Source organism: Malaclemys terrapin, chromosome 2 (assembly GCF_027887155.1).
Source record: "Malaclemys terrapin pileata isolate rMalTer1 chromosome 2, rMalTer1.hap1, whole genome shotgun sequence".
NCBI classification, from domain to species: domain Eukaryota; kingdom Metazoa; phylum Chordata; order Testudines; family Emydidae; genus Malaclemys; species Malaclemys terrapin.
The window spans coordinates 2941484-3009400 of NC_071506.1; the positions used below are offsets into that span (position 1 = coordinate 2941484).

The 67917-nt window shown below is 62.1% G+C and overlaps 3 protein-coding genes across 5 annotated transcripts; 1 reads left to right on the top strand and 2 right to left on the bottom strand.

Annotated features, from left to right (window-relative positions):
- Positions 1-3476: 3476 nt before the first annotated feature.
- Positions 3477-33197, top strand: KIFC2 (kinesin family member C2). Of its 3 annotated transcripts, XM_054020280.1 has the most exons (19): positions 3477-3640; positions 10283-10364; positions 10655-10824; positions 13072-13324; positions 17794-17990; positions 18435-18500; positions 19321-19458; positions 20356-20553; positions 20986-21159; positions 21547-21694; positions 21944-22074; positions 22231-22342; positions 23217-23398; positions 25696-25800; positions 26231-26361; positions 29695-29818; positions 30122-30251; positions 31078-31307; positions 31797-33197. In XM_054020280.1, the coding sequence occupies exons 1-19, from the start codon at positions 3560-3562 to the stop codon at positions 31920-31922; spliced, it is 2778 nt and encodes a 925-aa protein (XP_053876255.1). In that variant the 5' UTR covers positions 3477-3559; the 3' UTR covers positions 31923-33197. The 3 variants fall into 3 exon arrangements, with proteins under 3 accessions (XP_053876255.1, XP_053876257.1, XP_053876256.1); XM_054020282.1 differs by lacking the exons at positions 3477-3640; positions 10283-10364; positions 13072-13324 and having other exon boundaries at positions 10739-10824; XM_054020281.1 differs by lacking the exons at positions 3477-3640; positions 10283-10364; positions 10655-10824; positions 13072-13324 and adding an exon at positions 13342-13384.
- Positions 33198-34074: 877 nt separating this feature from the next.
- FOXH1 (forkhead box H1) lies at positions 34075-37620 on the bottom strand. Its single transcript, XM_054020580.1, has 3 exons — positions 37354-37620; positions 36122-36226; positions 34075-34989 (listed from the first exon to the last, which is right to left on the bottom strand). Exons 1-3 carry the CDS (start codon positions 37618-37620, stop codon positions 34075-34077), a joined length of 1287 nt encoding a protein of 428 aa, XP_053876555.1.
- Positions 37621-51712: 14092 nt separating this feature from the next.
- Positions 51713-57688, bottom strand: LOC128831132 (forkhead activin signal transducer 3-like). Its single transcript, XM_054017291.1, has 3 exons — positions 57404-57688; positions 53243-53347; positions 51713-52810 (listed from the first exon to the last, which is right to left on the bottom strand). Exons 1-3 carry the CDS (start codon positions 57686-57688, stop codon positions 51713-51715), a joined length of 1488 nt encoding a protein of 495 aa, XP_053873266.1.
- Positions 57689-67917: the final 10229 nt, after the last annotated feature.

Consider the following 67917-nt stretch of genomic DNA (forward strand, 5'->3'; position numbering starts at 1 on the left):
ACAGCTACATGGCTACTTACATAGTTTCTGTACATACGCTGCACGATGATACTGCTGCTCGGTGTGATGCAGGCTTTCAGCAGAGACCTTATGTCACCATGTCTCAGTGGGTCACAACTGAGACTACCAAATTTAAGACAAGCTGCTGGGATAAAGGGCAGATTCACCCCAAATCTGGTGGTTATTCTTCCATGAGATATACCAAACCAGCAACAAAAGTAAACTTCTGTCTCACCACACTGGCGAACAAGACGTCAGAAATGCAGCCTCCTTAAGTATTCCGGTCCTGAATTCAACACCTAGACACTAGACTTAATGATGAGTGGTTCTTTAAAACCAATTTCGTCAACCAAAGGGTTCTTCTGATCCTAAAGTAACAGCCACACACCCAGGTCAATATGTAACTCAGATCTTACCCAATAATCACGCTGCTGCCAATCCTTTAGTATCTAATATCTAAAGAACATAAGAACATAAGGTTTATTTATAAAAAGAAAGAAAGATGAGAGTTAAAATTGGTTAAAAGAATCAAATACATACAATAAATACAAAGTTCTTGGATCAGGCTTGTAGCAGTGATGGCATAAACTGCTGGCTTGTTAAATCTCTGGTTGCTTCCAAATCATTGGAAGGTCCTCAGTCCCTTGGTTAGGATGCTCCCATTAGTATAAATTCAGAATCGGAAGGTTTGAGCAGGAAAGAGGCAAAATGGAGAATGTTTCCAGGGCCTTTTATAGCTTCTGCCAAGTGAAGGAAACGCATTGTTCTAGTTTGTAGAAAATTACAGGTAACAAGATGGTGTTTGGAGTCATATGGGCAAGTCACGTGTCCACGCCTGCTTGGCTCAGTCACAGTAGAGGCCGTCACCCATACTCTAGTTAGAACATTCACATGAAAGTCCATCAGGTGTGGATGGGCGTCTCCCATGGTCCATTGTGAGTTAAGTGATGGGCCATTTAACTTGCATAGTCCCTTCAAGATGTACAGGCTAAATACCTTGTGGGTGTTACCACAGGAGCAAACATTTGAAATACAGGTACATAGTTAATATTCATAACTTCAGATACAAAAATGATACAGGAATACAAATAGCACAGCCATATTCAGCAAATCATAACCTTTCCATAGACACCCCACCTACCATACTTTGTACAAGATTTGTTGCAATTATATAACCGTGGTCGCACAAGGATCTATATGGTCATATTTTAATCAGATAACATCCCACCTTACACGACCCCTGTTGATGAACTACCGAGCCCAGCCCCAAGGGATCCCTGTGCCCCTACAACCCCTGTGCCCTATGCCAGCTGGCACAAAGGGGTTCTCGGGTCACAGAACCAAGTATTTGATAGAGTGCTGATCAGTCCAGCAGAGGAAGGTCTAACCCTCGCCAATGGTTGGCCGTTGAAGCTAGAGAATTCGCACTGGAAATGAGACGTACGTTTTGCACAGGGAGGGTAATGCACCATGGGAACAACTTCCCAAGGGTGGCGGCGGATTCTTGGTTGCTGGCGGGTTTGCCAAGAGCTCTGCTCTAGTTCAGACAGGAGTCTCTGGCCTGCGGCGTACGGGCAAGCCGGGCCGTTCAGGATCTAGGAATCCTCTGTGTCGTCACAGGGGGTGTAACAAGGCCCCGGGGCCAGCTGGTGTGTTCAGGGCTGTGCTCTTTGAGCAGGGGAAGCTTTCAGGGTACTGGGCGGGGAGTTATTCCATGAAGGGCCGGCTCCAGGGTTTTTGCCGCTCCAAGCGGCGCAAAAAAAAAAAAAAAAAAAAGCCGCGATCGCGATCTGCGGCGGCAACTCGGCGGGAGGTCTTTCGCTCTGAGCGGGAGTGAGGGACTGTCCGCCGAATTGTCGCCGAATGGCTGGACGTGCCGCCCCTCTCCGGAGTGGCCGCCCCAAGCACCTGCTTGGCAAGCTGGTGTCTGGAGCCGGCTCTGATTCTGTGGGTTTGGTGCTCTATAGCAAACCCTCCTGCTCCTGCCCCAGCCCCTGTGCTGCGTGTCTCGGACCAATGCACCTGCACTCACTCCCTGCTGTGGCGCAAGCTCCCTAGGGCTGGGGAGCAGAGAAATGGGCCCTCCCCATGGCCAGCAGCTCACGCCCCCCGGGTCAGGCCCTACACTCACCATGGCAGCCTGGGGCCTGGGACTCCACGAGGTTTCTGTCACTACCAGCAGGGCCCGAGGAGGCTGCAGGGCCCCTGTGTCTTGCAGATCCACACTGCCCAGGGCACAAGAGGGGGCAGGGGCTGCCCGTGTTTCACCAGTGCCCAGGACGAGGGGAGTTGCAGGGGTGCCCATGTCTTGCCCGTGCCAAGGGAGCTGCAGGGGCTGCTGGGTCTCCCATGTGCCCAGGGCACCAGGAGGTGGGAGGGGTGCCCGTGTCTCCCCCATGCCCAGGGCACGGTGAGGCTGCAGGGGGTGCCCGTCTCTTGCCCATGCCCAGGGCACCAGGAGGTGGGAGGGGTGCCCATGTCTCTCCCATGCCCAGGGCACGGTGAGGCTGCAGAGGGTGCCCGTCTCTTGCCCATGCCCAGGGCACCAGGAGGTGGGAGGGGTGCCCATGTCTCTCTCATGCCCAGGGTACCAGGAGGTGGGAGGGGTGCCCATGTCTCTCCCATGCCCAGGGCACCAGGAGGTGGGAGGAGTGCCTGTGTCTCTCCCATGGCCAGGGCGAGGGGAGCTGCAGGGGGTGCTCGTGTCTCTCCCATGCCTAGGGCACGGTGAGGCTGCAGGGGGTGCCCGTCGCTTGCCCATGCCCAGGGCATCAGGAGGTGGGAGGGGTGCCCATGTCTCTCCCATGCCCAGGGCACAGTGAGGCTGCAGGGGGTGCCCGTTTCTTGCCCATGCCCAGGGCACCAGGAGGTGGGAGGGGTGCCCATGTCTCTCCCATGCCCAGGGCATGGTGAGGCTGCAGGGGGTGCCCGTTTCTTGCCCATGCCCATGGTCCATTGTGAGTTAAGTGATGGGCACCAGGAGTTGGGAGGGGTGCCCATGTCTCCCCCATGGCCAGGGCGAGGGGAGCTGCAGGGGGTGCTCGTGTCTCTCCCATGCCTAGGGTACGGTGAGGCTGCAGGGGGTGCCCGTCTCTTGCCCATGCCCAGGGCACCAGGAGGTGGGAGGGGTGCCCATGTCTCTCTCATGCCCAGGGCACCAGGAGGTGGGAGGGGTGCCCATGTCTCTCCCATGCCCAGGGCACCAGGAGGTGGGAGGGGTGCCCGTGTCTCTCCCATGCCCAGGGTACCAGGAGGTGGGAGGGGTGCCCGTGTCTCTCCCATGCCCAGGGTACCAGGAGGTGGGAGGGGTGCCCGTGTCTCTCCCATGCCCAGGGCACGGTGAGGCTGCGGGGGCGGCCGTGTCTGGCGGCCCGTGGGCGGCTCCTCCCGGGCCCCGCCGGTGCCGCAGCGCAGGGGCGGGCGGGGGCACTGGGCATGCTCCGAGGCGCTGCGGCTGGCTCGGCCGGGGCGGGCGCTGCAGCTGCCGGGCGTGCGGAGCGGGCGTGGGGATCCCCGGGCTGGGCTGGGCAGGGCGCCCCGGAGCCCCCCCCGCGCCCCCATGTTCGCCTTTTACTCGCTGCTGGTCTACATCGTGTACGCGCTGCTGCGCCGCGGCCCGCGGCCGCTCCCCCCGCCGCAGGTAGGAGCTCGGGGGAGACCCCGGCACCCCTCGGGCAAGGTCACGTCCCCCAGACGATCCTGAGCCGCCCCCGCTGGGATTAGCCCCGGCCCCGGCCCGTCTCTGGATCGGATCAAGCGGTGAGACGGGGCCACGGGGACCCCGTTAGCAGAGCCTGGCCCCGGGGTGCGGGACACGGGGGGAAGCTGCCGATGCCAACTCTGGGGAGGGCAAAGGGTGGAGTTATTCCCACCCCCTCCCCCGTGCCCCCTGCGCCCCCCGACTCTGCCCCCAGCACCCCCCTCCCCCGTGCCCTCTGTGCCCCCCGACTCTGCCCCCAGGACCCCCCCCGCTGTGCCCCAGTACTCCCCTCCCCCGTGCCCTCTGCACCCCCCCGACTCAGCACCCAGCTGCTCTGCATGCCCCCAGCAGCACCTGCCCCTGACAGCTGTTCACTGTAACCGGGTGCTCTGCACATACCTGAGCTGGGGTTCCTGGCTTTCCCCAGCCCTGGTCCCGGTGGTCCCTGCTGTCCCCCTAGCCCCTCAATCCTAACCCACAGCCCCCTGCTACCCCAGCCCTGGGCTCCCCCCAACTCTGCCAGTGCCCCTCAATCCTGACCCGCAGCCCCCTGCTACCCCAGCCCTGGGCTCCCCCCAACTCTGCCAATGTCCCTCAATCCTAACACGCAGCCCCCTTCTACCCCAGCCCTTGGCTCCCCGCCCCCCTAAGGTTTGCAGTCCCTGTCCCCCCAGCCAGGCTAGTCTTGGGCGTCTTCTGAGCAGACTCCCCAGGTGCCAGGCCGTGGTGGAGGCCGGGGCAGGGCTGGGAAGCTGCCACCTGCCCCGCCAGGATGGGCTGTTCCGCTCCCCTTGCACTGTTCACTTTGTTACTGACCCTGTCCCCTGCCCGAGTGGGACCGCTCTGTCCTGGGCCAGATAGTCAGTCGTTCCCTCTCCACTCCCAGCCCCACGGCCCTTCGCACTGCCTGCCCCGGATCTCTGCCCCCTGTCCCCTTGGCGTGGTCCCTGGCAGCCTGGCTCCCGAGCCGCTGCGTGCCTGGGTAGCCGCAACAGGGAGCCGGTTCACCCCCAGCCACGGTTGCTTCTCTCGTGGGGATGCAGAGAGGAAAGCCCGTCTGGCTGCGGAGATGCAAATGGGCTGCGGCTGTTGTGTCTGCCTGGCGGGCCAGGGGAAGGGAGCTCTTCAGATTGGGGGAAACCAGGTCAGTTTTGGTGCTGCTGGATCCAGCCCAGGGGACTGCCGGCATGGGAAGGGGTGGAGGGAGGGTACCCCAGTCCTAGCCATGCAGACTTGGGGGCGTCTACCCCTGACCGGATGGATCCCCATTATTCCTGGCACGCGGGTGGGGGGTACCCAGAGATCGTTTGCAGTGACGGGAACCTGAAGTAACAGTCGATCTGTCTCCATCATTCCATGGTGGAATTTCAAAGGCACGTGTTGCCATGGTAACCGTGCACCCGCTCTGTCTCCCTGGCAGCAGGCGCCTTTCCCAACCAGCTCATAGCAAAGTGCATGGTGAGTCCCTGGTCCTGGGGTCCCGAGGAGAACGTAAAGAGCAGCTCAGTCCTTCTCCCCGTGCGGGTCGGCTCCCCACTCCTGACTGCTCAGCCCACACCCTAGGTCCTCTCCTCCTCCTGGTGCACTAAGGAGCCAGCTGACTGAGTGAGTCCACCTGCCCCTCCCCAGCTGGGCAGCCCCTGCTCTCAGGCTAGGTGGGGCTCCAGGCACGCCCCTCCCCTCCCACTCGCCATGCCTTGCTGTAGAGCTGTGACTGTTTTCTCAATGGGGTTAGTGGCCCCTCCGGTCTGTCTGGGTCAGCACTCGGGACATAGGAATGGGCAGGTTGAACAGGCCAGGGATCGTCTCAGTCTCTCCTGTCGGTGACAGGGACCAGCCCCAGCCGTTCCAGAGGAAGGCGCAAGGCACCTGGTACTGGATGATTATGGAGTAACCTGTCCGGGGGGGGGGTCTCTTCCTAACCCTCCATCATTCAGTTAGGGGCTGCTGATGCCCCGGACCAGGAGAGATTATAGCCTTTGCAATGGGTAACCATGGCTGGGGTAATGATCCTTAGAAGGGTCTGGCCCTGTTTTGAATCCTGCTAAGCTCAATAATGTCTGGTAGCAGTGAGTTCCACAGGTTAATGACGCGTGTGGGAAAAGTGGCTCTCGGATCAGTTGTAACTGCTGTATTTCCATCTCACGGACAGTCCCCGGCTCCCTGTATCCTGAGTTTGGGCGAAGTGCTGCTCAGTTTGCCATCTCTGTCCCCTGGCTCAAGCTCTTGGAGGTAGCAAGAGATTCTTCCCCTGGAAAAGAAGGCGGCAGGAGTCCCAGAGCCAAAAATGGGCAACGGCCCAGAGGGGACCCATGGTCCAAATCCCATCGGTGCCGGCAGAGCAGCCCCGGGCACAGCTTGGTTCTGGAGATTAACTCGGCCAGCAGCCGGGGCACTTGGCAGTACCAGTGAAGTGGCTGACATTGGCAGTGGGGAGGTGGAGAGCCAGGGGTCGAGGGGGAGGGCACGGGGGCAGCTCAGCCCTGCTGGAGGGGGAATTGAACCTGCTGACCCAGCTGTGCACTTGGCCTGTTGACTTTATCCTTGTCCAGGCTGACAGGCAAGGCCCGTGTGACATCTCTAGGATCCTGCACCCAGCGTGGTGGGGTGAGAGCTCTCGGGGGCACGTGGGGGACAGGTGCCCTGCCCCAAATGTCCTCTGTCCCGTTGACATCTCTTCCAAGGCCACTGCAGGACTCAGGTGTTTTCACTCCTGGGCCATTAGCGATTTCCATCGATTCGGAGAGTCCGGGGCCCGGATGGATCGTTGTGAGATCTCTGTATCTATCGTCTGGGCCCTAGGAGTGCCCTGCGTTAACTCCTGTTCGGAGGCTTGATTTAAAAATGTCCAGGGATGGAGAATCCACCGCAGCCCTCGGCGGCGGCTGGAGATGCCGGTGCTGAGGCAGTCCCCTGGCTGATGGACGGGCCTGGATTTCCCACGTCCCATGCTGGCGCCAGGTGGAATCCCTATGCCAACGCTAACCCTGCCCCTGTTTTAGCCCAGGCTTGTTATTGAGTGTTGGCTGGTAACGCACAGGCTAATCCCCGAACTGGCTGTGCCTGGAGCGTGGCAAGGGATGGCAGTGCAGGTGTTCGGGTCCCTGTTCGGGATCCGGTTCGGTGACGTCCTTCGCTGTGGATTCAGCACCAGAGCGTAGGTCCCTATCACTTGAGCTAAAGGAATCCCTCCGTCAGCCAACAGCAGCAGTAGGCTCTTATCCTCTCTGAGGACCAGCCCCTAGAGACGTGACCCCTGCTTCACTAGCGTGTTACGACAGCACCAGGGAAAGGAGGCGGGAGGGACTGGCGGTGCGAGGGCCGCGAGTAGGGGCGGGGGAGGGTGTGGCTTCAGGGGCGGGGCCCCCGGCTGCTAGGGCCCGCTCGGAACAGGCGCCGGGGTTGAAGGGGTCGGTCTGTCTGCACTGAGGGGAGGGGAAGGAGCCTCCTGGTCCCAGGCGGACTCAGCGCAGAGGACAGCAGATTGAGGTTCGTTCACCCCTCCCCTCGCTGGGGTGCCCCATGCTGCCACTACCCTGACTCCCAGCGCCCGAGCTCACCCCCACGGGGCGTGGCATCCCTGTGCCCGGCTCAGCCATCCCAGCAGATGTGTAGATGGCGGCTCATGCTGGCTCACAGGTGCCAGGCCCTGAGGGGAGGGATCCATCCCCCAGGGGAAGGGGGGCAGCCCTGCTGGAACCCATGGGGCACTTCCCTCCCCACAGCTTCTGCTACCTCCCCTGGGGCCCAGTCCTGCTCCTGGTGCACAGTCTGAGCACATGGGGTGCATGATGGGAGTATTGGGGGGCCAGTAGGGCTGGGTCCGGGTCCTCTCCCCAGCTCTCTGGGTGGCAGTACTGCCCCTGGATGCTACACACCCGCAAAAGGTTACTGATGGATCAGGATAGTTATGGATTTGCTGGCCCCTTTCCCCCACTGTGCTGCAGTGGGTTCCCCCCTCCGTGCACCCTCCCCCAGCTGCCCCCTGCACAGGGGAACCGCATGGGTCCTGAACGCACAGAGGGGGGGTGAGGCGTGTTTGGGTGCAGGCGTCTCCGTTGGTACCTACTGGAGCGATTCGCCCTCCTGACCCCTGCCCAGCATGGCAGTTAGTTGGGGGGGCACCCGGGGCATGAGGGGGTCTGGGTCTGGGTCTCCCTCCGCCTGTCAGCAGGGTGCAGGGCCCCGGCTTTCCCTGCCCGCTTTGCCCTGGGCCCCTGCTCCGTACTGGGGGCGGCTGGGAGCAGGGCTGTTGTCTGTGATTTGAATAGACGTCGATTGTTCCAATCTCTGATCCCTCCTCAGCCACAGCCGCGGGTCGGCGCCCAGCCCCGCTGGGCCTTGCCAGACACGTCTCCAGGGCCAGGAGCATTGGCCGAGCCTCGTGCTCCCCTGGCAGAGAGCTTCGTGCGCCGTTCCCAGGCTGGGCCCCTCTGCTGGGGCGGGATGTGCGCGCCAGGTGTGCCCAGGCTGGCTCCGTTGGCACTTTGGCAGCTGGGGGGTCGGTTCTCTCCAAAGGGGCCCGGCAGCATGGGGGCCTGACCCCTCAAGGCCGCGTGATCTCCCCTGCCAGAGGGCTGATTGGATCCATGGGGCGGTGCTGAGAGCCTGCCCCATTTCCGCCCCTTGGCATCTTGGCTCTGGCGCTCTCCCGTTTCCCCGCTCGGCTCCGCTTGTTAGCAGGGAGCTGGCGCTGTTTCCAGCCGGGCTGTATCGATTGTCCAGGGAGGCCTGGCTCAGGCTTTGACTTGCTGCGCTGTGGGTCTGTCTCCCTGGTGGGGGGCACAGAGGCAGGCAGTTCCCTGGCACTGGTGCTGCTGTGTTGGGTTTAGGATGGGCAGGGCTCTCGTCTGACAGCTTGGACGGGGCGGGGGATGGAGATCAGTGTCTGCCTCCCCCCCCGGGGGCCAAACACACGCAGGGGGTGTGGAGGGAAGGGGGATGCACGAGGCCTCACGTGCGGGCTGGTCGGGGGGGTGAGAGGCAGGAGGTGTGGGCAGTTGTGCTCAGGGTCCAGGGTTAGTCTCTGTGTCTAAATCAAAGCATCCCCCAGCCCCGCAGTGTAACACAGGCTCTGTGCTGCCCTGTGTGCGGTGTGCAGCCCCTGACCCGCTCAGGCACCCAGCTCTCCCAGCACCCCCAGAGAGCAATACCCAGACGGCAGCACCTCCCACCCCAGCCGGTGCTGGGTGCAATGCCGACTCCTCCAGCAGGGGGTGCCAGCTGCCCGGTGTGAGGACAGGCAACACCATCAGGTGCCCTGGCCTTGCTGAGCTCTGCCCCGTTGCCGGCCCCCCAGACCCACATGTATTGGGCAGTTGCTGCTCGTCCTCTGTGCACCGGGCACCGACGGGGAACGGGTGTGCGCCCTCGTCCGTGGGGTACGTTAGCGGGGGCAGCACCCGGGAAGGGCCGGCTCTTCCCCATTAGGAGGGTTCCCATCATGCTAGCTCAGCACCTTGCTGTTCCCTAGCCCCATTGGTGCCCCCAGCCAGGCCTCGTAGGAGAGGGTCGGGTCTTGGGGTGTAGTCAGGGCCCTGGGCACGGGGTGCTTAAGGGAGCAATCCGGGAGCGTTCCCGGTGTCTAGACAGCTTTGGCACGGAGATGGATCCGGCTCGGGGCATCAGTTGCACTCAGCAGGGTCAGCTCTGTCCCGGGCTTGTGGGGAGCGGGGTGGGGGGAGGGAGTACTTGAGGGGAATTGTGAGGCTGTCTGTGGCAGAGGGGTACTTGAGGGGGTTCTGTGGGGCCGTCTGGCGGGGGTACTTGAGGGGGTTCTGTGGGGCTGTCTGGCGGGGAGTACTTGAGGGGGTTCTGTGAGGCTGTCTGTGGCAGGGGGGTACTTGAGGGGTTCTGTGGGGCCGTCTGGCGGGGGGTACTTGAGGGGTTCTGTGGGGCCGTCTGGCGAGGGTACTTGAGGGGGTTCTGTGGGGCTCTCGGTGGCCAGGAAGGGGCTCTATGGGGCTATCTGTAGCCAGGGGTGTGTGGGGAGGCTGTCTGTGGTGGGGGAGTGCTTGAGGGGGCTCTATGGGTCTGTCTGTGGCGGGGGGTTTCTTGGGAGGATCTGTAGGGCACAGTGGTGGGGGTGGCATGGGGGAGGCTGTCTGTGCCCAGAAGGGTTCGGGGGGGGGCAGCCATGGTGGGGAGTGTTCGGGGGGTGGGGAGCTCTGTGGTGTTGTTCATGAAGGGGTGGTGCCATGGGGACTTCTGTGAGGCCATTTGTGGTGGAGAGGGGCGTCTGGGGGGGCACTGATGTGCCATCTGTGGCAGAGGGGAGGGTAGGTCAGGGGCTCTGAGACACGATCCGTGGCGAGGGGTTGCTCCGGGGGGCTCTGAATCACCATCTGTGGAGGAGGGAAGAGTTGGAGGGACTCTGAGGTGTCGTCCATGGTGACGGGGAGAGCTCTGAGGACCCATTTAGTCGGGGGGCTCTGAGGACCCCTCGGGGGGGGGGGGGCTGGGTTGGTCAGGGGGGCTCTGAGGACCCCTCCGTGGGGGAGGGGTTGGTCAGGGGCTCTGAGGACCCATCTGTGGCCTGGCTTCTGTTGCTGACAGACGTTTCCTTCCCCTCCTGCTCTCCAGGGCCCGGATGCCTTCTCCGTGGAGCCGCCCAGGCGGCGCAGGCTGTGTGAGGAGCTGTGGCCGGAGCTGCCGGAGCTGGACAGTGCGTAGCCTCCTCTCCCCTCCCCATGCCAAGCGGCTGGTCCGGTTTGCACGTGGCCCAGCAGCAGGGGGAGGGTGCTGGCTGTAGATCGGTGCATGCCGGGCTGGTGAGCTGGGACAGGTCCCCCCTGCCCCCCGTGTCCGGAAGGGGTTCAGGGTGTTGGGGGTGATGCATCTCACACTGGGGAGGGGGTGCCACTGGGCTGGGGCACAGCTATCTCGACAGTGGGGGAGCCAAGGGGTGCCCCGGCGCTGTTCCCCCCACCCCAGCGCTGTTCCCTGCCTTTGCAGGCAGCTCCGAGAGTGACCGAGGCAGTGGCACGGAGGAGGAGGAGGAGGCTGGCCCTGACAGCGGGTTTCTGGAGGATGCCACCACCCCGCTCACTGAATTCCTGTCCCTCAAGCGGGAAGCTGCCGAGGGGAAGCTCTGCCCAGCGGACACAGAGGCCTCTGGTGGGAAGGTAAATCTAGGCGCGTTCCCCATCAGACCCGCTGCCTTCCTGTCGCCATGGCAATGAAGAGCATGAAACACAAACAGCCGTGGCCAGGTGTGATGGGCCTCGGGGTGCCCAGAGCTGGGAGGCGCCTTGGTCTCTTGTGTTGGGGGAGTCTTGCTTGTGCTTAGCTGGGTGTCCACTCCCTGACCCCACCCTCTCCTCAAGGCTGTGCCAGCCCTTACCTTGCCTTGCAGGTTAACAGGAGGTGCACCCAGTCCCCGAGCCCCTGTCGGGCCCAGCCCAGTCTCCACGGGACACTCCCACAAGTACCAGGCCTGCTGTCCCCCAGGGACCAGCATGTACACCTGTTTGTGAGAGTCAGGATCCGCTCTTTGTGTGATATCCCAGCACTGAGGGATCTTTATAGTGAAATCATTGCCAAAGAACCAAGCGATGGCGAGGGAGAATAAGAGAAACGAAAGGTTACCTGTAAAACAAAACCATAGCACGCTTTCTGGAGCTGCACTTCACTCAGCTGCCGGCCAGCGAAGCGTATCTCACCCCCAAACTCCTCTGCTGAGTCTCAGCCAAGGGGGGTTCAGATCCCGTTTTCAGGACCGTAAATGCCCAGCCTGCTTCCTTCCTAAGTGCAGGATGTGGGGCGTCGTCTCTGCCTTCTGCTCACGTCCCCAGAGTTCAGTGTCTGTTCTCCGAGCAGGATAACGCACCGGGCCCTTTTTTCCCTGTGTGCCGCTTCCCCGCTGATTGCACATCTCCCCATTGGCTTCGTATGTACGTGGGTAGCCGCTGTGTTAGCTTATGGTGCTCACGTCCCGCCCGAGAGCCAGGTGAACAAAGGTCCCTTGTGTGGCAGAAAACCCGCACGCTGTCATTGGACATCCACAGCCCCTTACTCAGCATCTGTGTGGACATTTCGCTCTATGGGGACCCAGAACGCACAAGCCAGCATCGGGGCATTGCTGGGACCCCCTCGACAGTTGGTGTGACGGGATTCTTGGGTCACACCAGGACCCACCGCATCAGATCTGAACTGGCCATGTTCAGAGCCATCCCTCCAGACAGCTCCCAGGGCTCACCCGTCCCTGTCCTCCACTCTGCTCGCTTCGCTGCTGGCCAGCACTCCTGTCCACCCGGGAGCTTTCCCAGCTCTCTCCTCTCCCCAGAAGGGCGATGCTGGGGCCTGGAGCAGAGAAGGAGGGACCCAGGCCCTGTGTCTCCTTGGTCACCGTGCGTCTCAGACCACAGGGGGGCCCAATGGACTCGGTGTGGAGCGTGTGTGGGTTTCTGGAATCCGTCGGCGCTGCCCATCCCTGGCTCCATGTCCACCTGCCTGGTTTTGGATAGCGCCCGTCACGGCGATACCGAAGGGCTTGGCGCAGCCTGGCAGAGCGTGGGTAGAATGCTGCCATTGGGAGCGCTGGCCTCAGTGACAAGACACAGGGCAGCCATGAACTGGGCCCTAAGGGCCCCTCTGCCCCGACGTTCCCGGTGCAGCTGTGCCCAGGCTCTGGGGCAGCACTTAGCGCACGTCTGGATCTGAACCGGGAGGCGATTCCCAGCCCGCGTGGACAGACGTGCTAGCTCTGCTCGCGCTGGTGCTAAACACAGCAGTGTAGCTGGGGGAGCACGGGGGCGGCGGGGGTCTGCCAGAGTGCCAACCCGCCTGGCCCCCCTGGGTCTGTACTCGGGTGGCTAGTCTGAGCTGCCGCCTTTCCTACCCCAGCTACACGGGACCTTGGGCGAGTCCCTTCTCCCTGACTAAATGTGCCGTGGCCAGCGCACGGGGCCCCTGCTCTTGGTGTGCGATTGCCGATGGCGCCAGCCAGCCGCAGGGGCTGCACAGGCTGCTGGGGGCGGGGGTACCTGCTCTGGCCCCTGGGCGTAGTGCCTCACCGTCGCCGATGGCGTCGCTCGGAGCCAGCCCCACTGCACGCATGGGGGTCCGAGGCGCAGTGGATGAAGTGACCCACTCCAGAGTCACACAGGGTCTGTGGCAGAGCAGGGACAGGGTCTCCCAGGTCTCCTGAGTCCTTGGCCTCCACCCTGCCCACTAGGCAAACCATCCCCATCCTCTGCCTGCGCTAACTGCTTTGTCTTCTCTTTTCTCCTTCGAACCACTCCCCTCATCCCCCCGCCATCCCATGTGCTCCTGCGACCTGCTGTGTCGCCCCTCCCTCCCCATCCCACCATCTCACTCGGGCCGAACCGTCCCCCCTCTCCCCCTGCTCCTCCCACGGGCTCCCACGCCAGCTCCCCGACTCCCCTCTCATCTCGGTGATGTCCCACCTCCTCTCCTTCCTGGAGCACTACGGGCAGATGCAGCGGCTGCAGGAGCAAGCCGGGGAGTACCGGTCCCGCCTACGCCGGGAGGAGAGCCGGCGCCGGAAGCAGCTGTGGACGCTGAGGAGGGCCTACAGGCAGCAGGTGCAGGACAAGCTGAGCGTCATCGAGAGCCTGGAGGGCGTCATCTGCGAGCAGCAGAACGTCATGGAGACGCTGCACGGTGGGGAGTCATTCGCCCCGACCGCCGCAACGCCCATGAGCAGCAACCCGGGCTTCGGGGGTGAAATTCACAAGGCCTGGGCGCCGCTGGGGTCCCACCTCCGTCGAGGCCTGGGTGCCGCTACCTGGGGTCCCACCTCCCACCGCTGGCTGGGGTCCCGCCTCCGCCGAGGTCTGGGTGCCACTAGCTGGGGTCCCACCGAGGCCTGGGCGCCGTTGGCTGGCCTCCCACCTCGTCCCATAGTGCCTACGCCTTGTTAGGCCTTGTGTGAATTTCTCCCCTCTGAAGACAACAGAGTAGAGAAGCTCCTGAGGTTGTCCCTGAGGACCAGGGTGATGGGCGTGCTGCAGCCGTGGAGATGCGGGAAGGTGGCTGCACTGGTGATGGGAGGGGACCTGGCTGGCAGTTGGGCATGGAGCGGGATTGGTAATAGGGGGGTGGAGGGTGGAGCCCTTCACCTCTAGGATGGTGGCTGCTCAAAGCCATCTGTCAGGCAGCTGTGGCTGCCCCATGGGGCCGCTGGAGGCCGAGTGTGCTGGAGGGTCTTGGCTAAGGGGCAGCGTCCAAACGAAATGGTGATGAGTGGTGGTCAGTCGGCCCCTTGTTGGCAGCCTCTGGAGAGAGGCCAAGGACTGAATGAGTCATGGAGACTGATCTGCAGGGACCACGCTCTGCTGGAGGGAGAAGAGACTTCATCTTCTGAATTGACCTGATGAATCAGTGAACCCCAGGTCACGCATCCACCCGTCCATCCAATACACCTGTCCATCCACCCAAAATACTCATCCACCCAACACACCCACTCATCCAACACACCATCCACCCACCCATCCATCCAACACATCCACCTGTCTGCCTGTACGTTCATCCATCTGCCCGTACATCCAACACACCCAGCCATCCAACACACCATTCCCCACCCAAAATACCGATCCACTCTCCCATCCAACACACCTGTCCATCCATTCATCCATCCAGCACACCCACCCCTCCACCCAAAATACTCATCCACCCTCCCATCCAACACACCCACCCATCCACCCATGCATCCACCTGTCCATGCAACACACCTACCCACACATTCATCACACCCTCCATCCATCCACCCAAAATACTCATCCACTTTCCCATCCAACACACTGGTCCATCCATTCATCCATCCAACATGCCCACACATCCACATGTCCAACCAACACACCATCCATTCATCTGTCCGTCCATCCAACACACCCATCCACCTGTCCATCCAACACAGCCACTCATCTGCCAGTCCATCCAACACACCCACCCATCCATTTACCCATCCATCCAACAAACCCATGCACCCGTCCATCCAAAATACTCATCCACCCACCCATCCAATACATCCGTCCAGTCATTCATCCATTCAACACACTCACCCACTCATCCATCCATCCTCCTGTCTGTCCTACACACCCACCCATCCACCTGTCAATCCAACACAGCCACCTGCCCAGCCATCCAACACACCCATACACCTGTCCATCCAACACAGCCACATGTCCGCCCATCCATCCAACACATCCACCCATCTGCCCAGCCATCCAACACGCCCATCCACCTGTCCATCCAATACAGCCACCTGTCCATTCAACACATCCAAAATACTCATCCACCCTCCCTTCCATCCATCCATCCAACACAGCATGAATTCATCCGTCCATCCATCCAACGCACTCCTCCATCTGTGGTTAGATGTTGATAGATATTTGGCTGCATGTGTGTGTTCCCTCTGTGTGCCGCCCCAGCCCTGTGCAGACAGCTGGCAGAGCAGACCTTGAGCGAACCGCCCAATGAGCACAAGATCTGTTAGGGGATGAAGGCACCCAGCCAGGTTTATTGTCGACCAAGCACAGTACTAGTATCCCACAGACTACTGGACCACTAATACATGTATGCCCATAACAATGGACCAGCTCAGTGAATGGTGGGACTTTCTGTTCCTCCCTAGACCAGACAAAGATACTCCCTCTGAGGTACCATTTTATACACCGATACAAACAAGTTCCCTATTTCCCCTCTGACATAGTTACTGCCCCCTGACGTGGTGAATTATCACCCTCACCTTGTACATGTTGGTTCGATCAAAACATCTCTGTTACATAGTACAAAAGCAGTTTCTCCTCCCTTGGTGTTCACAACTGCTAGAAGAGGGCCTCATCCTCCCTGACTGAACTAACCTCGTTATCTCTAGACTGATTCTTGCCTGCATGTTTATACCTGCCTCTGGAAATTTCCATTACATGCATCTGATGAAGTGGGTATTCACCCACGAAAGCTCATGCTCCAATACATCTGTTAGTCTATAAGGTGCCACAGGACTCTTTGTTGTCTATTACGTACTGTCATCCTGACCTTATCTTTTAGGAGGGGTCAGTGTGTTCCTGTTCTCCTTGGGGGATGTTTTTGTACCATCCTTGATATCGGGATGTTGTAGTGCCACTTGATATCGGGATGTGTTTGTGTGAGCACTCTGTGCCTAGCACTTCTTAGGAATGTGTATTTCTGCAATATTAACCCTGTTCTTGCCAGATTGTGTGAGCAGGTCCTGCCTCATACCAGGCCTCTGATACAAGGGCTTATGTCTCAGGCTCTCTTCCTACTACACCATCCAACACATCCATCCACCACATTCATCTATCTGCCCAACCATCCAACACAACCAACTATCCGTCCAACATGCTCATCCATCTGCCCAACCATCTAACACAACCAACCATCCATCCATCCAACACACTCATCCGTCCATCCATCTATCCAACTCACTCATCCATCTGCCCAAACATCCAACACAACCAACCATCTATCCAACACACTCATCCATCTGCCCAACCATCTAACACAACCAACCATCCATCCATCCAACACACTCATCCATCCATCCATCTATCCAACTCACTCATCCATCTGCCCAAACATCCAACACAACCAACTATCCGTCCAACACGCTCATCCATCTGCCCAACCATCTAACACAACCAACCATCCATCCATCCAACACACTCATCCATCCATCCATCTATCCAACTCACTCATCCATCTGCCCAACCATCCAACACAACCAACTATCCGTCCAACACGCTCATCCATCTGCCCAACCATCTAACACAACCAACCATCCATCCATCCAACACACTCATCCATCCATCCATCTATCCAACTCACTCATCCATCTGCCCAAACATCCAACACAACCAACCATCTATCCAACACACTCATCCATCTGCCCAACCATCTAACACAACCAACCATCCATCCATCCAACACACTCATCCGTCCATCCATCTATCCAACTCACTCATCCATCTGCCCAAACATCCAACACAACCAACCATCTATCCAACACACTCATCCATCTGCCCAACCATCTAACACAACCAACCATCCATCCATCCAACACACTCATCCGTCCATCCATCTATCCAACTCACTCATCCATCTGCCCAAACATCCAACACAACCAACCATCTATCCAACTCACTCATCCATCTGCCCAAACATCCAACACAACCAACCATCCATCCATCCAACACACTCGTCCGTCCATCCATCTATCCAACTCACTCATCCATCTGCCCAAACATCCAACACAACCAACCATCTATCCAACACACTCATCCATCTGCCCAACCATCTAACACAACCAACCATCCATCCATCCAACACACTCGTCCGTCCATCCATCTATCCAACTCACTCATCCATCTGCCCAAACATCCAACACAACCAACCAGCTATCCAACACACTCATCCATTTGCCCAACCATCCAACACAACCAACCACCTATCCAACACACTCATCCATCCATCCACCCAACACGCTCATCCATCTGCCCAACCATCCATCCAACACAGCCATCCACCCATTCACCCAACACATCCATCCATCCAACACACATCCATCTGCCCATCCATCCAACACACTCATCCACCCATCCATCTGCGCAACCATCCAACACAGCCATCCATCTGCCCAACCATCCGACACAACCGCCTATCCATCCAATGCACTCATCCATCTGCCCATCCAACACAACCAAGCATCCATCCAACACACTTGTTCATCCATGCAACCCTCACATCCACCTGTCCATCCAACACCCCATCCATCCATCCACCAAACAAACTCATCCATCCGCCCATCGTCCATTCGTCCATGCAATGCACCCACTCATTCATCCACCATCCATCCATGCAATACACTCATCCATCTACCCGCCCATCCAAAATATCTGTACAACGTCCCCCCACATCTATTCTCCCCCTCTGAGCACTTACCCACCTGCCCCTCACTGAGGGAGGGTGATTCTGTCTCCAGGCTGTTTCTATGGTGGGCTGCATCTCCCCATCCCCCTCGTCCCTTCCCCAGACGGCCCACCTGCCCCTGCAGCAGTTCTGTGCCCACATGGATGTCCTAGGAGTGACTGCCTATGGCCCCTCCTCCCCAGGTATGAAGCTGCCCTCCACTTGCCCCCTGTACCCATGTCCGCCTGTCTCCCCCGTGGGCGTGCACCGGCTGGTGGAATCCATCAGTGCCCTGCAGGGGGAGAGGAACAAGCTGCTGGAGGAGATCACAGGCCTGAGGCAGCAGCTGGAAGAGGAGGAGAAGGAGAAGCAGCAGCTGGCAGGGAGCTTCGACCTGCAGGTGAGAATCAGGGGCCGGCGCTGCTTGTAGAGCCACGGCAGGTAGGTGCGCCAGCGGGACTGATGCTCTTGCTGAGGAGAGGCTGGCGGGGCCCACAGCAGAGCCCCGGGAAGGGGAGAAGACCCCAAGGATGGAGACGACTCCACAGGTGGGATCTCCGCTTGCAGGGCAGGGATAGATGAGCCCCGGGGTGAGAACCCGTCCCTTCAGCGCCCCGAGCTATAGAGGAACCCCGGCTAACAGGCACCGGCCTCATCCTCACGGCGCTCTGGGCCATGGGGGGCACTGGGCTCACAACCGCCAGCCAGCCCCTTAGGCCCTGGGGCTGTCCCTGCCCTGCCCCTGCACCCTTTCATCAGCAGTGCCCCTGTCTGTGGGGAGGGGGCCGTGGTGCCCAGCCCCTGGGGAGGGGGGAGCCTGACGCCGGGTGTGTCCTTCCCTCAGGTCCAAGAGCTGAAGCAGCAGATTGAGGAGCGAGAGGAGGAGCTGACACGGCTGCGCACGGGGATGGTGAGGAGAAGGACACTCCCACCCCACCCCTGTCCCCTTTGCCTCTGTCCCCCACCCCAGCCCCATCCCCTCTGCCTCCTCCCCTAGGCCTGTCCCTTCTGTCCCCGCACTGCAGTCCCCCACCCCAACCTCCCACTCCACTCCCTAGGCCTGTCCCTTCTGCCTCCCCTCCCACTGCCTCCTCTCCAGGCCTGTTCCTTCTGCTCCCCCACACTGCACCCCCCAGCCAGGGCCGGCTCCGGGCCCCAGCATTGCAAGCAGGGGCTGGGGCGGCACTCTGCAAGGGGCGGCAGTCCGGGTGTTTTTGCCGCCCCGAGCAGTGCACCGAATTGCCGCCGCGGACGGCGGGGGCGGTCCGTGTGCCGTTAGGGCGGCACGCGTGTTTCCGCGGCGGCGGCAATTCGTCGGCAGCTTCTATGTTCAGCTGCCCGCGGCGGCAATTCGGTGCACTGCTTGGGGCGGCAAAAACAGTAGAGCCGGCCCTGCCCCCAGCCCCACATCCCATCTGCCTCCTCCCCCCACTGCACCACCTAGGTTTGTTCCTTCTGCCCCCCCACTGCATCCCCCTCCCCACCCCGTCCTCTCTGCCCTCTCCCCCCACTGCCTCTTTACAGGCCTGGCCCCTCTCCTGCCCCCCAGGGTGGGGGGAGGAAGAATGTGGTGGGGAGGAAGATGAGAGAAGTGGGGGGGTGGGGTGCCCCTGGGAGAGGAAAGCTGGCATCGGCTGTGGGGGCACGGGGTGTGTGTGGGTGCTGAGGCTCCCAGGGGCAGTGGGGGGGGGCCCGAGGCCCCAAGCTCCCCGACCCCCTTTTCCTTCCAGGGGGTGACGGATTCGGAGAAGCGGATCCACAACCTGACGGTGGAGAACGAGGGGCTGAAGCAGACGCTTGGCGTCACCCAGGGGCTCCTGCAGCAGCTGGCGACCGTGTCTGCCCAGCCCTCTGCCACGCTGGCCCAGGTGCGCGGGGCCCCGCCACTGACCCAGTGCCCTGCCCCCTCCCAGCCCCCCGCCACTGACCGCTAGAGCCGCCTCCCGCCCCCGTGCCCAGCCCTCTGCCACGCTGGCCAAGGTGCGCGGGGCCCTGCCACTGACCCAGTGCCCTGCCCCCTCCCAGCCCCCCGGCACTGACCCAGTGCCCTGCCCCCTCCCAGCCCCCCGCCACTGACCCCTAGAGCCACCTCCCGCCCCCCGTGACCAGCCCTCTGCCATGCTCGCCAAGGTGCGCGGGGCCCTGCCACTGACCCAGTGCCCCGTCCCCCCACAACCCTCCTCCACAACTCCCCCATCACTGACCGCTAGAGCCCCCCCACCCGATGCCCAGCCCTCTGCCACGCTGGCCAAGGTGAGTGGGGCCCCGTCACTGACCCAGCCCCCTGCCCCCGCCCAGCCCCCCCAGCAGGCCCGCATAGCTGACCCAGCACCTGCCCAGCCCTCCAGTCGATGTCCCCTGGAGCCACCCCCCCGCCGTGCCCAGCCCTCTGCCTTGCTGGCCAAGGTGAGTGGGTCCCCGTCACTGACCCAGTGCTGTGTCCCCTCCCAGCCCCCCCGTCACTGACCCCTAGAGTCCTGCCCCCCACCCAGCCCGTGTCACTGACCCCTAGAGCCTCCCTATGCCCATCTCCCCCCGCAGCCCTCCATAGCTGACCCAGCACCCACCCAGCCCCCCAGTCGCTGACCCCTTGAGACCCCCTATGCCCAGCTCCCGCGTCACTACCGCTGTGGGACGCAGGACCCTGAGCTCCAGGCTGGCGCCCCCTGTGTTCACACACACACAGTGCGCCGGGAGATCAGGCCAGGTAGGTCACCGAGGAGCCTCCTGGCACATAACCATGACCTGCCCACGGCCCCTTCCAGGAGAACGAGGGCCTGAGGTCGAGGGTGCAGCACCTGGAGACGTCCCTGCAGCAGAAGGTGGAGGAGCTGGTGCGTCTGGAGGGGCAGGTCAGCGCCCTGCAGTGGCGGAAGGAGCAGGAGCTGCGCAGGCTGGACCAGCAGATACGGGAGCTGCAGCTCGCGCTGGAGACCCAGCAGAACCGGCCCCCTGACGTGCAGGTGAGCCGAGCCCAGCTCAGGGCCTGCCTCTCGGGGCCGCAGTTTGCCACTGTGGCCACTAGAGGGCAGGAGCAGCCTCTTGCTCTCACACATGTGCGCACAGGCCTGATTCGCCCAGCAGGGGGACAGTGACACACACACACACACACACAGCAGTCTCACTCACACACACACACACACACACACACACACACACACACACACGATTCCCCCAGCAGGGGGCAGTGACACACACACAGGGCAGTGACACACACGCGTACAGGTCTGATTCCCCCAGCAGGGGGCAGTGACACACACACACACACACACACACACACACACACACACACACACAGGGCAGTGACACACACACGTACAGGTCTGATTCCCCCAGCAGGGGGCAGTGAGGCCCCCATTCCCCAGCCCCTCACAGGGTCTGTTTCACATCTCTAGTACGTGACCCAGACGGTGGAGGTGGAATCCCCCACGACCCTGAGGTCTCTGGTGGAGGCCGAGGAGCGGAACCGGGGGCTTCTGGAGCAGCTCTCCAGCCAGGGGGAGCGGTACCAGCGGCTGGCCGAGCAGCTGCAAGGCTCGGAGGAGGTGACTGCCGGGCTGCGGCACAAGGTGAGCGGGAGCGGCACCGTTGACAGGGTGGGCGGGATTCGAACTCATGCCCCTGCAGGCAGAATACCGCGACTCCTTGTCCTTTGCTGAGAGCCGCGTCCCCTGACATAGAGACCCCTCCCTGGGGGTGGCCATCGGGCACGGGAGGGTAGCCCAGCCCTGCATTCCAGTAGCCCAGACCCCATGAAAGAGGGGGCAGGTCCCCGGGGCCCGGGCATGGCAGGCCAGCCCCCAGTGCAGGCGCTCACCTGTGGAGCGACCGACCTCCCCCGTCCCTCTTCCCAGGCCATAGCCAGGAGCCCTGCCCCTCACTCCTGGGACCCCCGCAGCCCCTGGGGAGGGGCAGACGAGCCCTCCCTGGTGACCCGAGGGTCTCCCCGCCTGCAGATCGCTGCCTACGAGTCCGAGATCGCCAAGCTGCGGGAGGAGCTGCTGCGGGAGATCAACCACCTGGAAGCCCAGAAGGAGGAGGCCGTCAAGGAGGCCTCGGAGAGCTCGGAGCAGCACCTGGAGCAGCTCCGTGAGCAGCTGACAGGTACCGCAGGCCTGGGGCGGGGCTGGGGAAGCGTCTCCGAAAGCCCCTGGTCAGGAGGGGATCCTGAGCCGTGAGTGCACAGCACAGATCCCTGCTGGGCGCAGACCCCCGGGGAGTGGATCCCCTGCGCTTGATGGGAGCAGATTCCAGCCCTGTGGAGCGGATCCCTGTGTAGGGCAGGGGTGGGGGGGTGTACTAGCGAGCGCCTGTTTCTGAGGGCAGCTGCCCCCGGTCTCTGCTCCCTGGCAGGTGTCCAGAGGCTCCTGGCCACGCTGCAGCCCATCCTCCAGGGCATGAAAACCAACTACTCCAGCCTGCGCAGCCAGGTGCGCGACTTCTCCGGCTTCTACGAGGCGGCCCTCCGGGAGGCCCGGAGACAGGTGAGGCTGGGGGAGGGGCTGGCCCGCGGGGAATGGAGGGGGCAGGGGAGGCCCGTCCAGGGAAAGGAGGCAGTCGCTCCTTGTGCCCCAGTCCCTGCCCCCCACACCGGCGGTGCTGGGCGCTCAGGCTGGGGCTGAGTGTCCCTGTCCCCCTAGATGTGCTCGGCCATCAGCGAGGCGTCGGAGGCCAGCCGGGACCTGCTGCAGAAATACCAGCATGAGGTGCTGCTGCGCAAAAAGTACCACGCCCAGCTGGTGGAGCTGAAAGGTGCGGGGGGAGGGCGGCAGGGGGATGGATTCCGGGCGGGGGCCACGGGCAGGGCAGGATGGGCCCCGCGCCCCACCCAGCAGAGGCCCCAGGTCGCTCTCCAGAGCCGAGCATGGGGGGGGTGGCAGGTGTGTAAGGGTTAACTGGCTCTCCGGTGGCGCCACCTGCCTGCTGGGTCACTGAGCAGCCAATGACAGCTTGGCGCAACTACGTCTTGTGTTTCATTGGCCGAGCAGCTGTGTGGGAGGAGCCAAGACGTTCCTGCTCCGCCTCCTGCTCCTGTAGTTCACAATGAGGAGGGCCAGCTGGGTTCAGCCCCAATGAAAACCAGGTGTGGGGCTGGCTCCAGGCCACCAGGATCCTGTGACCTGCCCCCAGCCCATGCCCAGGGCTCGGCCCCTCTTGCCATTAAGGGACTTAGCTGGGAATGCAAAGCCCTCCCCAAATACCGGGGACCCTAGAAGTGCCCTCCCCTGGCCCCTGCGCCCCCTCCCAGCCAGGCTGCTGCCCGGCGTGTGGCTACAGCCTTGGGGTGTGGGCCGGCAGGGTGTGGGGGGAATGTTTGCAGGCTGGTTGCGGCCTGGTCTCTAGGGCAGCTCAGGCCTTGGCGCTGCTGGTGGGTCCCACCTTGCTGTGCTGCCGCTCGGGCTCAGGGCAGTGGGCAGGGATAGGATCATCTGCGGGCGGCCCTGGGGGGGCTGGGGGTCTCAGCCTGGCTCCACGTGGGCTAGGCATCCTTTGGCACTGATTGGCCAGGGGCTGGCTGGGCCATGGAGACTGAGGGCAGTGTGGCAGGCCCCTGGCTGTCCCACGCAGAGGACTCCGGTCTCCAGGGCCCCGCAGAGCCCCCGTGACCCTGCGTCTCCGCCCCCAGGGAACATCCGGGTGCTGTGCCGCCTGAAGCCGGTGACAGAGGCGGACCAGCGGGAGGGTGAGGTGAGCACGGCCGTCAGCACGGAGCCCGGCAGTGACAGCAGCGTCACCGCCCGCTACAAGGGCAAGGAGAGGACCTTCGAGCTGGACAAGGTCTTCCTGCCGGAGGCCACGCAGGAGGAGGTGACCCGCTGCCCGACTCCCTGCCGCGCCCCATCCCCTCTGTGCCAGCCTGGGCACCCCAGGTTGGCCACCCTATTGCCCCTGAACGCAGGCGGTGCCAGCCATGAGCCGGGGGCCCAGGTGCCACCCAAGCCCCTGGCAGTCAGGGTCCCAGGGGCATTCTGGCAGCGCAGACTGGTGGCAGGACTGGGTCTGAGCTACCTGCGCCATGCCTGGTGACTCGGTTCCCTGGCTGGGCCGCCCCTCAGAACTGACCAGGCCCACGGGCATCTTCACCTCAGAGCTGTGACCCCCCAGGCCGGGGATGGGGGGATGGGAGGGGAGTCTCAAGGCAGCAGCTGCAGCCAGACACTTAGCTCTCCCTTCCCCTCATTGTGCCAGGGCCAGGGGTGCTGGGCCCCTTAGCCATGTCCGTGCCGGTCTCCACGCTGGGCTGGGAAGTGCAGGCACTGGGCCCGTGGGGCTCGGCCGAAGGGCCGTCCCCAGCAGCCCAGCGATTGGGGCAGTTGTGTGGGTGTGAGGAAGGCCCCCTGGATGGGCTGCGTTACTAGGAGCCCCTCCATAGAGCTGCCATGTGGCCGGCAGGCCCCTACCGGGGAGCTGCACTACTCGGCAGCACTTGGGAATGAGGGAGGGTGTGTGCCCCCCTCCAGCCCCACATCTGCACTGTGATGGGACGGGGGTGGTGGCTTGCCAGGGGAGCAGAGCCTGGAGCAGCCCAGAACGCTGCAGGGAGGGGAATGGAGCTGGAATGGTGGAGGGGCTTGGGGGACTCCAGAAGGCTGCGGGGGAGGGCAGAGAGTTCCAGGGCGCAGGGAGGTGCAGCGTTCTAGAGGAACCGGGGAAGTGGGACAGGCAGAAGGGAGAAAAGCATTCTGGAAAATGGAGCATGTCAGAGCACTGCTGGCCCTGGGGAGCAGCAGAGGAGGAGAGAGATTTTAGACCACTGGGCAGGATGTGTTCCAGAACAGCAAGAGTTGCCGGCATTCTAGATCAGCACGCAGGCCAGGTTGTTCTAGATTGGGGTGAGGGGTGGAGCGTTCTAGCACGGTCTGTGCAGGGCATTCTAGGACAGCATGCCTTTGTGAGTGTTCTACAATGAGACACATGCTGTTGTGTTCTAGATCAGTGCATGGCATGGGGTTCTAAAATGGCACACAAAGGTGGCCTATAGAGCTCTAGAATAAGAGGTTATAGTGAGCTAGGTGAGTATTTATCACCCAAATGTGCTAGAAAATTGTCTTGGGAGGGTGGGACATTCTAGAATAGTTAACAGGGTTGCAAAATGCCACATGGGTTATAGTGTTCTAAGTAAATGGAAATATGGCACATTCTAGATCGATATGGGGAACATTCTAGATTCAAAGTGCAAGGGGTGGTGTCCTAAGATAGTGGTGTTCTGGGTCTGTCTATGGGAACAGCTTAGACTGATGGATGACAAAGTGTTCCAGAACAACTTGTGGGGCACGGTACTCCCTCTGCCTGGGTTGGGCAAGGTGTTCTAGAGCAGTGTGAAAGGACTGATTGTTCTAGAGCAGGGGGTTGGGTGGTCTGTTCTAGAGCAGAGTGAGGGCTGACTGCTCTAGATTGGCAAAAATGACCTGTCTGTTCTAGACCTGTGTCTGGGTGGACTGTTCTAGAACGGTGCATGCCTGGCCTGTTCTAGAACGGTGCATGCCTGGCCTGTTCTAGATCAGCACATGCCTGGCCTGTTCTAGAACTCTCTGTGTATTTGTGGGGTGTACTGTTCTAAAGCAGTGTGCAGCCAGTCTGTTCTAGAGCCATTTGCAGTCTGTTCTAGAGCAACACGCAGCCAGTCTGTTATAGAGCCATTTGCAGTCTGTTCTAGAGCGGCGTGCAGGGGGTGTTGTGTTCTAAGATGGCGTGCGGCGGAGCTCGGTGGTCTGGCAGAGCATGCTAGGGCCCATCGCAGCGGGGGCGCTCTATGCACTCCCTCCCCCCTGCAGAGGGCTCGTTAATTCTGCGCTGACCTTTCCACCTGGTGCTTTGTGACCCCTTGATCCCCAGGTGCCTAGCCAGGGACAGGACCCTGGAGCTCCTCCCGGACCGCCAGAGCCATGATTGCCAGGGCCGCAGGTAACTGGCTTCCCCCCCGCACGACTGGCAGACTCAGCCCCCAGCACTCACCCTGCCTGCTCAGGGCACCCCCTGCACTGCGCCCCTCCGCCCACAGCTCTGCTGGCTGTCACCCGCACTGCAGAACCTGCACCCCGCACCGGGACACGGGTCCCTCGGCCCTCTGCTGACGCCCGTCTGTTTGTCTGCCTCCCGCTCAGGTGTTCCTGGAGATCGAGCCCCTGGTCCTGTCCTGTCTGGACGGCTACAACGTGTGTATCTTTGCCTATGGGCAGACCGGCTCGGGGAAGACGTACACCATGGAGGTAGGGGACCAGTCTGGGTTCGGCCCCACTTAGCCCCACGTGTTCCTGGCACGGCTGGTGCTGGGGTGGGGGAATGGAGAGACCCCGCTCTGCATCCCGGGCCCAGAGCCTCCAGGGACGTGAGAATCCTGCTGCCCTCCAGACAGTCTCCGGCTCTCGGGAACTGGGATCTGTCTCTCTCCCCTTGGGAAGGGGCGTGTTGTCTGTGGGCGTTAGGAGCCGCCTGGAAGCACGGGGCTCAGTGCAGGGGATCCCGACCTGCACACTCCTCCACACGGCTACACATGCATGTGCCAACGGGCTGTGACGTGCATGGACACGCCCACACACGCCTCCATGTTGATGGGACTCTGAGGGGGCCTAGGCTGCCCCCGAGGCCCCCACTTCAGTGCTGGGCGGAAGCCTGAGGCCTGTCTCTGTCTGGCTCCAGGGCGTCCCCGAGGACCCTGGCATAAACCAGCGTGCGCTGCAGGCCCTGTACCGGGAGATGGAGGCCAGGGCAGGGCTGTGGAAGTACTCGGTGACCCTCAGCGTGGTGGAGATCTACAACGAGGTGATCCGGTAAGAGGGGCCTGCCCCACGCACCGCTAGGAACACCCTGCCCCCCACTGAACCTTCTCCTCACCCTGCCGCGCAGGCCGGGCACTGCGCTGCCCTGCCGGGGAGGCCTGGGCTGAGCCTGGGTCACGGCAGGCTCTGGCCAAGGGACCTACTCAGCACTTCACAGTGACCCCAATACCCAGCATGGGACTAGGGGGTGCTGTGCTGGGACGGGGGAGGGGGTGCAGCAGGAGGCGCTATTGGCAATGATTGACAGGACCCCAGAGTGCACTAGGGGGCGCTGTGCTGCAGGGGCGCTATCAGGATTGATTGATTGATTGATTGATTTAATCTCTCCGCACTGATTGACAGGACCCCAGAGTGCACTAGGGGGCGCTGTGCTGCAGGGGTGCTATCGGCAATGATTGACAGGACTCCAGAGTGCACTAGGGGGCGCTGTGCACCAGGGGGCGCTCTCGGCACTGACTGACAGGACCCCAGACTCCAAAAATATTAAAGGAACTGGCACATGAAATTGCAAGCCCATTAGCAAGAATTTTTAATGACTCTGTAAACTCAGGGGTTGTACCGTATGACTGGAGAATTGCTAACAGAGTTCCTATCTTTAAGAAAGGGAAAAAAGGTGATCCGGGCAACTACAGGCCTGTTAGTTTGACATCTGTAGTATGCAAGGTCTTGGAAAATTTTTTGAAGGAGAAAGTAGTTAAGGATATTGAGGTCAACGGTAATTGGGACAAATTACAACCTGGTTTTACAAAAGGTAGCTCGTGCCAAACCAACCTGATCTCCTTCTTTGAGAAGGTAACAGATTTTTTAGACAAAGGAAATGCAGTGGATCTAATTTACCTCGATTTCAGTAAGACATTTGATACGGTTCCACATGGGGAATTATTAGCTAAATTGGAAAAGATGAGGATCAATATAAAAATTGAAAGGTGGATAAGGAACTGATTAAAGGGGAGACTACAACGGTCATACTGAAAGGTGAACGGTCAGGCTGGAGGGAGGTTACTAGTGGAGTTCCTCAGGGATCGGTTTTGGGACCAATCTTATTTAATCTTTTTATTACTGACCTTGGCACAAAAAGTGGGAATGTGCTAATAAAGTTGGCGGACGACACGAAGCTGGGAGGCATTGCCAATACAGAGAAGGACCAGGATATCATACTGGAAGATCTGGATGACCTTGTAAATTGGAGTAATAGTAATAGGATGAAATTTAATATTGAAAAGTGCAAGGTCATGCATTTAGGGATTAATAACAAGCTGGGGACGCATCAGTTGGAAGTAACAGAGGAGGGGAAGGACCTCGGAGTATTGGTTGATCACAGGATGACTATGAGCCGCCAATGTGATATAGATGTGAAAAACGCTAATGCGGTCTTGGGATGCATCAGGCGAGGTATTTCCAGTAGAGATCAGGAGGTGTTAGTACCGTTATACAAGGCACTGGTGAGACCTCATCTGAAATACTGTGCAGTTCTGGTCTCCCATGTTTAGGAAGGATGAATTCAAACTGGAACAGCTACAGAGAAAGGGCTACTAGGATGATCAGAGGAATGGAAAACCTGTCTTATGAAAGGAGACTCAAAGAGCTTGGCTTGTTTAGCCTAACCAAAAGAAGGCTGAGGGAGATACGATTGCTCTCTATAAATATATCAGAGGGATAAATACCAGGGAGGGAGAGGAATTATTTAAGCTCAGTACCAGTGTGGACACAAGAACAAATGGATATAAACTGGCCATCAGGAAGTTTAGACTTGAAATTAGACGAAGGTTTCTAACCATCAGAGGAGTGAAGTTCTGGAGCAGCCTTCCAAGGGGAGCAGTGGGGGCAAAGGACATATCTGGCTTCAAGACTAAGCTTGATAAGGTTGTGGAGGGGATGGTATGATGAGATTGGTCTTTGTCTATTAGCGGTAAATATGCCCAATGGTCTGTGATGGGATGTTAGATGGGGTGGGATCTGAGTTACTACAGAGAATTCTTTCCTGGGTGTCTGGCTGGTGAGTCTTGTCCACATGCTCAGGGTTTAGCTGATCGCCATATTTGGGGTTGGGAAGGAATTTTCCTCCAGGGCAGATTGGCAGAGGCCCTGGGGTTTTTTCTCCTTCCTCTGCAGCGTGGGGCACGTGTCACTTGCTGGAGGATTCTCTGCACCTTGAAGTTTTTAAACCATGATTTGAGGACTTCAGTGGCTCAAACATAGGTTAGGGGTTTGATACAGGAGTGGGGGGGTGAGATTCTGTGGCCTGCGTTGTGCAGAAGGTCAGACTAGATGATCATAATGGTCCCTTCTGACCTTAAAGTCTATGAGTCTATAACGAGGGGGTGCTGTGCTGGGACAGGGGGAGGGAGCGCAGCAGGAGGCGCTCTCAGCACTGATGGATAGGACCCCAGAGCAGCACTAGGGGGCGCTGGGCTATAGGGGATGCTCTCAGCACTGATTGACAGGCCTCCAGTGTGCACTGGGGGTGCTGTACTGCAGGGGGTGCTCTCAGCAATGATTGACAGGACCCCAGAGCCTCACTAGGGGGCACTGTACTGCAGAGGGTGCTCTCAGCACTGATTGATGGGACCCCAGAGCGCACTAGGGGGCGCTGTACTGCAGGGGGCGCTATCGGCACTGATTGATGGGACCCCAGAGCAGCACTAGGGGGCGCTGTGCTATAGGGGATGCTCTCAGCACTGATTGACAGGACCCCAGAGCGCACTAGGGGGCGCTGTACTGCAGGGGGCGCTATCGGCACTGATTGACGGGACCCCAGAGCGCACTAGGGGGTGCTGTACTGCAGGGGGCGCTATCGACACTGATTGACAGGACCCCAGAGCGCACTAGGGGGCACTGTACTGCAGGGGGCGCTATCGGCACTGATTGACGGGACCCCAGAGTGCACTGGGGGCGCTGTACTGCAGGGGGCGCTATCGGCACTGATTGACAGGACCCCAGAGCGCACTAGGGGGCGCTGTGCTGTTGGAGATGCAGATTTAAGCTGAAACATAACACGAGGTCCTGGGTAAATCCCAGCTCAGATGACTCCATGCTGCCTCCTTAAATCCTCCTGTTGGTTTCAGTTGGATCCAGGATTCCTCTTCACTTGTTCTAAGCTGCTGTTCAGAGTGGCTGTGTGCCCCACTCCAGAGGTGGCTGCATTTCCATGGAGAGGGCAGTCATTGCTCTGTATGGTTTGTGAAGCCCTAGGTCCTAGACTCCCCATGGCCCGTCCCCTTCCTAGCATCCCTGTCTGCAGACTCGATACCGTCTCAACCCGCCCTGCGGGACCCAGAGCACCCACGGGACCCAGCCTGAGCCGATGTTCTCACCCCCCTGCAGGGATCTGCTGGGGAAGGAGCCGCAGGAGAAGCTGGACATCAAGCTGAACCCTGATGGGAGTGGGCAGCTCCATGTGCCGGGCCTGACCAGTGTGGAGGTGCAGGGACTCCGGGAGATCCGAAAGGTACCAGGGGACAGGGCAAAGCCACACATGGCCTGCGGGTGCAGAGGAGGAGTGAGGGGGCGGAGTGGAGCTAAAAGGGGCGGAGTCAGTGCTCATGAATTGGTGAAACCTGGTCCAGCCCCCCCCCCACTGCTTCCTCCCTTTGCTGGCGCTACTGACTCAGTCGCTGCTGCCCAGACTGGTGCTCTGCGAGTGCTTCGCTGAGCAGAGCGGGAGGCTCCCCGCGGCTGCCGCACATCACCGCGTCTGGGGACTGTGAGGTTCCTGGTGGGTTCATTTCCTCGGCCTTTGGCTTTGCCTCAGATGCTGTCGCTGGGGAAGAGGAACCGGGCGACCTGCTGCACCAACATGAACGAGCGCAGCTCCCGGTCCCACGCCCTGCTCACCGTCACCATCACTGGCACCAACTGCAGCACCGGCACCAAGACCTCAGGTACCCACTGCCGCGGGCCTGCGCCACAGTCCTCTCCTGGATCCCCGGCCTGCTGCGTGTCGCCCCCTGCTGGCTGTGCCGCGATAGGGAGAGATGCCCTGGGACAGCCTGCGGGTGGCAGAGCCACTGGAGTCAGTCTGTCCATCGCAGCTGATGGACAGGAGGCGAGGAAGAGGGCTGGACGTCATGGTCAGCGCCGAGGACACACTGATTCAGGATTTCCCGGGGGGGGGGGGGAGGAGGGGGAGGGGCACTTGAGGCTTGGTGTTTGTGGGAGGCCCCAGACCCTTGCTCCGGCCGCCCCCACGCTGGGGCAGAGGGCCCCCGGAGGCTGCTCTGAGGTCAGACCCGGCTTCTCAGGGCAATGTGGAGTTCCTAGGCAGGAATGGCCGGCTGAGGAGGTGTCAAGTTGGCTGATTCCAGGGCAGGGACCGGCCGGCGTTCCTGGCTGCCAGCCGGCCTGCGCAGGTATGTCTGGGCTGCAGTTTGGCCCGTGTCAGCTGGCTCTGGCCAAGTGGACCGAATTGCAGGCTCAGATTTATCACTGTTGATGCAAAATTGTGCTCCCATCTGTGTGCAGGAATGGAGAGGTCCCAGCTCCTCTCTTGTGGGGCAGTGTTACGTGTGGTTCGGGTCTGGGAGCCCAGTGCCAGCTGGAGGGGGAGCGAGGGGATCTGGAGGGCAGGCAGGGAAGGGCTGCAGCTCCCCCAAGAGCACCCCACACCTGGTCCCTTCCTGGCAGACCCAGACCTGCCTGGCTCCCCGGAGCCCACCGTGCAGGTCCCGCTAAAGCCCAGACTCTCCTCTTGTGTCTCCGGCGCCCCAGGGAAGCTGAATCTGGTGGACCTGGCGGGTTCTGAGCGGGTCTGGAAGTCGGGGGCGCAGGGCGAGCGGCTGAAGGAAGCTCAGAACATTAACAAGTCCTTGCTGGCCCTGGGGGAGGTGATCCAGGCCCTCAGAGCCAAGCAGGGCCACGTGCCTTTCCGCAACTCCAAGCTCACCTACCTGCTGCAGGACTCCCTGGGCAAGGGCAACAAGACTGTAATGATGGTGCAGGTAGGTACTGGCAGGCCTGGGGCATGCTGGGGAATAGCCGCACTGCATGCTGGGGTTTGTAGTCTCCGCAGGCCGCATCTCCCATGCATGAGTTGCTGCACCCAAAATGCCTCATGGAAATTCGCCATTCTGTGGCAGAAAAACGGGGGGAATAACCGTTGTTGTTTGTGTAGGACCTACATTATTTCACCCCGTGCTGCTGCCTCTGGCCAGCAGGGAGAACGCTGCTGACTAACAGACTTCCCAGCCCAGGGCGATACGGGGGTTGCTGAGGGCTTGGTTGGTTCCTGTTCAGCTGAGCAGTGGGCCCATGTCACCCCTCCCGCACACCCCACCCATGTCTGTTATTACCATGCTGAGGGACCCCTGTGTGTGTGTGTGGGGGGGGGGGGGGGAATGGGACTCTGGGGGATAGGGCCCGCTGCCCCTTGGTGGTGAAGGCAGGTAATTCTAACCAGGCCCCCTTACTCCGGCCGTCTCTCCCCCCAGATCTCGCTACTGGAGAAGAATGCGGGGGAGACCATGTGTTCCCTGAAGTTCGCCCAGCGCGTCTGCAAGGTGGAGCTGGGCCCGGCTTCCCGCAGGATCGACTCCTGGGGCCAGAGCGAGCTCTGAGCCCGCCTGGCCCCGTCCCTGTGCCCAAGATGCAGGCAGCAACCCCACCTGTCTTCAGCCGTGGCAGAGCAAGGGGGCACCAGGGCAGGGTAGGCAGGGGCTGTCAGCTGGGAGGGAGCACTCGCATCCAACAGCCAGCGCACCCACGGGGCGACGGGGGCGTCTGGTCCCAGACACCAGGCTGCCGGTGGAGACCTGGCCCCCCAAGCCCAGGAGCAGGGCAGAGAAGCAGGGGAAGGGAAAGGCCTGGCCTGGGCTGTGCTGGCCACTAGCGGGGACCCTGGCAGTGTCCCCAGCTCGGCAGGGCAGGGCTGCTACACCCCCCATCTGGGGGGGGGGGGCTGTGATTTCCTCCAGCCGTGGGGTCCCTCTCGGGCCAGGCACACGTCCTGAGCAGGGCCACGCTGGGCCCATTGTGACTAGGAGACGTGCCCCCCTCCCCCCCATTACTCCTGTAGTACAGGTCGCCCAGCCCCCCATGCTGGGTATTGGCAGCCCTTGCCCTGGGCGAATGAAGGCTTGGCCCAGGGGAGGGGGTCCTGGGTCTCCCCTGACTCTGTGCTCCCCTCTGCTGGCCCCCTGATGACAGAGCAAGGCTGTGTGGGACAAAGGGCTCCCACTCTGCAACTGTTACTGTAGGGCCTATCCTAACAGTCGGGCATGCTCCCTGCGTGTGCGTAAAGCACACGGAGCAGTTGCCCTGCCCCCCGAACGGGCGACTAGGGGGCCTTGCCCCCGCCCCACAGCAACGCTCCCACACACTGCCTGACAATTGCTGAGCAGCTACTGCCTTGAACAATCACGCATGCTCCTCTGCACACACATGTCCGAATGCACATGCAAAGCCAGGCACATGTGCCCCTACAACCCCCCGGCCACCCACTTGGGGGGAGATCATGGAGGAATCCTCTTCCCCTCCCGTTTCCTCGAACCCTGTGCCAGAAGTTAATTAGTGCAATAGCCTGGAGGGAGGCATCCTCATGTCCGTGCTGCTGGCCACCTCCACAGCACCCCCTGCTGGAATAACTAGGAGCCCCCCCCCATAGCCAGTGCTGCCCCATTCCCTGCAGTTGCCCCCTGCTGGAGTAGCTGGGCACTCCACTCCCAGCCAGTGCTCGTGCCCCACTGCCTGCTGGGAGAGGCCCTTCGTGCCCTGTCCAATGGGGCAGAGGGGCTGCTGGGGGAGGGATGGGGCCCCCAGGCTGTATCTGTGTTCTGAGCCCTGTTCCCACTGGACGCTTGCAGGGGCAATAAAGAGGAACCTTTGCACCCCAACCTGTTCTCGATGCTGCCTTATTAGGGCAAGGGGCCCAGGTGTGAGACATCCCTCCCCCATCTCCATCCCTGCATCCACCCACCGGACCCTGTGTCTCCTGCACCCTCAGCCAGGGTGGGGTCAAGTGCCACCATCTGCCGTCCCCGTCCCCCTCCACTTGCCGGAGCAAAGAACCTGCTGGCTCCAGCCTCTGCCATCCCCACAGGTCATCCCTGGGCCAGCCCCAGACACCCTCTCACAGCCGATGCCCATGGCCCTGTGCCCTGGCAGAGGGGTTAGCTTCGTATTTCCTGCCATGGGTTCCATGACCTCACCTTGCTCCTATTCCCCCCCCCCCCCCCCCCCCCCCCCCGTAGTGAGGAGTTGCAGCTGGAGCCGGGGGTGGAACGGGACAGGCTCAGGGAGCCGGGGGGAGCAGGCTGTGGGTCAGCGTAGGGCAGGGGCAGGTGATGGGGTCAGCGCAGAGAGCAGCACGGCCGAGTCTCCATTCACCTTTATTCATAGCTGTGCGTGCGCACACTTTACACACGTCTCCCCCCCCCCCCCCAAACCTCCACCCCCACCCGCTCACCTTCCCACTGGGGCAGGCCGGAGGAGGGGCAGGCCTGGCCCAGGCTCTGGGCCCTGTTCCCATGGTTCCCAGGCCATGCCCCAGCATGCACCGCTCCCACCTGGGCCCAGTGGCCAGGCCATGCTGCGCGCTGGGCCTGCCGGCTCTGTGGTGCAGGCCAGGGGCTCAGGAGAGGCTGTGCTCCAGGGCAGGGCCCGTGGGGAGCTGCCCTTCCCCAGATTTTGGCCTTTATTGCACGTTTAGCATCAGCCATCGCCTGGCAGCCGTGCTGCTGCCCTGCCAGAAAGGGGCTGCCCCCGCGCCCCTCAGAAACCCCCGTACTGTGGCAGCACCAGCTGCTGGGCGTGCCAGGGCGGAGGTGCCGGGTGAGGGGTATGACTGGCCTTGCTGGGGGGGAGGGCTGGGAAGGGGCCGTCCAGGTCCATGGGGCCGCCCAGCAGCGGGGGAAGGGCCGCCGGCGAGGGGTGAGGTACGAGGTCCCAGTACGCCGGGCTGACGTAGGCAGTGGGGCAGTAGCTGAGGTAGGGCAGCCCAGGGATGGGGTGAAAGGCAAAGCAAGTGGGGATGAGCGGGGGCAGGCCCATGGCGTAGGAGGGGGGGAGCTGGTGCCTGGGGGACAGCGGCGGGGTGCGGCACGCGGAGCCCTCCGAGTCGGAGCTGCTGCTCGGGAAGGTGTGGAGCAGCCGGGGGCGCTTGGCCAGAGCCGGGGCGTGCGGGCTGCCTGGGCTCTTTTCATCCAAGGGCAGCGTAGAGGCAGAGGAGGAGTGAGTCCTTGGGATGCCAGGGCCCCTCAGCGCAGGGGGGGAAGGAAGCGGGAAGGGAGAGGGCTCCTGGCTCTCCGGGTGTGGAGACCTCCCCGGCCTGGGCAGCCCCTGACCCCCAGGCTGCTCGTTCAAGTCCACCTCGTGCGGGTTCTGCAGCAGGGACTGGATGGAAAAGGAAGTGTCCAGCCGGGGCCTGGGATGTGGGGCCTGAGTCTCTGGATCGGCCCCCGGGGTGGGAGCTCTAGCGCCCACGCTGGCTGCAGGCTGCAGCTGCTGGGACCCCCCCCTGTAGTGCTGCCCGTGCAGGATGAAGGGGGCCAGGTCGCTGGCGAAGGAAGCCGCCTCCTGCCGGGAGATAGCCGTGTTCTGCAGCTTCAGGGCGTCCGGGGGGATCCGGCTCACGTCCACCGTCCAGAAATTCCCTTTGGCCTTGGGCTTCGCGGGATCCTTCAGCAGCTGCCGGGGAGAGAGCGAGATGGGCTCAGCCTGGGGGAGGGGGGAGTTCTCCAGAGACAGAGCTCCCCAGAATCAGAGATCCCCCCCCCCATCAGCCTGCCCTCCACTGCCAGCTGTGGGAGGGGGGAGTTCTCCAGGGACAGAGCTCCCCAGAATCAGAGACCCCCCCCCGTCAGCCTGCCCTCCACTGCCAGCTGTGGGAGGGGGGAGTTCTCCAGGGACAGAGCTCCCCAGAATCAGAGACCCCCCCCCGTCAGCCTGCCCTCCACTGCCAGCTGTGGGAGGGGGGAGTTCTCCAGGGACAGAGCTCCCCAGAATCAGAGACCCCCCCCCTGTCAGCCTGCCCTCCACTGCCAGCTGTGGGAGGGGGGAGTTCTCCAGGGACAGAGCTCCCCAGAGTCAGAGACCCCCCCCCCCCCGTCAGCCTGCCCTCCACTGCCAGCTGTGGGAGGGGGGAGTTCTCCAGGGACAGAGCTCCCCAGAATCAGAGACCCCCCCCGTCAGCCTGCCCTCCACTGCCAGCTGTGGGAGGGGGGAGTTCTCCAGGGACAGAGCTCCCCAGAATCAGAGACCCCCCCCCCGTCAGCCTGCCCTCCACTGCCAGCTGTGGGAGGGGGGAGTTCTCCAGGGACAGAGCTCCCCAGAGTCAGAGACCCCCCGCCCGTCAGCCTGCCCTCCACTGCCAGCTGTGGGAGGGGGGAGTTCTCCAGGGACAGAGCTCCCCAGAGTCAGAGACCTCCCCATCAACCTGCCCCCATTTCCTGTTAACCCCCCACTGCCAGCCTGTCCCCCATTCCCCATCATCCCCACCCCCCACTGCCAGCCTATCCCCCATGCCCTGGCATCCCCATACCCCTGAACCCCTCCCCACTCCCCCCCTCGGGTCAGCCTGCTTCCCATGACCTCTCACCCCCCCCCACCGCCAGCCTGTCACCACATAGCCGGTTAACTGCCCCCCAACAGCCCATCACCCCACCGCCAGCCTGCCCCCAATGCCCCGTCACCCTCCCCCGGTAGGGTGACCAGACAGCAAGTGTGAAAAATCGGGACAGTCCCTATAAAATCGGGACACCTGGTCACCCAACCTTTCCCCCCCCCCCCCGTGTCTCTGGCACCCCGGCCCAGCGCTCACCTTGGAGAAGCAGCGGTTGGAGGACAGGTTGTGGCGGATGGAGTCTTTCCAGCCCTGGTAGCCCTCCGTGAAGAAGGGGAAGAGGGCGCCGATCTCCTGGATGATCTGAAGCCGAGAGACAGGCGGTGAGAGCCCCTGGCCATGGGCGGAGCAGAGCCCAGCGCCGGGCCCTGCTGGGGGACCCTCCCTGACCCGAACCAGTGACTCCCACCTCCCACAGCCCCTCTCTCCCGCCCCAAACCACTGACCTCGCCTCTTCCCCCAGCACCCCAACCCAGCGATTCTCACCTCCCCCGAATCCGTGACCCCGCCCCAAACCCCGGACTCCCCCTGCCCACCCGGAACCAGTGACCCCCACTTCCATTTCCCCACCCCGAACCATTCCAAACCACTGACCTCCCAAACCCCTCCCCCACTCTATACCAGTGACCCCCACCTCCATTACCCCGAACCAGTGACTCCCCTCCCTGAACCACCGAACGCAACCCGGACTAGTAACCCCCCACTTCCTCTGCCCCACTCCAAACCAGTGACCCCCACCTTCACCACCCCGAACTAGTGACCGCCACCCCCTCAAACCAGTGCCCCCCCCTCCCCCAACCACCCCAACCCCACCTGAAACCAGTGACCCCCCTCTCCCCAACTCAAACTAGTGACCCCCACTTCTCCCCCAACCACCCCAACCCCACCTCAAACCAGTGACCCCCACCTTTCCCCCAACCACCACATTCCCACCTGAAACCAGTGAACCCGCAACCGCCCCAAACCTGAACTAGTGACTCCCCTCCCAGAACCAGTGACCCCCCAACGACCCCCTCCCCCTCTCCAAACAAGTGATCGCCCCCCCGCCACTGCCCCTATCACCCCCAAACCGGAGACGCCACCCCTGCCACCGCCAATCCACCCCATCGCCCCCACAACCAACCGATGCCCCCCAGCCCGCAGGCAAGAAGCTTGGAGCGGAGCTGACTCCGGGACAGGTGACCCTAACCTGGGCTCCCCGCAGGGAGTTCAGGGGTCCCCGCCCCACCGCTCCCGATCCCCCCGGCCTCCTCCAGGGCACCCAAGGAGGGAAGCGCAGCCTGGGGTTGGGGGTCACTGGTTCCGGGCGGGGGTCTCCTCCCGGGGGCACCAGCCACCGAGGGGCCCCGCTCCGGGCCTTGGCGAGTTGCGCGCTGCGCTGCGCTGCCCGGCCAGGAGGGCGCAGCTGTCCCGGGCATGGGGCCCCGTACCTGGGACAGTTTCAGCTTCCTGCCGGGCGAGGCCTGGATCACCAGGGCGATCATGGCCAGGTAGGTGTAGGGCGGCTTGCGGTGCCGGCTGTATTTCTTCTTCTTCGGCGGGGTCTGCTCGGCCGGGGGCCCGGGCGGCCGCTGCATGGCGCGGGGCTGGGGCGCGGGGTGGCCGTGGGTCCGTCCGTCCCGGCCAGGCGCCCGGAGCGTGTGAAGGGGACGGTCAGGCGCCCGCGGCGGCTGTTGGGAGCTCTCCGGTGGGCGCATTAGGGGCTCTCAGTGGCCATCGCCGCCTTTGTCATGCTGATGGGCGGCTCGCCCCCGCTGGAGCCAGCCCGGCTGGGCGCGGCCCAGGGGCAGGGGCTGGGCGCTGGCTCGGCCCTGGGTTGATTGAGGTGAGAAGTGGCCCCCGCCTCCCCCCCACAGCTCACGGTGCAGCCCAGCTCAATGGGGCCTGAGACAGCGCTCCTGGCCAGAGCCACCTGCCCTGCCAGGCTCTGGGGTGACCCCACTGGCAGGGTGGGCACCTGCCGTCCTGGGGCACTGCCCTGGTATTGAGCACTGGGGTGACAAGCAGCCACAGATGAGCTGAGATCCTGGGGGCAGAGTGAGGCCTGGCTACTTTAGGGTGTTGGGTGGGGGCCTAGGAACCATGAGCCGGGGTGAGGCCAGGGAGAATCATCGCTTGGTAGGACTGGAAGGGACCTCCCTGGCAGGCCTGAGTATTGTCTAGCCCACCCCACAGGTGTTCGTCCAACCTGCTCTTAAACATCCCCAGTGACAGAGATTCCACAACCACCCTGGGAGATTGATTCCAGTGCTTAACCACCCTGACAGCTGGGAAGTTTTTCCTAATGTCCAACCTAGACCTCCCTTGCTGCAATTTAAGCCCATTGCTTCTTGTCCTAACCTCAGAGGTTAAGGAGAACAATCTTTCTCTCCCCTCTTTGTAACAACCTTTTATGTACTTGAAAACTCTTATCATGCCCCGCCTCAGTCTTCTGGTCTCCAGACTAAACAAACCCAGTTTTTTCAATCTGCCCTCACAGGTCCTGTTTTCCAGACCTTTTACTCATTTTTGTTGATCTTCTCTGGACTTTCGAATTTGTCCAAATCTTTCCTGAAATGTGGCACCTAGAACTGGACCCAATCCTCCAGCTGAGGCCGTATCAGCGCAGAGTAGAGCAGAAGAATGACTTCTCCTGTCTTGCTTACAACACTCCTGCTAATACAGCCCAGAATGATGTTCGCTTTTTTTGCTATAGTGTTACACTGTTGACTCATATTTAGCTTGTGATCCACTATGACACCCCCTATCCCCCACCCTTTCCACAGTTCTCCATCCTAAGCAGTCATTTCCCATTGTGTATGTGGCAACTGATTGTTCCTTCCCAAGTGGAGCACTTTGCATTCATCCTCACTGAATGTCATCAACTCAAGCAGGCTGAATAGCAAGACCCACGCCCAAGGAGTTGTCCAGGCCCTGTGGGGGCACTGACTGCAGTCTCTGTGGCTGCTCACGCAGGAGCCCCCCGACCCTGTAGTATCCAGCCACCTGGCAATCACAAGAGAGAGGGGCAGCTCTGTCAACCCCAGGGTAGGGATGGCAGCCGAGGCAGTGAGAAACCTAGTTTAGCACCTAACCACTGGGCCCCCCCATCCTCCCACTCCCCGTCCTAGGGGAAGTCCCATCACTGGGGCCTGCAGGGCACAGTCCTGAGCTGGGGCCCTAGCAGGGACCTGAAGGAGCTATTTCTACCCCTTGGGATCCTATCCCAGCCTGGCTGTTCCCGTCTCCCACTGGGGGATGCGTTTGGGCGCTGGGCAGTGACTGGCCACATGCCCACACAAAGCCAGAGGCATAAAACCCTCCTGCCCGCTGCCATGGGACGCTGGTCCAGGCAGGGAACCACGGTCCTGTGGCAATGCAGGGCCCCTGTCCTATCCGTCAGCCATGGGCCCGGCTCTTCTCCCCACGGGGCCTGGATGGGAGGACATGGGGGCCAGAGAGCCTGCTGCTTCCAGGGCTTGGGCCCTGCGGCTCGCGTGAGCCCTAACGGCTTGGAACCCAGAGGCCGGGTGTTTGGCTTTGAAGATCTCATGATTTTTAAGCCAATTTCCTGATTTCTGCACTCCTGGGGGTGGCACTGCTGTAATCGAGGGAGGGGGCTGGCCCTTTGCCTGGGATTCAGCAGGAGGGCATGTGCCCGTGCCGTTAAGCCCTGCCAGCTCCCCCCCACCCTCCCTGCTCAAGGTGGGATGCACCCTCTCTTTGGAGTTCTCCCATCCAGGCATTGACCAGGCCTCGCCCTGCTTGGGGTGAGCTCATAGCCAGGGCAGGGAGACGTCCCCCACAGAGACCCTTGCAGGCTGGCTTTGGGCATGTCCATCAACGATTAGCTAGGCAGCGGTTCTCAACCTAGTTACCAGTGTGGGCCACATATGTGTTAGGTGAGCTGCATCCAGTACTCCCTGTATGGCCCTGAGGGTGTCACACGGGCCGCAGCTCTGTGCTGATTGTGGGCCCACGGTCCGCAGGTTGAGAGCCACTGAGGTAGAGGCTCACGCTACGGGCTCCCCCGCCCTTCCGCAGGCGGATCCTGGTGCTGGTGATCCCCAGGTCCTCAGCTGTCTCCTGGGAGATTCCCGAGCTGGGAGGAGGTTGGGAATATCTGCTCCTAGGGCCTAGGTGTTTCTGCTCCAGCAATCAGCAATGAAAGGGTTAACCCTTTCCATTCAGCTCTTTCTCCCCTTGGGGTAGTGCAGCATTCCTGGGGCGAGACGCCCCCAGCTCAGAGCCTGCAGCCCTCGGGGGCGGGGAGTGTTTGGAGCCCCCCGGGGGGAGCGCTGTGCTTTCAGGGCTGAGGCATGGGGCTGGGGCTGGCTGCTCACCCTGCTCTCAGGCAGGGTCTGCCCCTCACATCTGGGTTTTGGGGCGATTGGCTCCGCGGCAGGAACCCCAAGTGGCAAAGCCCGAGAGGACAGGCAGGACCCTCCCCGGATGTGGTTTCCCCAGGCTCCCACCTTCCCTTGGGGGACCGTGCCACACTCTGACCCCCGTCCCTGGTGGGACGTGTCCCCCGAGATCCCTCCTGGATTTCCCTTGGCCCAGTTTGCTCCCCTCGCCCTCCAGCGGGGGGGGGGGGGGCAGCCCCAGCCCCTTTGTTGTGCTAACACTGGGAGGATTATGTAAAGCACCTGCACTAACAGGGCTGCTAATGCTGGTGCTCATTGCACTGGGGAACCCTGGCACCAGTGGGGAGGTCACCGAGAGGTTACGATTCACAGTAGATGGAACAGTGGGGGCAGCAGGGGGCTGCGGGTCGGGAATGGGGGGCAGCAGCAGAGCAAGAGGTGTGGGGGGCCCAGGGCTGGAACAGCAGGGGGCTGCGGTTGGGATTGAGGGGCAGCAGCAGACTTGGGGCGGGGGGGAGAGCCCAGAGCTGCGGTAGCAGGGGGCTGCGGGTCAGGATTGAGGGATATTGGCAGAGCTGGGGGGAGCTCTGGTCTGGGGTAGCAGGGGGCTGTGGGTCAGGATTGAGGGATATTGGCAGAGCTGGAGGGGAGCCCAGGTCTGGGGAAGCAAGGGGCTGTGGGTTGAGATTGAGGGGAACTGGCAAAGCTGGGGGGAGCCCAGGGGTTGCATAGCAGGGGGCTGCGGGTCAGGACTGAGGGGCATTGGCAGAGTTGGGGGGAGCCCAGGGCTGGGGTAGCAGGGGGCTGTGGGTTAGGAGTGAGGGGCGTTGGCAGAGCTGTGAGGAGCCCAGGGCTGGGGTAGCAGGGGGCTGTGGGTTGGGATTGAGGGGCACTGGCAGAGTTGGGGGGAGCCCAGGGCTGGAGTAGCAGGGGCTGCAGGTCAGGATTATGGGGCACTGGCAGAGCTGGGGGACACCCTCCCAGGGCTGGGGTAGCCAGTCAGCTGTGGTTAGAGATTGAGGGGCAGCTCCCATATTGAGGGCCATAGAAGCACCTCCTGGCTAGACAGACAGGGGGCAAGGCCCAGAGCGCATTGCACCCCCAGCCCCACAGCGTAGGGCCCGGCTCTGCTAGCCTGTTCTCCTGCCCTGAGGGGAGCCATTAGCTCCCTTGATGTTCCTATCCACACAGCTCCCAGAGCAGCCGCCGCTCGCCATGTGGATCGGAGAGGGGAGCTTTTGCTGATTGGAAACCCTCCAGAGAGTCTGGCTGCTTGGCAGGGCTTCCCTGAGGGCAGTGCGGGCTGGCCTAAACCGGCGGGTCCCAGGCGTTTTCCCAGCTGTGGCCCACCCTTCACACTCCTTGGGGAACATTCTTAATATTCATTCCGACAGACACAGAAACTCGATGTACCAGCAGGGGCCGGACTCACGGGTGCATCTCTCCATCTGAGGGCAGATGCCACCCCTGCTGCCCATTGGTGCCCAGCTCCCCTTCTCTTGCAGAGGCAAAAGCCCTGACCTCACTCCCCAAATTGAGTCAAATCTCCATGTCCCCCCCCCCCACTTACCATTAGCAAGGTCCCCTGGCCTCTGCCCCACACGGGTGCTGGTGGGGGTGTGGCTGAGTGAGGTCCCTTGGTGTTGCCCGTCACCGGTGGCAGGCAGGGCATATTCCGCTCAGTTCTGGGTCTGCCATACAGTCAGAGAGTGCCCCCTCCAGCTGGGGAGAGCGGGGGCGGGGGGCAGAGAAAGGGGACAGAACCCATTCCCCCACTCAGAGCAGGGGTTCAGCCCCAGAGAGACCCAGCTGGCCCTGGGGCAGAGGGGTGAGAGGGGCAACCCAGAGACCACTTTGGTCCAAGACGGAGGATGCTGATGACAGATGGCTCACGGGGAGTGGAGGGGCTCGGGTGGGCTGTGGTGTATGAAGAGCTAAGGGTGTTTCAGAAGGAGTGGGGCAGCCATGTTGTGAGGGGGACCCTGAGTTCGGGGGGAATGGGGCAGGGAGCCCCCAGGCGGCGAAACGGCTGAGCGAGCCCGGTGGTGGGGACAGCCGAGGATGCTTCGTACCCCACCCTGGCGAGGGATGTCTGGCTGGGGAGGGCACTGGGCGCAGCCTGCAATGGGGCGGGGGCTCCAGCATGGATAGTGGAGGGGGGAGGGGGGAAGGGGACAGGTCAGTGCAGGTGGGGCAGGGTCCCCGATACGCCGCACTGTGAAATAGCAACTCCGTCCCACCGCCTGCAAGCCAGCTGTTGAGGGAGGGAGGAGGAAACCTTCCAGCTGCACCTCTGCTGCTCCCCTGACCCCAGCCCCCCCCCAAAAAACCCTCTTCCAGCCCTGCCCCCAAACTCCCCCTACACATGCTCTGCGCGCCGGCTCTGCCAGGCAGGGCCAGTGGCTGGGCTGTGGGCCCTGGGGCTGCGCTGAAGGGCCAGGGCTGGGGGGGAGTGGAAAGATGCAGCCTGGGGGGGCAATGCCCCTAATCCCCCCCCCCCATCTTCGCCTCTGCCAGAAGACCACCCGGGGCTGTGTCCGGCCCTCCATTGGGAGGTTGAGGCTCAGGCAGTGTCAGCCCAGACATGTGAGGTCGCCCTCACCTACCTCGCCCGTCCCTCCTGCGGACACAGGTGAATAGCGTGTACCTGCCTGGTCTCTCAGCTCCCTCCGAGCAGAGAACTGGAGGTTCGCGCTCGCTCGGTGTGGGGCCAGGGGACCAGGCCTGGCTCAGTGCCTGGCTAGGGGTTACGGTCCTGAATGGTGCCGGCTGTTGGGAAGAAGCAGAACCAGAAACAATGGGTTTAAACTGCAGCAAGGGAGGTCGAGATTGGACATTAGGAAAAAGTTCCTAACTGTCAGGGTGGTTAAACACTGGAACAAATTGCCTAGGGAGGTTGTGGAATCTCCGTCTCTGGAGATATTTAAGAGTAGGTTAGATAAATGTCTATTAGGGATGGTCTAGGCAGTATTTGGTCCTGCCATGCGGGCAGGGGACTGGACTCGATGACCTCTCGAGGTCCCTTCCAGTCCTAGAATCTATGAATCTATGAATCTATGAATCTATAAGTGGCACCATCAGGGCACCAGGAGGCGCTTAGGGACGGAAATGAGATTCATCAGCTTGGAAATGAACAGATCTCTGGCTGTTGGCGGGGGGACGACCAAGTCAGATCCTCGCCCTGCCCACTACACGGCTGGCTGGCTCACCCTCCCACGGCTGCTTCCCCACTCCTCTGGCCTGGCCAGCAGCAGAGACCTGGTCTGCTCCTCAGGCCGGAGTCTCCTCGCTCCGCTCATTACAAAGTTCAGTCATTTGTTCCCGAACTCTCGGGCTCCCAGCACCTCCAGCTGATCACCTGCAAAGACCAGCCCCGGCGAGGGGCAGGGAACGTCTGGGGTTTCCGAGCCCGGGCGCCAGTCCCAGCGGGAACGGCTGCATTGCTGGTTTAAGCCCCTGCAGCCCGAGCTTTGCGAGCCCGAATCAGGCTCCGAGACGGCGGTGTGGGGTTTCTTTGCAGTGTAGACGCGCCATAAGAGAGCTGGGCTAGGCCTCAAGTTGTGGCCTGGGTTAGTGGCTGGGCTGGTGCAGGGCGGGGTTAGAGCCTGTGTCAGCTGGTGGCTGGGGCGGGGGGTGTTTGGCTTGGGCCTGCGGGGAGCATTGCTGCATGGGACTGTGGGACCCCAGCTCCCCTGGAGTACACCCCCCTGTCAGACTGACCTCCCACCCCCAGCAGCTCCCCTGCACCAGTCTGGCCCAACCTGGCTCCCGGGGGCTGGGCCTTGGGGAAGGGGGATGGAGGGTGAATGGCAGCCCCTGGGGCAGGTCCACTCAAGCTCCGCTCACCTTTTGTTGTGGACATTTGCTGCTGATCCTCTTTGTAACAGTTCACGGGCCCTTAGCACCATCTGTTCATTACTCCCTGCTCCTGGCATGACCCCGGCTCCCTGGTCCTGCCTGCAGCCCTCCCCCACCTCTGCTGCAGAGCTTGGTCTTGCCGGCTACACAGGGGAGGGATAGTTCAGTGGTTTGAGCATTGGCCTGCTAAACCCAGGGTTGTGAGTTCAATCCTTGAGGGGGCCACTTAGGGATCTGGGGCAAAATCAGTACTTGGGCCTGCTAGTGAAGCAGGGGGCTGGACTTGATGACCTTTCAACGTCCCTTCCAGCTCTATGAGATAAGTCTCCACAAGTGAGGTGAGTTTAGGGGTCTCAGCACAAAAACACCCTCCTGCTGGGCACAGGCATCAGGACTAGAACAGCAGGGGCTGCAGGCTGGGATGGGGGTGGGCTGAGATGGGTTTTGGGAGAGCAGAGGGCTGGAGTAGTGGGGAGAGGGGCTGGGAGTGTGGGTGGGGCACAGCAGAGCCTTGTGGGACATTAGGCTGAGGGTAGTACAAGTGGGGGCATATCGGGCAGTGCCCCCTGCAGATGACTGGGCCAGGGCTCCCTGCCCCGCCTGGAGCTAGGCTGGGGTTTTGTACCATGCAGCAAACGTTGGCTCGTTTTCCTAGCGCTGGGACTGGCAACGGGGGGCTGAGAGGAAAAACGGGGCGGAGGGAGCGAGAAGGGTCTGGTGGGGTCCCGAGGTAGGAGGGGAGATGGGGAAGGGCAGGAGGGAGAAGGGCGCCCGCCAGAGCAGGAATGAAGTTTGCAGATTTCTTCGGGCTGATTCCAGCAGCAGCGAGCTGAGGCCATGCACAGGTAGGTCCATAATGACCACCAGGGGGCAGTATTGCAGGGCCACATATGCGCCCGCCCCCCCCAATGACATGCAGCAAGTGGCATGAGGATCGCTGGGTGGCCCTTTAGCCCAAGTGCACAAGGGCCCAGTTTTCTGGGTTCCTGCCCTTCCCCCCAGCTCCTGCCCGGCTGCACCCACTCGTGCCAGACCTCTGGCCTGGTGGGGTTCAGAGGCAGGGGCCTAGGTTGGGCTAGGCCCTGGCTGGCTCCTCCCCTGGGGCGGGGCCTCCTGGAAGAGGAGAGGAGGTGGACGCAGAGGAGCTCCAGGTGCACCTAGTCGGGCAGAGGGGGAGCAGAGGCGAGCCCAGCAAGGGGCGGGGCAGATGGCGCATGTCGCCTGGAGGCGGCGCGGGTTGCCTGGTGTCCTGGGGAGACGGGGCTGGGGCAGGTCTGTTCTGGGGCGTGGGTTTGGTTTGCCAGGGGAGGGGGCAAACGTGAAATATGGCTGACCCTGTGGGAGTGTCTTCTTTTGGGTGGGGGTCCAGGGCGCTCCTCTGTGCCTGATGAGCAGCTGAGATTCCCCCCTGCGCTGGATCTCACCAGCCCCCCATCTCTGCTCCCCTCCCTAGTTCAGTGAACGAGCACATGGGAGGGGAGCTCACTGACCAAGGCCTGGGGAAGCCTTGGACGTGCGAAGAGCCCTGTGTCCGGGGGGGGGGTGAATGGTGTGTTGGGGTTTAATCCCCAGACGGACGCTTCTCCTGCATGGCAGAGCTCCAGGCTAGCTCCGACCTGGGCAGTGGGACTTGTGCACCCGCCTATCCCACAGCTATGGGACCTGCTGCCAAACCCACGCCCAGTGCACAATGGGGCAACAGAAGTCAGTTTCTAACCCTCTTGGTTTGTATTTAACAAAGAAACCCCTCCAACTGTGAGCTGTAACTGATGCAATGATGGCTGCAGGCAGTCTGGAATTCTACTCTCCCGTTAACTCTGAAACATAGTGATGGCAGTTTAAAAGGGAACTATAGCCTTGTATTACAGGTTGCTGTTTGTTATGCCGAGTGACACTCTCTGCACTTACACAGGTACCTGCCAGACTCGGGTTCGCACCGCCTTGTGTTTTAATTGAGGGTGTTCCACGTTGTTCTGACAATTCAGTGGATCCCCTGGGAGTGGTCTCTGACCTAGACCCATAGGGATGGGCTCTCGGGATTGTGCCGGGAGCGTGAGCGTCCCCGCGAGAGTGAGGAACATTCTTGGACTTACCGTGATGCAGCCGAACGGCCTCCCCCAGCGCTGCAGCTCATCCTGGCCAGCTGCCGATCCCTTCAGCTCATTGCTCGAGTGGTCCCACTGTTCTCACCCAGCTCCTAGCTCAGTGTAAGTCTGCGACTTCAGGCCTTATTTGTGACCCCCCCCTTGTGACACCCACAGCCCTCCCAATCTCTGACACACACACACACACGGGGCTACGCACAGACCTGCAGCTGATTAACCAGGGACAAATACATCGCAGGACTTTATTACTGACATGCAGGCAGGGTGCCACGCGTGGGACTAGACCCAGAAGAAGATACCGTCGTGGAGGAACTTAGAGTCAGAACCGAGCCCAGACAGGTCAGACCCAGATGGATCCTGGAGACCTCGGGGAGGAGAAGGGTTTGGGTTTCTTTCAGAGATGTGCAGGAGACCAGGGGTTAATGAGGTGGGCAGGGCTGGTGGGGCAGCTCCAAGCTCTACTGACTCCAGCTGCAGATCTGGCCCATGCCCCATGTTTTCGGTAGGGCTGGGAGAGCCCCTGGGCAGACGCTCTGGCCACGCTTCCTCAAGCAGAAACCCAGAACTTCCTCCACCTGCTTTCGCCCTGCGCTCCCGTTGGCTGTCTGCAGCCGGTGCAGCGAGCGCCGCGGCTGGCAGGAACGCTGTGGACTTGGGACTGGCCATGCCAGAGGTGACTTTCGAACTCGCACCCAGGGGCTCACTCCTGGAACCCGACGCTCATTTCATGGCGGGAACAGCCACATGCCATGTGACCCAGACATCCAATCACCACCCACCGCCACAGCTGAAATCTCCAATCAAATCCTTGCAACGGGTGGCTAAGGCATATAGGGCTGTTCTCACAGGCTCTGCCAATGGTCCATCTAATCCAGCAGACCGCCTGCCGGGGCCACCGCCAGCTCATCTGGGGACGGGGCAAGACCCTCCCAGTGGGTGGTTATGGAATACCCTCCCCACGGGGGGCAGCATCTGGCACCCTGGGGGATGTTCTCACCCCCACCCGTGTTTGGCCCTCGGTGGAAGCCAGCTAAACACCTCAGCGATCCCCAGAGCAGTGGGCTCCACAGGCCAACCGCGTGGGGGGTAAAGCAGCATTTCCTCTGATCGGTGATGCATTTTTTGCCTTTTAAATTGATTGCTCCCCCCCAGGTCCTGTAGGAGAAGGGGAGGGAAGAGCAGAGCCTGATGTACCTCCTCTCATCCCTTCATTACGGTAGGTAGCTGGGCCATGTCCCCTAGCTTCATCGCTTCCAAGGCCAGATGGGACCACTGTGATCATCTCATCTGACCAGCCACTTCCGCGGGATTAATTCCTGACTGAACCAGAGCAGGTTTTGTGATGGCGAATCCCCCACGAGCCTTGGTAGCTTGTTCCAATGGCTGGTTACCCTGGCCCATGTGCCCAGTCTGAATGGAGAGAAGGGCATCAGCCGATGTTCCCTCAGTCTCCGAACAGCGGGAGTGCCCCCCCAGTCGGTTCAGTTATTCAGAAAGCAGCAATGTCTGGGAGAAGGTGGATGGCCCAGTGGTTAGAGCACCAGCCTAGGCTTTGGGAGACCTGGCTTCAAGTCACTGTTCTACCACAGGACACGCCCCCACGTGACTTATTCTCTGTGCCTCAGTTTCTCACCCATAAAATGGGGATAACAACTCTACCCTGCCTCCCAGGGGAGTTGTGAGGCTAAACACATTACAGATCGGGAGGTGCTCACACACCGTGATGGGGACCATAGAAGCACCCGAGACAGATAAACGAGGGGCTCAGATTATTCCTGCCAACGTGCGTCACTTTGCAGTCGGCCTCGTGCTGCCCGACCAGCCCGTTTGTAAACGGAAAGAAAGAGAGAAGCTGCAGGTAGGAATCAGTCGGCCAGGGCTGCTTTTCAAGGGGGGATTTGAACAAAGAGGAGGAAAGGAGGCAAATTGCTGCAGAGAAACATTAAAGAGTAAAAAGCCTGGGCCAGATTCGCGTCAAGACACAAGTGCTGCGTTCCCTGGGGCACCTGGGACCAGAATGCGGCCTCCTAGTTAGATAAAAGCGTTCTTAAAAATGCTGGACACTGACTCAAGGGGAGACTCCCCCCAAGGTACGTAACGTTGTTGGCTGTGAGGGATGATGTCCTCTAGTGACTGGACTCACAGCGGGGATAAGAGACTTGCAACTGCTGCTGGCGGAGGGAGCTCTCCATTAGCTTTGGTAACAGGGACACAGTTAATAAAGAAAAAGGAGGGTGATATAATGAATGCCAATCCACACGGGCTTATGGAAAGTAGATCCTGTCAAACTCACTCAGTGTCTTTTAGATGAGATGACAAGTTTGGTTGATAACGGTAACAGTGTTGAGGTAACAGAGTTCTGTGAGGTGTTTGACTTGGTACCTCATGGTATTTTGTATTTGTCTAGTTTTTAATCAAAATCAGTACGACATGTCTGAACTGACTGGTCTCGAAATGTAATTCGAGAGGGGAATCACCATTGAGTGGATGTGTTTCTAGTGGGGTCCCACAGGGATCAGTTCTTGGCCTTACGCTTTTGACCATTTTTATCAAGGACCTGGCAGAGAACGTGTAATCATCACCAATACATTTTGCAGGTGACACAGAATTGGGAGAGTGGGAACTAACCAAGAGGACCAGGCACTGATACAAAGTGATCTGGATCGCTTGGTAAACTGGGTACAAGCAAACAATATGTGTTTCAATACGGCCAAATATAAAGTCAGAAATCTAGGAGCAGAGACTGCCGGCCATAAGTACAGGGTGGGGGGCTCTCTCCTGGGAAGCAGCGACGCTGAATAAGATTTGGGGGTGGGGGTGGATAAGCAGCTGAACGTGAGCTCCCAGTGCAATGCTGGCTAATGGGACCCTGGGAGGTATAAATTGGACGCTGGAGTAAGAGAAGAGGTGATTTTCCCTCTGCATGTGGCACTGGGGCGAGCGCTGCTGGAGTCCTGGGTCCAGTTCCGGTGCTCACGATACAAGAAGGATGTTGATAAATGGGAGAGGGGGCAGAGAAGAGGCAAGAGAATGACGGAAGGGTTAGAAACCCGCCTATAGGGAATAGACTCAGGAGCGCCATCTATTTACCTTAATGAAGAGCAGGTGGAGAGGTGACTTGATCAGTCTAGGAGTACCTGCGTGGGGAACAAATGTTTAATAACAGGCTCTTTGATCGAGCAGAGGAAGGTCCAACTCTAACACGCTCCAGTGGCCGGAGGTTGAAGCTGGACAGATTCAGGCTGGAAGTAAAATGAGGTGTAACATTTTTAATGGTGAGTGTAATTAACCACTGGAACAATTGCCCCAGGGTCCTGGGGGATTCTCCATCACTGGCAATTTTTAAATCAAGATCCCCCAACAGCTCTGCTCTGGGAATGACTTGGGGGCAGGACTCTGGCCGGTGTTACACAGGTGGTCACACGGGATGGTCACACCGCTCCCGTCTCGCCTTGGTGGTAATTGTGCCTTGCGAGCGGCCCGTGGCTGTGTTGCCCGCGTCCTGGTGAAGCTGATGTCAGATGCCTGGTGGGCTGCACGGGGGAGGGTACCCCAGCATTGTAGAAAGTCACGAAGCTGCCCCCGTCTGAGAGCTGCGGCTCTGTCTGCGGTTCGGGGCGAACAGAAACTCCCCGGAGGCAGGCCCAGCCTTCGTGCTGTCACGTGGCCGGATGGTTTGTCCTGCTAGGAATCCAGATCTGTGTTCAGATTTCCATGTCCCCCAGCTCTGCACAGCTGGAGCCAGCTGAAGCCGTGTGTCTGGATTAGGCCCTCCCCAGGAGCCACTGGACTGCAGCAGCCGCTGTCCCCCGGAGCGTGGGCACATATGTGCAGACGGGCTGTGGAAGGGAGCGGAGGGTCCTGCCTGAGTTCTACTCGGTCCTCTCTGGGCATCGTGGTCTCTCCAGCCCAGCCTGGGAGCAGCATGGCCTTGTGCGTTCACCCTAGGACAGAAGTGGGCAAACTATGGCCCACGGGCCACATCCGGCCCGCAGGACCGCCCTGCCCGGCCCTTGAGCTCCTGGCTGGGGAGGCTAGCCCTCGGCCCCTTCCCCGCTGTCCCCCGTCCCCCTGCAGCTACGCCACCACGCGGGCAGCGCTCTGGGCGGCAGGGTTGCGTGCTCCTGCCGAGGAGTGCGGCGGTGTGGCTGGCTCCGGCCAGGGGGCGTGGCTCCCAGACACGCTGCTCTGAGCGGCATGGTAAGGGGGCCAGGGAGTCCCGGGGGGCAGTCAGGGGATAGGGAGCAGGAGGTGGTTGGATGGGGTGGAGGTTCTGGGGGGCGGTCGGGGGGAGGGGTTGGATAAGCGTGGGAGACCCAGGGGGCCTGTGGGAGGAGAGGATATGGATAGAGGACAGGGAGCAGGGGGCGGTTGGATAGGCATGCGGTCCCAGGGGGCCTGTCAGAGGGCGGGGGTGTGGATAGGGGTCAGGGGACAGGGAGCAGGGGGTGGTTGGATAGGCGTGGGGTCCCAGGGGGCCTGTTAAGAGGGCGGGTGTGTGGATAGGGGTCAGGGGACAGGGAGCAGGGGGCGGGTGGATAGGCGTGGGGTCCCAGGGGGCCTGTCAGAGGGCAGGGGTGTGGATAGGGGTCAGGGGACGAGCAACGGGGGGGCTGGATAGGCATGGGGTCCTGGGGGGAGCGGGGCCTGTCAAGGAGCAAGAGTGTGGATAGGGGTCAGAGCAGTCAGGGGACTGGTAGCAGGGGGGTTGGATAGGGGGTGGGGTCCTGGGAGCAATTAGAGGCGGGGAGGTCCCGGGCAGGGGCAGTTAGGGGACAAGGAGCAGGGGAGGTTGAATGGGTCGGTGGTTCTGAGGGGGGCAGTCAGGGGGCGGGAAGTGGGAGGGGTCAGATAGGGGGCGGGGGCCAGGCTGTTTGGGGAGGCACAGCCTTCCCTACCCGGCCCTCCATACAGTTTTGCAACCCTGATGTAGCCCTCGGGCCAAAAAGTTCCCCCTCCCCCGCCGCCCTGGGACCAGCTGTCCGTGGGACACCACAGCAATGCCCACCATGGAGCCTGTCCTGCCAGGAGGCAGCTCAGGAGAAGGGGAGCAGAGAGACTCCTGCAGGAACTCCCCCCATCCCAGCCGGAGAGGGATCAGTCCAGGTAGGTAAGTAAAGGCAGCGGAGCTGGTTCCCCGCTGGGTAAGGACCAGTCCATGGCATCCGCGTCTTCCTCCTGCAGAGCAGAACAGCCCCTCAGGATGCCCTGCTTGCTACCAGCTGGCAACATGGGAGGAGGGGCGCCCCCCGCCCCCGGGGACACTCAGTTCTGCATGGAGCATTGCATGCTGGGATTTGTAGTCTCCAGGGTCCGCACCGTTGCAGACCCAGACGCAGCTCCGCCTGCTGGTCCCGGTTTCGAGGAGCGCCGTTGGGCCTGCGGGGGCCTGTCTATCCATGCAGCTGGCGCAGGCTCCAGAAGAGACAGGGGCTGTTGAGAGGCCATGGGGCTGCCCCGCCCTCCCCTGCTGGGGCCCGTCACAGGAAGTCGTAGCGGGTCAGCGCCATGCTGCCGGGCACGGGGCCCGGGCTGTACAGCGCTGGGTGCACAATGTCCCCTGGATGGCTCACCCACACGTCGTAGACGCTCTTGTTGGGGGGCATGCCCTGCACCGTGTGGTCCAGGTCCACGGAGAGGCCAGGAAGTTGTGGGCCCTGCTGCCTGGGGGCCACAGAGGGGCCTGGCCTCAGGTCCCAGTACACTGGGCTGACGTAGCTGGGGGGTCTGTAGCTGTAGTAAGGCAGGCCTGGCACAGTGGGGAAGGTGAAGAACGGGGGGCCGCTTGGGGGAGCCACAACGTTGGGGGCCACGCACTTGGTGTAGGAGGTGGGGAGCTGCTCCCAGCACGGCCCGGGGACCAGTGTGGGCGACGGAGCCGGGGTGCAGCCGCCAGAGCCGTCAGAGTCCGAGCTGGAACCGCTGCTCTCGCGGGCAGCCAGTAGCCGGGGGCGCTTGGCCGGGGCGCGGGGGCCTCGCGCCTGCTTCGACCACCGGCTGCCGGGGTCCCTCTCGTCGGACGACAAGGAGCTGAGGGTGGAGATGCTGCTGGAGGAGGAGGAGAAAGACCGCGGCACAGCCAGAGTGCACGGGGGTCGCCAGGGCAGCGATGGGGGCCCGGAGGAGACGCGGAAGATGGGGACTGGGCCCCACAGGTCCATGCTGATGGGAAGGGAGTCTCCCGCTGGCTGGCTGGGCTGGGGCTGTATGGGCTGGGGATGGCCCTCGGCCTCCCGGGGCTTCCCGGACAGACCCACCTCCTGGAAGTCACTGAGGAGGGAGTCAATGGTGAAGGAGCTGCTTGGCCTCGGTGCCTCGCCGAGCTGGTATCCGCTCTCCTCGTTGTCAGAGCTGGCATTGGTGGAGGAGGCCCTGGTGCCCTGCGGCTGGCGCTGTGGCCCCTGGCAGCCGTAGGGCCAGCCGTGCAGGATGAAGGGGGCCAGGTCGCTGGCAAAGGAAGCTGCCTCCTGCCGGGAGATGGCCGTGTTCTGCAGCTTCAGGGCGTCCGGGGGGATCCGGCTCACGTCCACCGTCCAGAAATTCCCTTTGGCCTTGGGCTTCGCGGGATCCTTCAGCAGCTGCCAGGGAGAGAGCGAGATGGGCTTAGTGCAGGGATTGACCTGCGGGGGAGCCACGGAGCAATCCTGAGCGTGGGGCGCCCCGAACCCAACCCCAGGAGCTCGGGACAGAGCTTCCCTGTGTGTCAGGCCTGACCGATCCCTCCCTCAGAGCCTAGCGCCCCCACCAGGCTGACCCTGCCCCCTCCCCCCCACTGCCTCATCCTTAGCCCTGGGCTCTCCCCCAGCCCTTCCCCAGCTCCATCAGCCCTGTCCTGGGACCTGACAGTCCATCACCTACCCCCAAAGCTGGCTCCGTACTCCCTCGGGCCCCCCATCCCATCCCCTACTCTGGGACCCAGCTCCCCCAACACATCATATCTCCAGAGCCCCCCTGGAGGCTGTTCTCTCCCCCAGCCCCGCCCCAGCCCCCTCACTCACCGCAGCGCTCACCTTGGAGAAGCAGCGGTTGGAGGACAGGTTGTGGCGGATGGAGTCTTTCCAGCCCTGGTAGCCCTCCGTGAAGAAGGGGAAGAGGGCGCCGATCTCCTGGATGATCTGAAACGGAGAGACAGGCGGTGAGAGCCCCTGGCCATGGGCGGAGTGAGACTGCTCCGTTCAACGTGTCTCAGACTGTCCCAGCCTGGACTGCAGGGCTGCTGGCCTTGGTGCCATCTCACTGGGATCCGCATGGGACACAGCACTTGTGCCACACAGCAAACAGGGAGCCAGGTGGGCACCTCAGATTGCGGTGGCACAAATTGGGGAGGCTCCTGTCTCCTCCCTCCTGGAACCTTGTGCACAACTCACCGGGGGCTGTGTCTGGCACGCCGCTGGCTCAGAGTCTGAGATTCGAAGGCCAGAAGAGACCAGCGTGACCATCCAGGCTGAGCCCCTGTGCAGCACGGGCCAGAGCCCCGCCCCCAAGTCGTTCCCGGAGCAGAGCTGTTAGAAACAGCCCGTTATTCAATGTGTGCTGGGATCACGTCACCCCTTAACCTTCTCTTTGTTACGCTAAATAGATTGAGCTCCTAGACTGTATCCCTATAAGGCAGGTTTTCTAATTGTGGAATCATTCTCATATCTCCTCTCCAATCTATCACCATCCTTCTTGAATTGTGGCACCAGAACTGGACCCAGGATCCCAGCAGCGCTCGCCCCAGGGCCACATGCAGAGGTGAAATAACCTCTCTGCTCCTCCTCGAGATTTCCCTGTTTCTGCGTGCAAGGATCGCATTCGCTCTTTTGGCCACAGCGTCACACTGGGCACTGACATTCAGCTGATTATCCACCCCCACCTCAAATCTTTTTCAGCGTCCCTGCTTCCCAGAGTCCTCCATCCTGTAAGCCTGGCCGACGTTCTTTGTCCCTAGATGTACACGTTAACATTTAGCTGTATAAAAACACGTACTGTTTGCTTGTGCCCAGCTCACCAAGCAATTTAGATCGCTCTGTATCAGTGACCTGGCCTCTCCGTTACTTACCACTACCCAATTTTTGTGTCATCTGAAAACCTCGTCAATGATGATTTTATGTTTTCTTCCAGGTCACTGATAAAAATGTTAAATAGCCTAGGGCCAAGAAATCGATCCCTGTGGGACCCCACTAGAAACACATCTTCTCAATGACGATTCCCCATTTCTAGTTACATTCTCAGATCTATCAGTTTACCAGCTTTTAATCCATGTAATGTGAGCCAGGTTTATCGGATATCTTCCCAGTGTTTGAAACAAAATGTCCTGTGGTACCCAGTCAAATGCCCAGAAGTCTAAGTAATAGCGTATCGACACCGTTAACTTTTTCAACCAAATTTGTAATCTCATTAGAAAAAGCTATCAAATTAGTTTGACAGGATCTCTTTCCCTAAACCTATGTTGACTGGCATTAATGATATCACCCTCCTTTAATTCGTTATTAATCAAATCCCATATCAGCTGCTTCATTATTTTGCCTGGGATTGATGTCAGATGAAAGGCCTATAATTACCCGGGTCATGCTGTTTACCCTTTCTAAATAGTGGCACAACATTAGGTTTCTTCCAGTCTTCTGGAACCTCCCCATTGTACCAAGACTTATTGAAAATCAACATTAATGGTCAAGCCAGCTCTTTTAAAACTCTTGGATGTAAGTTATCCAGACCAGCTGATTAAAAAATATCTAAGGTTAGTAGCTGCTGTTTATCATCCTCCTGAGAGACTAGTGGAGTGGATGGAGTGTTATCATCTAGGTTTTTTTCCCCAAATACAGAACAAATATTTATTGAACTCTTCTGCCTTTTCTACATTATGATTAATAATTCTATGTTTCCATCTAGTACTGGACCAATACTATTGTGAGGATTCTTTTTGTTCCTAATATACTTAGAAAACTACTCCTTATTGTTCTTAACTCTGCCGGCCTTAGAGTTCTCCTTGTGTTCCTTTGCTTCCCTTATCAATTTTCTACAATTCCTAACCTCTGATTTACTATCAACTTCCCCTTTCTTCCATTTGTTATACATTATTTTTTAATTTTGTATAGCTGCCTTCACTTCCCCTCTGAACCAAGTCAATGTTTTAACCAATATGATCTTCCTTGATTATGGCTTTTTGGGGCATCTAACAAAGTGTTCTTAAACAATTCCCAGTTATAATTCAGAGTTTTCTTGTGTCGTCCTTCAGACCTGTGCAAAGCAGGCTGGTGACACATCATTTCCCCCCCCTCTCCCCCCAGCACAGGTGAGACTGATGGTACAAGGTGCCAGGCAGGGAACTGTCAGGCCCCTGGTGGTCATGGACTGGAGCAGATTGCAGCTGCCTGCATCTTTAAGGAGTCACTGTAGCCTGTCAGGAAGCAAGGCTGGGGGACAGGGCATGGTGCAGAGCGGAGGGTTTAATCCCCTCGAGGATAGCCAGCGTGTTGGTTCTGTCTGGCTCCTGCTGGATCGTCACTGTGGCCATTGGGTGGCATGTGTATGAGACCCGAATGTGGAGGGGCGCATTCCCATTCCTAGCAGGCCAGGGGACACGCTGCGCAGCCACCCCCACAACCAGCACTAACTAGCCCTCAGCAGGGGCCAAGGACTGAACAGGCCTTGGAGAGGGAGCTCCCCTTTCCCACAAGGTGGTAAAGGCTGGTGCTGGGGTAGGTCTGCCCTGGGTGCACACCTGTCCCCGCGGCCTCCTCCCCAATCCGCCCTTCCTCTGTGTGAGCTCAGCTCGCCCACCTGCTCCCAGGGAACCCACGGCTCGGCCCCGGGAGCGTAGGTTACGCGGGAGCAGGGCCGGTAATGCCCAGCTCCCCTCCCGCCCTGGCAGAGGGCCTGAGCTGCACAAGCACAGAGCCCTGCAGCACCCGTGAACCTGGGCGGGGGGCTGGGATTACTCAGCACGGCAGGCTGTTGGGGACTCCCTGATTACTCCTACTGGCTGCCAGAGCAGAGACTGGCCCGAACAGCACCCCAGGGCCAGGCCACTCGCTGGCAGCAGCCCCCCCAAACAGGCCATAGAGCCCATGCCAGGCTCCAGGGAGTCTCCCCCGGCTCTGCCTTGCCATTCCAGGGGAGCTGGGAGCCACCCCGCCCACCCCATATGCTGTCCTGATACCTCCTCCCGCATAGCACCTGCCCCCAGCCCCCACTATTAACCCTTGCAGCACCCACAGTGCTACGGGGCTCATGGGGCAAGGCAGCTGGGGCACCAAGCGGTGAAGGGGTCCCAGCAGAGCTGAGCATGTGGGTCCAATCTGGGTCCTGCCCCATGCAGAACTGATCTGGGTGGAGCTGATTGGCTGACTCGTCCAGGCCCCGCCCCCTCCCAGCTTGCCCGGGGCTGTATGTGCCAGCTGTTAGCCTGGCTTAGTGGGGGGCCAGCACCGCTAGCTGGGGGCAAATGCCCACGGGGGGGGGAGGGGTCTAGTGGCTAGAGCAGAGCATTTGGAACCAGGCACCTGGGTTCTGTTCCCACTGGCTGGGGGACCTCGGACTGGCCCCGTGCCTCAGTTTCCCCAGTGCTGTGATACTGACTGGCCTTGTAAAGTGCTCTGAGCTTCTGGGCTTTAAGCAGCCGCCTGGCCCAGGCAGCGCTAAAGCCCTTTGTGACCCCTTAGACCCTGGCGTGGGGGTCGGGCGAGCTCTGCGTCCCAATGTGCTAATCCGCCCCCAGCACTCCCGTGTCTGTGCAAACTCCCAGGAACCCCCCCCTGCTGCTCCTAATCTCCTGCCCCGGCCGACCCCTGACCCGCGGCTTATTACACCATGCACAGTAGGCGCGGGGCTGAATGGAGCCAAACCCTCCCCCCACGGGGGGCCGTCGCCAGCCCCTGTCTCCGGGCATCCCCCTCGCCCACCATTGATCCTGGGGCTGCCCCAGAGCCCTGCAAGGCTGGGGGGGAGGGGGGAGGCAGGCCCTGTACCAACGGGAGCCCAGCGCCCCCCCCCCCGGGCTGCCCGGCTCTCCGAGGGGCGCCTGGGGGGACGGGGGACCGGAGCAGGGGACCTGGGAGATGCGCATGGCCTGGGAGATCCAGGAGGTGAGACTAGATGGTCCAATAGCCCCTCTGGCCCCCGGCCCGTGGGACCGACACCACAGGGGAAATCAAGGCCCCCAGACTCCTGGGCCCCTGCCCGGCTCTTACCTGGGACAGTTTCAGCTTCCTGCCGGGCGAGGCCTGGATCACCAGGGCGATCATGGCCAGGTAGGTGTAGGGCGGCTTGGGGTGCCGATTGTATTTCTTCTTCTTCTTCTTCTTCCCCTTCCTGCCCGAGTCCTGGGGCTCCTCGCCCGGCCCCGCTCCGGCCCCATCCCCGGGACCTCCCCGCTCCTGGGCACAGCCCTGGGGCGCGTCCCCCGGGGGGCTCGGGCAGCTCCCCGCCTCTGCGCCGCTCTGCCCCGGGGCTGGCTCCCCCGTCGGATGAGACATGGCCCGGGCGCTGCTGCTCCGGGTGCCGGCCCGGCTGAAGGTGAAGGGCAGCCCCGGGCCAGGAGGGGCTGGGGGCGGGCTCAGGTGGGAGGCAGCGGCTCTCCTGCTCCAGCACAAGCCTTTATCATGCTGATCCGCATCTCTGCCCGACTGGGGAGCCAGACTGCTGGCACCAGGGGGGAGGGCCGCCCAGCGGGCAATTAGCAACTTTCTGTTAAGCTGGGTGCCTGGGAGGACCTTAAAGGCCGGTGGAGGGGAGACCCGTGCAGCCTCGCAGCCCTGCTACTGGACCCCACTAGCCTGCAGGGGACAGGCCCTTGGGGAGCTCTGGTAGCCCATGGCTGAGCTGAGTCCGAAACATCGGCCGGGCCCAAAGCCTGACGCCCATGGATCTGGATCTCAGGATCGGGCCCCTTCTCCCCGCCCCACACTGGGCCTGGAGAGGGCTTGGGCCAGTCTAGCCAGATGGCTGAGAGCTGGGGCCTTGCCCACTTCCCAGCGAAGCCGAGTCCCCAGCCCCAGGCAGCCCCCGCGCCTCCAATCCACGGGAGGCTTTGCCCCCCAGCGCCCCTAGCAAAGCCCCCAGTTGGGTGGATTGCCATGGAGATGCGAGGCCCCGGGCCGTGCAGTGGCTGTTGATGCTCAGGGTGGGTTTCCGGCTGAGTTTGCTGGGCCTGGACCCTGCGACTCTCTGGGACTCGCCTGGGTGACAGCGAGCGACTGTGGGCCATGAGGGTGGGGCGCCCGCCAACAGCCCCAGACCTGGCACAGGAATGGCCCAACAAGCGTCTCCGGCCTGGCTGGGAGACCAGCCTGCTGCAGGGAGTGGCCTTGGGGACTCTGGAGGGGACGCTCCCCTCTCTGGGCCTTGTTTTCCCGGGTTGGCTGTGATGGGGGGGGGGGGGTTACCCGTCCGGAGTTTACAAAGTCCGGGCACAGTCCTGGAGTCCTGCCCTGGGGCTGGGCCATATAACTAGGAAAGGGAGAGGCTAGACTCGATGTGAGGGGGACATTGTGCCTGCTGCCGAGGGCGACCAGATGTCCCCATTTTATAGGGACCTTCCTGATATTCGGGGCTTTGTCTTATATAGGCGCCAGTTCCCACCCCCCATCCTGAATTGTCCCACGTGCCATCCGGTCACCCTACTGCTGCTCCGGGCTGCAGGTCTCTAGCCTGGCCGGGCTCTCGGGTGACGTCTACACTGCAATTTGCAGCCCAATCCCCGCAAGCCCGAGTCAGTGGCCCCAGCCTCTGAGACTCGGTGCCGCGGGCTTTCCACTGCGGCTTGGAAGTATCCGCAGAGCCCTGGCTGTGCTGACTGGAGGCTCAGTTGCTCTGAGGTCCGCTAAGCAACTCCTTCCCTGACCTGGTGCCTAAGGCAATGTGCCTCCTAGGACATAAAGGAACCCAGGAGTTCTGGGGCCAGGGTTGGTTCGGGGCTGGCCTCTCCCTTCTCAGCTCCAGGACAGGGGATGAGGCAGTTTCTAGCATTCCTGCAGCTTAGCTGGTCAGGGCAAACCCTAAGCTGCCCCTGCTAACAACTGTGGCAATCACAAAGGGCCTTGTCTAGGTTTCCTTGTGGAGAGACGGTGCCGTCCCATGGTACAGGAAGCACCCCACGGTGCCGTCCCATGGTACAGGAAGCACCCCACGGTGCCGTCCCATGGTGCCTGGGGGTAAGACAACACGGATTTTCCTAGTGCGGCTGCACAGTCAGGGCTGGCCCCAGTGACCCAGTGCGGTGCCAGGAGGGGGCGCACTCCCCAGCAGTCAGTGCTGACCCCAGTGTGCCGCAAGGGGGCGCTGTGTGGCAGGAAGCGGGGCTGGGGCTTGGCAGGGGGCGCTGTGGTGAGGGGAGCAGGGCGGGGACTTGGCAGGGGGCGCTGTGGTGTGGGGCGGGGACTTGGCAGGGGGCGCTGTGGTGCGGGGAGCCGGGCGGGGGCTCGGCAAGGGGCGCTGTGGTGCGAGGAGCGGGGCGGGGGCTCGGCAGGGGGCGCTGTGGTGCGGGGACCGGGGCGGGGCCTCGGCAGGGGGCGCTGTGGTGTGGGGAGCCGGGCGGGGGCTTGGCAGGGGGCGCTGTGGTGTGAGGAGCGGGGCGGGGGCTCGGCAAGGGGCGCTGTGGTGCGGAGAGCCGGGCGGGGGGCTCTGTGGTGCGGGGAATGGGGCGGGGGGCTTGGCAGGGGGCACTGTGGTGCGGGGCGGGGGGCTCAGCAGGGGGCGCTGTGGTGCGGGGAGCCGGGCAGGGGGCTCGGTAGGGGGCGCTGTGGTGCAGGGCGGGGGCTCGGCAGGGGGCGCTGTGGTGCGGGGAGGCGGGCGGGGGCTCGGCAGGGGGCGCTGTGGTGCGGGGAGCCGGGCGGGGGCTCGGCAGGGGGCGCTGTGGTGCGGGGCGGGGGCTTGGCAAGGGGCACTGCGGTGCAGGGAGCCGGGCAGGGGGCTCGGTAGGGGGCGCTGTGGTGCGGGGCGGAGGCTCGGCAAGGGGCGCTGTGGTGCGGGGAGCGGGGCGGGGGCTCGGCAGGGGGCGCTGTGGTGCGGGGCGGGGGGCTTGGCAAAGGGCGGTGTGGAGCGGGGAGCCGGGCGGGGGCTCGGCAAGGGGCGCTGTGGTGCGGGGAGCCGGGCGGGGGGCTCGGTAGGGGGCGCTGTGGTGCAGGGCGGGGGCTCGGCAGGGGGCGCTGTGGTGCGGGGAGGTGGGCGGGGGCTCGGCAGGGGGCGCTGTGGTGTGGAGAGCCGGGCGGGGGCTCGGCAGGGGGCGCTGTGGTGCAGGGAGCCGGGCAGGGGCTTGGCAGGGGGCACTGTGGTGCGGGGCGGGGGGCTCAGCAGGGGGCGCTGTGGTGCGGGGAGCCGGGCAGGGGGCTCGGTAGGGGGCGCTGTGGTGCAGGGCGGGGGCTCGGCAGGGGGCGCTGTGGTGCGGGGAGGCGGACGGGGGCTCGGCAGGGGGCGCTGTGGTGCGGGGAGCCGGGCGGGGGCTCGGCAGGGGGCGCTGTGGTGCGGGGCGGGGGCTTGGCAAGGGGCACTGCGGTGCAGGGAGCCGGGCAGGGGGCTCGGTAGGGGGCGCTGTGGTGCGGGGCGGAGGCTCGGCAAGGGGCGCTGTGGTGCGGGGAGCGGGGCGGGGGCTCGGCAGGGGGCGCTGTGGTGCGGGGCGGGGGGCTTGGCAAAGGGCGGTGTGGAGCGGGGAGCCGGGCGGGGGCTCGGCAAGGGGCGCTGTGGTGCGGGGAGCCGGGCGGGGGGCTCGGTAGGGGGCGCTGTGGTGCAGGGCGGGGGCTCGGCAGGGGGCGCTGTGGTGCGGGGAGGTGGGCGGGGGCTCGGCAGGGGGCGCTGTGGTGTGGAGAGCCGGGCGGGGGCTCGGCAGGGGGCGCTGTGGTGCAGGGCGGGGGCTTGGCAAGGGGCGGTGTGGAGCGGGGAGCCGGGCGGGGGGCTCGGTAGGGGGCGCTGTGGTGCAGGGCGGGGGCTCGGCAGGGGGCGCTGTGGTGCGGGGAGCCGGGCGGGGGCTCGGCAGGGGGTGCTGTGGTGCGGGGCGGGGGCTCGGCAAGGGGCGCTGTGGTGCGGGGAGCCGGGCGGGGGGCTCGGCAGGGGGTGCTGTGGTGCAGGGCGGGGGCTCGGCAGGGGGCGCTGTGGTGCGGGGAGCCGGGCGGGGGCTCGGCAAGGGGCGCTGTCCCTGGCAGTCGGTGCCGATCCCAGGATCCTAGAGCGTTAGTGGTACGATGCTCTCAGCCCCCGCAGGCCATGGAGCAGGGCTCCTGGCGGGTTCGTGCCCTGCTGCTGGCTCTTAACAGCTGGGGGAGAAGCGGGCGGGGCGGGGGCGCTCCTCGCACCCCGGCCGTCTCCAGGGTTTCACGCTGGCTGTGCCCTGCTGGCAGCAGCCCTCCGGTCCCTGGCTGCTCGCGTTGCTGTTTGTTTCAGGGCCTGAGAATTCTTGAATGTTGCTGATCGGCAGCAGTGCAGAGCCCTCCACTGGCCTGTGGCCATCGCTTGTAACCACCCAGCTCCTTCTGACTGTGCCGGTGACACCGATTGACACACTGGCTGGCCGGCAGCCTTGCAGGCACATGGCGCTCTCCCGAGACTGGGGAGTCAAGACACCTGGGTTCTGTTCGTGGCTCTGCCTGGGTGTCATCTCCCCCTCCGTAGCCTGTCTGGAATGATCTGTCCCCACCCAGAGGGCTAGCGGTGGGTTTGAGATGAATCCAGCCTGGGGCGTAGGGGGCTTTGGGCGCCCCCACCCAGAGGAGATCGGCACTGGTAAATCAGAACGTCGGAGCCCCTTTGGTCCCAGACAAGGAGTCTTATGGACTGGCATGTGTTATGTTCCCGGTATCTGTCTAGGGACATGCACAGATCCCCCCCCCCACTTCCCCCAGCTTTGCCATTGCTAAGGAATTTGGCTGGGATGGGAGCTGACACCCCGGGCTGGCCGTGGGGAGCTCATGGGGCGGGATGCGCTGGGGGGCTGAGGAGGGAGGAGCTGAAGTTACAATCAGGCGGAAGGGATGAGTGTGGGTGGGGGCTGGGCCTGACAGCCCTGGCCTGGCCCAGGAGCCGAGGTTGGGGGCTGGGAGATGGCAGGGGGAGCTGGCCAGGGCAGGGCCGGGCGGGCGAGGAAACACACACGCTTTTCACATTGTAACCCGGAGCCCCCCAAACCTGTGCCCCTGGGGGTGAACCTCAGCTGGTGGGATGGGGTGGTTTGCACCCGCTGGGCTGTGGCCGGGACGTGCACCGGTTCCCCTGGGCCCGGTGGGTCGCAGGGACTCGCTGGCTGGCCGGATAGCCGCTCTGACCTAGCACAGGCTCTCCGTCCCCCTCTGCTCCATGTGCCCTGCCTGCCACCTCTGTCGTGCCCCCGCTGCTGCTACGAGCCACGTCCTCTCTGGGGAAAAGAACAGGCGTCCTTGTGGCACCTTAGAGACTAAATAAATAAATAATAAATACATGTGTCAGTCTCTAAGGTGCCACAAGGACTCCTGTGGCAGACAGAGTAACACGGCTGCTACCTGAGTCCGCTCTGGTGCACTCGCCAATCGGTTCGCCAGGCTCCCAGCCCAGCCCTCGGGCAGCGAGTGCCTGTCCCAGTGCCCAGAGATCTCACCTCCAGCCTAAATCCACTGTCATCAAATTCCTGCCCAGCCAAGCCCGCTGGTTCCCATCCCCGCACGGCACACAGGGTGCAGACCCGTGCTCCCCATTTCTGGCTACTCCCCCCTTGCCCTTTTGACCCCAGAGCTGGCATTGGTGATTTGTCACCTCCCCTCCGGGGCTGCTCCCCCCCAGAGGTGTCTGCGTCCATCTCCCTGCCGCCAGGCCGGGCCGGAGCTCCCTTTGTTGGGCTGGTGATGGAGCTCAGCAGGGCCTCCCCAGCCCCATTGTTGTGCGAGATCAGGGGGGATGGGGCAGGGGCTGGGACAGGCTTGTTGATGTGGCCGCTTGACTTGGCCAGCGCCAGGCCTGACGTCCGGCCCATCGCCCTGGGGAGGAGGGATGTGGATTTCCCTCGGCCCTGGCTCGATGCCCTGGGCTGGGGGTAGGGGGTGGAACAGCACCAGCCGCAGTCAGGCCCAGAGCAGAGAGGGTCTGTGCAGGCTTCACAACCAGCTCTGCGGGTACCCTTCAATCCCGACCTGTAGCCCCCCAGGTAACCCACCCCTGGGCTCCCCACCCCCAGCTCTGACGCTGCCCCTCAATCCCGACCTGCAGCTCCTGACGCTGTCCCAGCCCTGGGCTCCCCCCACCCTCCACACGCTGCTGGTTCCCCCCAGCCCCCACTGCTGCTCTGAGCCTGCCCCCCCCAGCAGGGTGGGGAGAAGTGAGGAAGGTTTTTAAAAAGGGGAAAATTAAAACAGCAGAAGGAGCAATGGGGGAGAGGGAGGTGGGGGCAGTATCTGGGTCTTCAGACAAGCCGGCAGAATGCAAACCTGGGACTGGGGGTGGGGCTCATCTCTGTGTGTATGTGTGTGTGTGTGGGGGTGTTTGTGTGTGGGGTGTGTGTGGCTGTGTCGGGGGGGGGGTCAGTGGGAGAGTTTGTTGCCAATTCTTACATCTGGTGTTTTCTTAAAGCCCCAGCTCCTGGAGTCAGGGGAGCGGGTGAGACGCGCAGCTTCACTTGACAAATAAAAGGAAGGGCCCAGCTCTCCCCGGGTTGGGGGACAAGCTGGAAACCGTGACCCCGAAGGCCCAGTGACCAGGAGGCAAGTGAAGACCCAGCTGGGATTAGTATGAAAATCACAGGGTCTCGAAGCCAAGCGTGTCATTGTGTGTGTGGGGGAGGCGCAGGTGATGTGATTTTGACCACAGGTGTGAGCAATACTCTGTGTGTGTGTTGGTCCGTCTGTGCACAGGCGTGGCCAGGGGTTGGGGGACGGTGCCTGTTTCCGTGGCTGCAGGGCCCTTGCTCTGGGGATGGGGGTGCATGACAGAGCCCAGGGCACCCCTGGCTCCCCCCCACGCGTCAGCCTCCCTAAGGAGACACACAGCGACCTCTAGTGGTGCAATGATGTATTGGTCCCTGTTTTCCTCTGGCCTTGGGGCACCGTGAGCCCAGCCAGCTCCTTCAGGCCAGTCCCAGGCTCTCCTCGCCCCATGGAACTGGCCCTTTCCCCCCAGTGGGGAGAGCTGGGCTGAGCCAAGGGGTGCTGCCACCCACAGGAGGGGGCTCCTGTACCATCTCGGAAAGCATCCCGTGGCATGACCCCCCGAGCAGGCCAGCCAACTGCTGTCACGCACGCTGCCCCGGCTGGCGCAGCCTGGCATTCCTCAAGCAGCCAGTGGCCCCGATTCCCCCTGCCTGGCTTGTCCCCCGCTGATAGACATGTCACTCGGACACTGGTGTTCTCCGTAGCCCCCACCCTCCCTGGGGGACCTGTCCCAGGCTACCAGCCCTGGCCAGGGGTCTCTCCCAGCCCCAGTAGCTCTGAGCTCCTCCCTGGCCCCCCAGGCTGGTGCCCCCCTTGTTCCACAGCTCCCCCCTTCTCCTTCCCCGGTTGCTCAGGCAGAGGGTACCTGGGCTGTCATGGGCCCTGCTTTTATCTGGTGCCCTGCAGCCCAGCTCGGATGGGCACACCAGGCTCCCAGCACATAGGTGCTGCCCGTCCCCTCTCCTGAGCGGGCCCTGGGGCTGCCAGCTCCCCCCGGCCGAGCTGCAGGCAGATCATGAGGGGCTAGTGATGGCCATTGAGTTTCTCCACAACGCTTGGCCTCTTCTTCTTCGTGGCGTCTCCCTTCCGCCGGGAGCCCTGAGGCCTCCCCTCAGTCAGGGCCTCGGGCCGGGGCGCCTCTCGCCAGCGCTCCCTGGAATGGGATCGGGGTGGCCTGGAACCGCTCTGAGGCTGCCGAGCCAGCCTGGCCCCTCTGTGCTCCTTTGCCGGCACTGCCCTGGCTGTTCTGTCCAGCTCCCTCTGCCGGGCAGCCTGGAACAGCTTCTCCTGCGCTGCTGCCTTGGCCTCTCTGCGGGATCGTCTCTCGAAGGCCTCCACTATCCTCTGGACACGGCTCTCGGCCTGCAGCTTGGCGGCTGCCACCCCTGCGGCAGAGCAATCACCAGGCCGAGACTCGCTGGCGTGGCCTCCCCTCCGCCGGGCTGGTTCGGAGCCCGGGCCGCGTCTCTGGCGCTCACAGAAGAGGCAGGAGCACGTGCCCTGCGGGACGGTGGCTGCGTTCAGCTCCTCGTGGCCAAGGCCCCTTGCCACAGGCTAAGGCAGAGAGAGGGGGTCACGCAGTGCAGTGAATGGGCATTGCTGGGCTCCCCCTCCCAGGGCATCAGGTGCTGGGCGAGGGAATCACTCCAGTTCCCAGCAACGGGCTCATTGTCATTCAGGAACCAACCAGCGGTCCAGCTAATCTGGGGTCGCAACCCCGCCCCTCTCTGGACCGGACAGACCACGGTCCATCTCATCTGCCCCCCCGGACCGGGACAGACCACGGTCCATCTCATCTGCCCCCCCGGACCGGGACAGACCACGGTCCATCTCTTCTGCCCCCCCGGACCGGGACAGACCACGGTCCATCTCATCTGGCCCCCCCGGACCGGGACAGACCACGGTCCATCTCATCTGCCCTCCCTGGACTGGGACAGACCACAGTCCATCCTACCCCCTGCCATAGCAGGACTGCCCAATAGCCCATCAACCCTGGGATCCTGTCTCCCATGCCAGAAGCTCTGTGCAAGTTGGACATTTGCCAGGTACATCTAACCGCAGCACTGCCATGGAAGGCCATGTCTTCCTGACCCCCAGCTGGTGATCCGCCCTGGAGCCTGAGACCTGATAGCTCTTCTTGTGCCCCCTGGGGAAGCTGCGGCTCAGCCACAGGAATGACTAATCCTTTTCCCAACCCCAGAAATCGGAGCGGGATGGAGAGACCTAGCAGGTCATCTGGGACGTCGGCCCCCAAGCGGTGGCCCGCAGGGCACTGCCAGCAGCCCACGGAGAGCGGCTGGTCACACTTGCATGGAGACAAACGCCGTGGCCCACTCCCTCTCCCAGCGCGAGCTCCCCATCCCCAGCAGTGGGGCTCCCACCCCCTAAGCCCTTCTTACCAAGCCGGGGGGCGGGGGTTAGACAGGGCCCAATCCTGCACAACTTGCTCCATTGTCAAGGGTGGGTTCCCAGTGACGGGGGAGCAGGGCCCTCTGCTGCGTAATAAAAGGGGAGCCAGGGGCTGCCTCCTCCCTGATTGACCGTGTACCCTCGTTCCTTGCCAGTGAGCCGGCTCGCTAGCCTGGCTCCCGTTCCACCTCTGGCTGAGTGTTGGGACACAGACGGGCAGTGGTGTCTGGTGCCAGTTCCCACCCCCTCACCCCTGAAAATCCCCTGCTCTCCTGTGGGGGGCGCTGTGCCTGGCTTGCCAAACCCCTGTGCCATGGCCGGGGGCATTCGCTTCAAGGGGGAAGCCCAGCACGTCTGGAGACGGGCAAGGCTGATGGAAGCAGCTAGTCCCTGCCTCAGTGGCTGGGCTGGTCCCTCCAGAGTCTCCAGGCCTTTGTCTCCGGGCTGGTTTTCAATGGCCCAGGCAATGGGGCTCGAGGCTGCTCCCCACACGTAGCCCCTCCGTTCTGCCATGCTGGCTACTGCAGATCAGAACTATTGCGCTGCGCAGGGGCCTCGATCTCCCCCTTCCCTCGCTGTTCAGCCTCCAACCCATCCCTTTGCCCCCAGCCCCTCCTCACCTGGCGGTGCGGGGGGTTTCCTGCTTCCGATTCCCCTCTCCTGCTGCCCCGGGGCGCTCTGGGCTCCGCAGGCTGTTTGAGGCTCCCTGGGTCCCTGTCCCGCTCCAGCCTCCTCCAGGTCCCACCCTCTTTCTGATCCAAGTTCCTGTAGCTATCACAGGCATAGAAGCAGCTCGGGGCCCTGTGGGTCTCTGGCCCCGGACAAAGCGAAGGCTCCTCGGCTGTGGACTGCTCCAGCCATTTCTGGACCTCGGAGAGCCTCTGCCGGAGCTGTCTCTGCGAGGGTGCTGCTGACCTCGCCCTCCTGCTGGGGGCGCTCTCCTCTTCCCGTGGGGCCCAGCTGTTCTCGTAGGTGGCCTCCTCCCCAGGCCAGGCCTGCAGGCTCTGGTTAAACCGCTGGCAGGCTGTACAGCTCTGGAGATGAGCAATCACACAGTGCGGCAGTATTCGGGGCGGCCCGCCTGCCTCCAGGCATCCCGTCCCGTGGGGAGGCTCTTCCCACCCCGGCCCTGCTGCCATCCTGTCCCTTGGCCCAAGGCTCTGATCGCAGGCTGCGGGGTCGGGGTCGGGGGCGGCTCCAGAACTGGGCAGCCGCTGGAGGCCTCCGCTGTCCCTCCTCTTGTTCCTCTGTCTGGTGTGACTCCGTCTGTGCCTTCCACCCTGGTCCTGGGGGGCCAAACTGCCCTGCTGGGCTCCTTCTCTCTGATGCTCCATCTGCCCCTCTCTGCCTGTGCCGCTGTGGGCCCGGCTCCTGCTGGCAGCCTCCGGCCCTGGCTCATCACCCAGGAGCTCCTCGTTCTCGTAGGTACTGGAGTCACCCCTGGCAGGGCAGGGCGGCACGGGGGCCTCTTCGCAAGCTTTGAGCTTCTGGTAGAAGAAAGTGTCGAGCTTCTCGGCAGCGTTGCACTCAAACACGGAGGTCCTCTCGATGCCCGTGCCCGCGGAGGAGTGCAGGTAGACGCTGGGGTCCGGCCGCAGCAGGGGAGCCCCGGTGCCTGGCCCAGTGCTCCGTTGGATGGTCTCCCGAGAGCTCCGGAGGTGGCTGTCAGCAGTGGGCGGGCGCCGGTGCCCCCT

Coding starts and splice junctions, on each gene's coding strand:
- FOXH1 (XM_054020580.1), bottom strand. CDS start 37,620: ATGCGCCCACCGGAGAGCTCCCAACAGCCGCCGCGGGCGCCTGACCGT. Junction 36,227..37,353: donor GGAAGCTGAAACTGTCCCAG/GTACGGGGCCCC, acceptor TCTCGGCTTCAG/ATCATCCAGGAGATCGGCGC. Junction 34,990..36,121: donor CCAACCGCTGCTTCTCCAAG/GTGAGCGCTGGG, acceptor TCTCCCCGGCAG/CTGCTGAAGGATCCCGCGAA.
- LOC128831132 (XM_054017291.1), bottom strand. CDS start 57,688: ATGTCTCATCCGACGGGGGAGCCAGCCCCGGGGCAGAGCGGCGCAGAG. Junction 53,348..57,403: donor GGAAGCTGAAACTGTCCCAG/GTAAGAGCCGGG, acceptor TCTCCGTTTCAG/ATCATCCAGGAGATCGGCGC. Junction 52,811..53,242: donor CCAACCGCTGCTTCTCCAAG/GTGAGCGCTGCG, acceptor TCTCCCTGGCAG/CTGCTGAAGGATCCCGCGAA.
- KIFC2 (XM_054020280.1), top strand. CDS start 3,560: ATGTTCGCCTTTTACTCGCTGCTGGTCTACATCGTGTACGCGCTGCTG. Junction 17,991..18,434: donor CAGGGAGCTTCGACCTGCAG/GTGAGAATCAGG, acceptor TCCTTCCCTCAG/GTCCAAGAGCTGAAGCAGCA. Junction 21,695..21,943: donor GCTCCGTGAGCAGCTGACAG/GTACCGCAGGCC, acceptor GCTCCCTGGCAG/GTGTCCAGAGGCTCCTGGCC.